The 71,260-nt window shown below is 37.8% G+C and overlaps 4 protein-coding genes and 1 long non-coding RNA gene across 7 annotated transcripts; 4 read left to right on the top strand and 1 right to left on the bottom strand.

The window, feature by feature from the left end:
• The first annotated feature begins 14,632 nt into the window (after nt 1–14,632).
• Nucleotides 14,633–27,344, top strand: xpc (xeroderma pigmentosum, complementation group C). Its single transcript, XM_058784151.1, has 14 exons — nt 14,633–14,922; nt 16,317–16,574; nt 16,719–16,827; nt 16,991–17,075; nt 19,257–19,414; nt 19,863–19,983; nt 23,030–23,122; nt 23,210–23,986; nt 24,591–24,751; nt 25,585–25,666; nt 25,785–25,916; nt 26,030–26,199; nt 26,488–26,581; nt 26,779–27,344. Exons 1-14 carry the CDS (start codon nt 14,826–14,828, stop codon nt 27,079–27,081), a joined length of 2,640 nt encoding a protein of 879 aa, XP_058640134.1. The 5' UTR covers nt 14,633–14,825; the 3' UTR covers nt 27,082–27,344.
• Nucleotides 27,345–28,236: 892 nt separating this feature from the next.
• On the top strand, nt 28,237–40,008 carry arih2 (ariadne homolog 2 (Drosophila)). The gene is made up of 15 exons (XM_058784189.1): nt 28,237–28,428; nt 31,010–31,441; nt 31,600–31,667; nt 32,488–32,560; nt 33,018–33,159; nt 33,281–33,402; nt 34,002–34,111; nt 34,212–34,329; nt 34,444–34,494; nt 37,196–37,217; nt 37,364–37,515; nt 38,138–38,281; nt 38,950–39,018; nt 39,117–39,224; nt 39,324–40,008. Exons 2-15 carry the CDS (start codon nt 31,217–31,219, stop codon nt 39,393–39,395), a joined length of 1,476 nt encoding a protein of 491 aa, XP_058640172.1. The 5' UTR covers nt 28,237–28,428; nt 31,010–31,216; the 3' UTR covers nt 39,396–40,008.
• Nucleotides 40,009–41,368: 1,360 nt separating this feature from the next.
• Nucleotides 41,369–55,842, top strand: impdh2 (IMP (inosine 5'-monophosphate) dehydrogenase 2). Of its 2 annotated transcripts, XM_058784187.1 has the most exons (15): nt 41,369–41,836; nt 43,062–43,110; nt 43,236–43,337; nt 47,925–47,999; nt 48,244–48,450; nt 48,528–48,615; nt 49,553–49,752; nt 49,855–49,945; nt 50,022–50,117; nt 51,401–51,472; nt 53,464–53,607; nt 53,696–53,840; nt 54,145–54,288; nt 54,617–54,700; nt 55,479–55,842. In XM_058784187.1, the coding sequence occupies exons 1-15, from the start codon at nt 41,739–41,741 to the stop codon at nt 55,498–55,500; spliced, it is 1,617 nt and encodes a 538-aa protein (XP_058640170.1). In that variant the 5' UTR covers nt 41,369–41,738; the 3' UTR covers nt 55,501–55,842. The 2 variants fall into 2 exon arrangements, with proteins under 2 accessions (XP_058640170.1, XP_058640169.1); XM_058784186.1 differs by lacking the exon at nt 51,401–51,472 and having other exon boundaries at nt 41,388–41,836.
• Nucleotides 55,843–56,675: 833 nt separating this feature from the next.
• Nucleotides 56,676–61,079, bottom strand: LOC131545422 (uncharacterized). Of its 2 annotated transcripts, none has more exons than XR_009272425.1 (4): nt 60,342–61,079; nt 58,410–58,471; nt 57,154–57,227; nt 56,676–57,081 (listed from the first exon to the last, which is right to left on the bottom strand). It is a non-coding gene; the product is annotated as an uncharacterized LOC131545422 (long non-coding RNA). The 2 variants fall into 2 exon arrangements; XR_009272424.1 differs by having other exon boundaries at nt 56,676–57,070.
• dalrd3 (DALR anticodon binding domain containing 3) lies at nt 59,337–70,394 on the top strand. The gene is made up of 13 exons (XM_058784185.1): nt 59,337–59,707; nt 63,564–63,868; nt 63,953–64,263; nt 66,833–66,891; nt 66,990–67,091; nt 67,696–67,760; nt 67,874–67,932; nt 68,067–68,149; nt 68,226–68,352; nt 68,826–68,884; nt 69,075–69,191; nt 69,368–69,436; nt 69,647–70,394. The coding sequence occupies exons 1-13, from the start codon at nt 59,507–59,509 to the stop codon at nt 69,764–69,766; spliced, it is 1,677 nt and encodes a 558-aa protein (XP_058640168.1). The 5' UTR covers nt 59,337–59,506; the 3' UTR covers nt 69,767–70,394.
• Nucleotides 70,395–71,260: the final 866 nt, after the last annotated feature.

The raw sequence follows: 71,260 nt of genomic DNA, 5'->3' as shown, positions 1-71,260 counted from the left end.
ATTATTTGAGTTGTAAGGAAATGGCAGGCTCTCTGATGGCATTGCTTGATAATGATCCAGTGTGTTGTATATGTTTGTGTGTGAGTTTAGCTATATTTCTATGATTTACTAGTCATGTGATATACTGTATGATACTAGTACTACTGAATCACTTCAGATTAAAACAAAAAATCATATTTCAGCTCATGAAACTTTGTTGAAGTTGTTTTTGTGTGATTGAAAGAGCCGAAATGGTGAACTTTCCTCAGGACCCCTAAGGTCCAAAAAATCCCCTCAGACTTTGAAAATCCCTCTCTCTCCTCAGGTGGTTTATCCCTGTTGTGTGTGACTGTGTGTATTTGTGTGTCCGTGTGTGTAAATGTGTTTCGGACCCAGATGACAAAAGGAGAGTTTGAACGTGGCATGAAACCGGAAAAAGGTCCACAAAGAGCGAGTGACAGAGAGATGGGGACAAAACCTTCTGGAGGAGAGAGGAGGGGCCGAGCCTTTGATCTGTCTGCTTTCTGAAAGAGGAGGAACAGAATCACAGGAGCAGGACGAAAAGAAAGAGAGAAAGAGAACGAGAGAGAGGGACAGTGAGGGAGATGGAGCGAAACAGGGAGAGAGACGGTAGCAGATTGTAATTCCTCCACGGGTGGAGCAGATGGGGGTATATTCAGGAGCTACAGAAGTGGCTGTAAGTGCTGGAGGAGGAGGGGGCAACTCGGAAAGAGAGAGAACTGGGAGAAGGACGAGGGTGGGAGAGAAAGGGGGAATCTGAGGAATTTCCAAATGAAAGGAGAAGGTTTTTCTTTTAATGCGATTAAAGTTTTCCATCTCACTGCATCTCCTGCAGACAGTTCGACTCTGGGAGCAACATCTCTCAAGAGTGTGAGACAGAGTTTGTGTGTGCTTCTGTGTGTTTCTACGTGTTTGACTCCGTGAACCTGATGGCTTTGAATATGATAAGTGTGGGCGGTGTTTGGAAAGTTTTTGGGCAGTGAGTTAAAAGCACTTTTTTTGTCATTACAATATTCTGGGTTCAATATAAGTTAAACTTAATCAGCATAAGTTGTGGCTTCATGCTGATGACCACAAATTTAATTTCAACTTGTCCCTCCTTTTCTAGGTCACACTGAGACACTTACAATGGAAGTGAATGGGGCCAAACGTACGTTGAAGTACTCACTTTTTTTTCAATATGTAAATAGTATGTGTGTTACTGTGAAAAAAATGAATACTAATCCTTTCTGTGTAAAGTTTTTTGCAACTTCATTGCCATGTCAACGCAGTGAAATTCCCCCAAACACCAAACTGACAGTATAAATTTAAACAACTATATAGCTCAAATAATTCTAACAGAAGAATTAGTGTGCTTTTACAAAACGTTTAGGCATCACATGCTCTATAATTCAATAATTTGGGCTTGATACATTTTTTTACGTTTTTGAAAGACGTCTCTTACACTGAAGAAAAAAAAAAAAAAAAAATGGTGCAGGATTTACTTTAAAGAATTTTTATTCAGAAATTGCAAGTCCATTTCACAAATAATTGCAAAAAATGGCAAGCAGCTGATTTAAACATTTTTATATGTAGCAAGGTTTAAATATAGTAAAAATATATATATATTTTTTACATTGTGTGCTCATCAGAATACATTACAAATAGTTAAACTGTGCATATATTACAATTTGAAATAACTGTTTTCTGTTTTAATATATTTTAGAATGTAATTTATTCCTGTTGTGGCAGAATATATACTCATGATCCTTCAGAAATCATTCTAATATGCTAATTTTGAAACATTTTATTAATTTTGAAAACCATGGTACATTTTTTTTTCAGGAGACCTTTCTGAACAGAAAGACAAAAACATTTATTTGAAATATATGTGTGTGTGTGTGTGTGTGTGTGTGTGTGTGTGTGTGTGTATATATATATATATATATATATATATATATATATATTTGAACAGTAGTGAATTTGCTTCAAAATCCTCTAAAAATTGGTCCCACTCAAGTGCCTCACAGAAACCTTGATGTTTGCTTTTTTATTTTAAAAGAAAAATAGGGATGAGTCTGAATTTATATTTGTCGTAAGCAACATCATGACACAAATGCTGTGGGATGTTCCATGTTCTAAGAGACGGAACTAGAACACCACATTCTGTTCCACTCTATTGAACTCTAAATGTACTAAATGTGTTCATCTGAACCAGTATTCATCCATCCACATCCGTGAATTCATCCATGTGTGCTGGGCTTGCTGACATCTCTCTGTGACTCATGAACTTCCGTTTAGGTTTGTGTGGGTACAGAAATGGCCTTTCGATTTAAGGGTCTCTATATGTTCTCTGCATCTGCGTCTGTGGAGTGGGAGTGTGTGGAGATTCTGGTCTTATTCAGAAAGATCAATTTTACGATGTCCTTGTGTTTACTGGGGCCATGTTTATATCTGTCATATGTAACAGGTTTTTGGATTTGGATTTGCTTTAGTGCGATGCCTCATAAACAGCCTCATACACAACCATACAACCGTGCCTCCCGTTTCATAGAACAAATTATTTCATCTAGCACCTCAAAAGAACTTCACAAAATGCCTCAACAATTACCTCACAGCCCCAAACTAATTTCTCCTCTTTGTTATGGCAACATAGGGTTTTTTCAGCTCTGAAGGGACCACTAAGAACGTTCTCTCTCTCTTTCAAACTCACTCACTTAAACACACACCCAGCAGGATTCTCCTCCCAGCATGCACTTCTGTGTGCAAACACATTCCCTTAGCCGCTGACCCCCGGCCCAGCTGTTACCATGGCAACCGGAGCCCCTCTCCATGACGACTGCTACCACCTCCCCATGGCTCAGCCCAGGCCAAGGATCTCCAGGTGACCAGTCCCGCTTTCTCTTTTTTGCTTTCCTTTTCATTTATTTTCACTTTTTTGGTTTTTGTTTCGCAATTTTTTCCCCACCTGTTTAAATCTGCTTCATCCTCCCCCCTTGCTCGTTTTCTGTCCTCCTTCCATATGTTTCTCTCTTGCTCTTTTTGTCTTGTCACACTTAATGAAAAGTTACAAGATTTTGGTGGCATGATTACAGGTAGTAACTACTTTTTGCCAACTTTTCAGATTAGAAGAATTAATAATAGAAAAATATGCCAATTAACCATAAACAAACAGTGTTAAAACTCTCAGAGCTGGTGCATTTGTATTACACATTCTCTTATGCTTATTTGATCAAAAATACTGTAAAAACAGTTATATTGTTCAAAACATCATTTTTTAAATATTTTAAAATGTAATTGATTTCTGTGATATGGGAAAGCTGAATTTTCAGTATCATTACTCCAGTCTTCAGTGTCACATGGTTCTTCAGAAATCATTTTAATAGGCTGATTTGCTGATCAAGAATTATTATTATCAATGTTTAACAGTTGAGCTGCTTATTATTATTATTTTTTTTGTGGAAGCCATGATAAATTCTTTCTGGATTTTTTGATAAATTTTGAAAGTTCAAATGAACAGCATTTATTTGAAATTCTAACAAAAAATCTAACATTGTAACTGTCTTTATAGTTCATTTTGACCAATTTAAAGGAGTAATATAAGTGTAATATAAGTATCAGGTGTCCCCAAAATGTATCTGTGAAGTTTCAGCTCAAAATACCCCACAGATCATTTATTATGTAATTTTGAAAATGCCTATTTTTAGTGGAAGCAGAAACATGCTGTTTTTGTACATGTCTCTTTAAATGCAAATGTGCTGCCGCTCCCTGCCCTCTTTTCCAGAATAGGGCTGTGTGCCTCAGATACTCAGCTAAAAAACATCTGTTTGGTTTTGATTATCATGTCTTTCAAACTGAAATTTTGCATTTTAAACCATATTAGTTTAAACTTCTGATATACACGTTTTCTGAGCACACACATCCGAAGCACGCGCACAGAAAGCAGCTGTCACACGGCTTTAGTTCTACACTAAATTCATGTCTTGTTGCACTTAAACTGTCAAATACACACAGGTTTATGTTAAAAACACACAGGAGTTACAAAAACAGTCGGTTATGTCTATGAAACAGCTGGGAAAGAAACTGCATGTTTATATTAGATCTATGTGGCAGCAGCGTAATATACAGTAAATAAATCAATAAATCCACTGCTCTCTTGTCTCCTCTGAGGCTGGGACTCTAAATAGTGTTCTGTGCTCAGAACAAAAGTGAGTATGCTTTGCTTAAACTTTTGCCATGCATGGCGTTAGAACTGGTACACCGTTGTCGCTTGTGAAAACACAATGGCGGCGCTGTGGGTGGAAACTTGCAGATTAAGGGGTGGTAATATTATAATAAGATCCCCTTTCTATGTCACAGGGGGAGCGAAATCTGACACACGCGGTTTTTCACAAGCTTGCAGAGAAAGACTTACCAAAAAAATTTACTGGGTTGGTAGATGCACCGGGGACCCGATTATAGCACTTAAACACGGAAAAAGTCAGATTTTCATGATGTATCACTTTTAATGAATCCTTGCTGAACAAGAGTATTACATTTTTGCAAACGAAAAAAAAAAACAGCAACAAGAAGACTCTAAACAGTAGTGTATATCATGGTTGTATCATGACAGATTTTACAGGCGGCAAATTCGGATGTAGGATGACCATAAGCATAGAAAATTCAATAAGCAATTATTGTATGATCAGCATAGGAATTGTCTCCTGTTCATTACTTGGAATAGAATTAGCAAAATCTCTAATGTTTGATTGAGTGTCTTTAATTGTGTTCCAGGATTTCATAAACCTAATCATAAAGCTCTCTGCTGATACTACTAGTGGTAGATTTCAGCCCCCCAGCAGCTATTAGCGACTAATAACATGCACACACTGGAAAACACAGCTGCTTAATTGTACACGACCTGCTAACATCACCCACAATGGTTAGGAAGTACCGATACATTTTGTCCAATCAGTGTCTAGTGACTGGACACCAGAGCTTAGATCGAACGTGAATACTTCACCTGCAGTGTGTAAGATTTAATGGCTCATTTCAACAAATTTGAATTAGAAAAATGGTTGGAATTCATGTTTTTGAGTATGTTTGCTTTTCTCAGTGCACTATTTTGTTGTTTTTAGTTTGGCTTCATAATTTGATTTATTTTTATTTTTTAATAAGTGCCTTAGGCACTAGCAGACTTGTTCCAGTAGTTCTTCCAGAGAGCATCAGAGCTGGCTGAAGGTTAGGTGCTGAGGTTTATTATGTTTTCAGCCAAAACTAGTTTTCTGTTATTAAAATTTCAAGCTTCATTTAAGTTCTTAGAACTTGTGTAGGTTCAATGTGTTCGAATGAATGAAAAAAAAAAAAAAAAAACTAAAACGTTTAAAATAGACCACTGCCACACTTACTGCCTACTCCTCTCTGTCTTTTCCTGTCTCCTGGCATGTTCTGACCTTTCTCCCAAAAGACCAACAGTACGTGTGTGTGCTCGTGTGTGTTTTTGAGTGTGGTTGATTGGGAAATTGAGATATTTACCGCATTCCATCTCCCTGCTGTAGCCATGACAACCACTCAGCGGGAAGAGCTGCCTGTCTCACGCAAAAACACACGCACGCATTGACTAACACACACACCGCTACCCCATAACCTGGAGAGTGGGAGAGAGATGCACATGCATGGTTGACAGTAGCCTAAGGCTTCAAATGGTATTGATTACCTCTCACCGTTCAACTGTTATTTTTACAGCTGCATAACGATCACTGTGTCATCATAACTAACAGTATTGTTGCGTTACCCATTAATGTTATTAACGGACACTTTAACAGATTGCTGCTGTTGTGGAAAGCTTTGGCAACTCTTTATCCAGTAGGTGAATTGGCAATGAAGCTTCCTTTAATTGAGGAGTGGGACAGAAGGAGAGTGAGAGAAAGAAGGAAATTATCCTGGAGGGGATCGTTAAAGACTACTAATGTAAGTCCAGAACGATGAGTCTCCTCAGAGACACATTCTGGCCATTTTCAGAGCTTAAAGTGTGGGGGAAAAGTCACAATGCATTGTGTAGAAAACAAGATGTGGAGGGTAACAGAATTAGCAACAGAGCTGCTTCTGCATACTGTGACGTATGTTCAAGTGAAACAGGTTATTGAAAAAGTTGATTGTGGAGGTGCAAGGGTTTTATGCGAGTCCAGCATACATCACCAGAGAGAAATCTGCCCTTTCCTTAGAAAATCCAGTTATAACATTTTGATTAAAAACTACAAGATAAAAAAAGAATTTTTAAATGAAATGATCATTTCATGCCAACTTTAAAGGTACATAGGTAGTGAGCAGTGGTAGTGAGACACTCATATTAAAAGGGCAAATTTAGTACACTTTATTGATGATGCATACATTGTACAGGCAAAAAAATGAACCCAGAATATAAACTCAACGTGCAAAGTTTCACATTCAACATTTTCCCCTTAGAAAACCATTATAAAGGAAACACTTAACCATTTAGTGCATTGCGTTCATATTCCAGGCTCATCTGCTAGCTTATATATAATGTATGCATCGTCAATAAGGTGTGTACTGAATTTGATCATTTAATATCGCTGTTTCAGTAAATTAAGGCACTTTAAGCGTTTTCCACATTAAATGTTTTAGAATGTGCCGCTGTTTTAGTGATTGAAATATTGCAGTGGGTGCTTTATATGGTTTTGTAATAAGTTGTATAATTTCATATTTACGTGATTACATATTTACATACAATTTAACTAAAACGAGAGACCGAATTATTACAGTTTGGTGAAAACTGAAATAATGTGAAAGAACAAGTTGGTACAGTTCAGCCACACTTTAACAAAAACAAGATAATGAACTAGTAATATAATGTGGCTTCAGTTTAACTAAAATGAGAGAATGAATTTGTACAAGAAAATATTTGTACAATGCAGTCACGATTTAACTAAAAGCTGCGCGTTAGTACAGTGTTGTCATAAACTGCTAAGTCGTTGGAAAGAATTCTTAATTGATGGCCACAATATCTATTTTTTTCTTCTTCATACAATTTTAGTTTTCAGTAATAGTGCAGGGTTGTTGGCCAGTTCGTGGCCTCGATATCTTGGTTTTTTTGGGGGGGGTTTTCTCAATGTTATGTATGGGGCTTCGTACATTTGCAATTGGATTGAAATCTTACCCTATACTGAGCTCACCACTACCTTGAACAGGAATTGCAATATCTACTGCTTCTACAGGGTCCAAGTAGACAGAGCTTTCTCAATGTTTCTGGATACAAAGATAAGAAACAGAGATTTCACCCTTGAGTGAATGAGGGGTGGTCTTAGGAACTCAACCCTGACAGAAAACCTCTGACAGAAATCTACAGCAGACATTACCAACAATCATGCTCCTCTCGCTCTAAATAAAAGCACACTGATGGTTACTTTCATCCATAGTACTGTAGTGGTAGGAGTGATTACTAAAACATAACATGGCTGATATAAAATTGAAAGTACTGAAAATAGTGTTTAGATGTGTGTGTGCGTGTGTGTAAGTGCGGGGGGTGGGAGGGGTTGCAGAGCTCTGTCAGAACTTCTCTTCCGCAGGCTGTCATGATCAAAGAGCCGTTGGACCCCCTATCAGACTCACACCTCATGCTCACATATACACACAATTCAGTCAGCCATTCACATCACACACACACACACACACACACACTGTGCTCAATTTACCCAGCCATCCGTATCACAAGTATACACAGAGCTCTACACCTGCAATTACCTAAATAAATCACATCCCAGTCACTAATTAAAGTGTGTTAGTGTGTTGTATAGACTGGCACTGGTCTGGCTGCTGATTCAGTGGTTCTAAAACTGTGAGTAGATGCTTATTTCAGCTGTGCCTGTGTGTTTGTGTGTTTGTGTTTGAGCGAGTGTGTTTCAGGTGCCATGCGTGTCTGTTCCCTAGTGTGTGCGTGTATGTGTGCCCATGTGTGGCGGCTGTTCTTTGTTAGGTAAATCCCAGTTGATTATGCAGTTCATTGTGTGGTTGTGCTGGTGCGGCGTTCAGAGAGCTGAGCGTGGAATTCTGACGGGGAGCCTCGCTGCAGACCAGATGACTCTCATGATTTTCCTGTCCCTCTTTTTGTTCCAACGGCCGACGCTGCTGTTCGCACAATCCCTCCGTCTAATCGCACATGCAGGTGTGCCCAACTTTCAGCTGCAAAACTCAGGTAGCGTTTTCCACAACCACGCTCCTCTGCCTGGTAAACCGACAGATACCAAATTACTCATCAGCACTCTGTAAATACAGCTATTACAGAGGCTTGTCCTTCCCAGCAATTGCTTCCACTTGCATTTCTTCGGATTTGTTTGAATACTTAGAAATGTTTCAAACACCTGCATTCTTTGGCAGAATGATTTCGGAGACATTCAAGCATGAAGCCTCTTAAACTATTCTCACTATTATCCTCAAAGAGATGCACAATTGTGTCTGGGCTCTTCTATTCGGTAGTCTTTATGGCAGAGTGTCCCTTGGGTGGATCAGTGTGTGATATTTCACATAGATATGTCACAGAGATAAAGTGTTTTTTTTAAACAATTAAAAATATATTAAAATGCACATAATATGGTTACACTTTTTATTTTAAGGTGTCATTGTTACAGGGTAATTATACATTTAAGTACTGTGTAATATTAATTAACTACATGTACTAACTATATGGTTAGGTTTAAGATTAGGGTTACTTGTATGTAATTATGCATAATTAATTGTTATTATAATAGTAAGTACATGTAACACGTGTAACAAGGACCCAAAATCTCACTGTGTGACTAAACATTTCAGTATGATTTTATGCTGCATAGTATATATATATCATAGTATATATCTCCTAATTGTGATTTTTAAAATTTTTATCACACAATTATAATTTATATCTCACAACGTGTCTTTATTTGGACTTACAGCTTCTTTACCAAATGTTTACCTAAATGTTTATTAAAAGTTATATATCTAACACTAGCACAAATTATACATTACCTCTTAGTACGTGCTGTCTACTTCATTAAAATAATCATAAGTATTAAGATTTTCATATGTATAAAAAGATGTAACCACAATATTGTTGTATTCCTGTTATATATTGTTACATCTCAATAAACAGATTGTTCAAAAAAAGTATTAAGATTTGTTGTGAGTTCTATTGGCATTGTGATAAAAAGGAATCCACATTACAGGACTTATAGCAGATAATAATGAATGACTTTGAATCTGTGTAAAACACACACTGGACCAACAGTATTCACCCAAATGTTGAACTGGCCTAACAGAGTTGTCTGCATGCATTGCAGTATGAATACATTATGCAGTTAGTGTTATTTTTTATATTATTATTTTTTTTATTTGCAGGCTTTATTTATGCTGTTGTTATTTTTGAAACCACTGTTTAGTGTTTTTCTTGTGTGCATTATTTCTTGTTTTCTTGCATTTTACTTGCAGAGATAGGTTACCCCAAAATGAAAATGATCATAATTTACTCACCCTATTGTCGTTCCAGACCTGTATCACTTTCTTTCTTCTGAGAAACATAAAAGATATTCTGTGAGATATTCTTTTCTTTGTCCTCCGTAGAAGTCAGTAGTCACAAAGACTGTTTGAAATTCTTCAAAATTTCTCTTTTTGTGATCTGCAGAAGAAAGAAAGTCATACAGACTTGGAATGACATGAAAGGTGAGAATAACAGAATTTTTTCGGTTAACTATCCCTTTAAAGATGTTTGTACATGTTTGTGCTTTCTTCTTCAGATGCACAAATTGCAGAGTTTGCTCAAACGGCTTATAAATGTCATAAAACATTAAACTGATACTAAAAAATGTGGTGCTAAATAATTATTTATTTAAATTAAATTCATTTGAATTAAATTAGTTCTTTAGGATTCCTAATAAAGAGTTAGGAAGATGCATGCTACCTTGATTTACTTCAACTTTTCTCAACAATTCTCTCTTTTCTTCTTTTTTTTTTTTTGTCCTTTTCTTACTTTGCCCTCTAAGACCCCAAGACCACTCACTTCAAAAAAGCATCAGGTTTATCCCAATTGGCAGTGGAAGTACAAGGCAGCCTCTTCCTGCCTCTGTGCCAACATAATTATTTTTTTCTGCGGGCACAATGCAAAACAACAAAAACAACAGCGGATGGAAGAAGAGTGACATCATTTGACATTTGCCTCAAATGGCTAAGCTATCGCCTGAAGAAAAGAAACCCTCTGCCTCCAAAAAAACGCCTTCGACCCCATCTCTCCCTCCCTCTCAGCTCCACAGTGATGTGCCCTGCTCGGCTCGGGGGAGACAGCAGTGGAGGGGCAAGGGGAGAGAGGGCGCGAGGAAACGCTGTGGAATGTGCTGGAGAAGAGAAGGGGGGCAGTGAACCCTCCAAATGGCAGTGGAAGGTCCCCCCCCCCCACCCACCCCTCTTCTTCTTCTCTCAGTAGACACTTGGAGCTGTCTTTTGTCTCAAGGGCCTGAGTCTACAGTGTGTTGTTAGGACAACCAACAGGAACGGACGCCTGACAAAGTACAAAAAGGGGAACCACACACACACAGATTGGAGAAAGCAAAGAGGGAGGGAGGGACAGAGCAAGTGCAGGATGTCCTGGTGAGGTGTTCATTAGAATGAAGGAGCAAGATGAAGGAAGAGTATAGCCCCACACACACACACACACACACACACACACACACACATGCATATTTCACGGCTCTCCCATTCCCAATGTCTCTCCTGTACTATTGGAAGCAGAAAGAAACTGCTTTCTGGCGGTATTTGAAAAGAGGGTTAAAAAAGGCCCTATTCAGCGGCCGTAGCCCTTTATTAACACGCGCGCTTCTGTAACAGATGAGGGGGGAAAAAATCCCCCGCGCGCACGGAGGTTGGTCTCGTGCACAGGTATGATGTCCTTTCTGTTCTCGCTGCTCGCTTGTCATTGGTCGCCCCGGCTCCGGGGGAGGGGGCCTGTCCGCTCCCCACCCCTCCTCGCGGCGGCCCCCTCGCCTCTGTCTGCGCGAGAGTGAATGGAGGAGCGCACAGCTGCACAACGCTGCTCAAACTCCGACCGGCTGACTGACTGACTGACGCTGCTGTGCCCCGTGAAAGCGGCGCGCTGATTGGGCGAGGCGACATCCACCTGCTGGCTCACAGTCGCTACTACCGATACCTATTCATGATCATCCGAACTGAGGCACTGGAGCTGGAAACACGGGCATTTGGGTCGGGATGACGTGTTCCGAGCCATGCTTTGGAATGAGGAATGCCGTTCCGCTAACTTTTCTCCTCCGCCGCTTCTGTATCGCAGACTTCTGCCCTCCGGAGTCTGGAGCAGCCGGACAGACACTTTCACCGTTCATCATCTCTCTCCTGTCAGACTGCTGCGCCATGGCTCCTCTCATCCGGTCACTGATATTATCGATCAAGGGCTCCTCTGTCTATCTCTGTCTGACTCACTTATCTCTTACAGGGCAAACTCGAGAAAAACGAGGCTACGTCAAACTGTTAAAACAGAAAAGCAGGTACTAGTATGGCACGCAATTTTAACATTAAACAAATTGAACAAAATTAGAATTTGTAGCAATTAGTATTTATTATTATATTGCTAATACATATTTTTTTAATTACTAGGAATTCATTTAATGGTGAGTAGTTTACTGCCTTATTCTACATTTGATCAATAATAGGCTACTATTCAGTCCATAGGTTCTGCTGTAACATATTCCTATAGGCTACTGATTATAGTCTATCAAATTAGTCCCTAGTAATTATTTTTGTATTCATCACTGTTCTGAGTGACATGTAGTATTGCGTTGTCATTGGTAACAAATTACACACTTTTTATAATTGAAACCTATGAAGATTTGTGGTTCAGATATCAGCTGTTTTTTTTTCTAACTAGTATGTACTTGCAATTGATGATGTTACCAATTCCACTTTTACTAGTTTCACCTATTCATTATGTAGTAGGTATTTTTAGTTGTAGTAACTATCCCTATGTATTCTAGTTTGACTAGAACCTAAAATACTAGAACCTATGCGACAGTAGCCTACTAGTAGCATTTTTAATCTTGCTAGTAATATGTTTATTGCAAGATTAGTAGGCCTGTTACATTTAAAGTGAATTAATTCCAGTAACCTAGTAGTCTAATACTTGCAATATTAAAAAGGAATTGTAATAGTAAAAAGCAATTGTAACTAGACAGATATCGTGATATAAATGTTAATCCAGCTTGCCATAGTAGCCTGCCAGTGTGTAGTGAACAGAAATGTTGCAGGAATGTCACACGGACGTTTCCAGTCGTTTCATCATCATGCGTTGGTCATTGTAATGTCATGTATGACACGGCGACGACTTGCCCTGCTAGTTTTTACGCACCGAACTGCACGTCTGCAGCCGAAGAGCACAGCTCGACCTTCATCGCGATTTATAGTTTTCCTTTTATCCCATGTACCTTGTATTTGATCTATTTTACAAGTTTTTTCTATGTAGAGTGGCTTGTCGGTTTGTAGGCTACTCCTCCTGTTGCGCGTTTAGGTTGGAGAGAAAAGACTCGCCAGCGTTTTCCCGTTTCACTCTCAGACATCGCAGAGGCTGGACAACAGGTGCATGTGCCGGAGCTCCGTATTATCAGTGTATCGACTGTTGCCATCAACCTCAAAATGCATCGGTTTGGCTACAATAACGGAAAGGTTAAATAATTCATTCACAAAAACTGCGGTTTCTTCTCACACTTTGGCGGGGACGTTTTAGCCTCGCGGGGGAAATCTAGCGCTATTTTTTTTAAGTTTAGGGATGTGACGTTATTTTTGTCGATGTTGTATCGGAAAGATTGTCCTGTAATGGTCACAACGGTAGTGGTGACGACTATTGCAGTACGATAGAAGTGCACGGCAGACTTGTAATACTGTACTCGTCCGCTAGAGGTCGCGCTACACCATCAAACGAAGGAATTGCGTTTTCTGTGTATAGGCAAAAAAGATTAGGGCTGTGTTATTGTGTGTGAATGCTTGAAAGAGATGTCGCTCGTTGCTCTTTGCCCCGTATGGCTTTTTATTCCTATCTGAGAATGCTCAGGACTCATATAGGGATGGAAGCCATGCAGGGCTGGGGGACTGTGTCGTCATGGAGACTTGGTGCCAACAGAGCTCTTCATATGCCAATCATGTGACACACATACACCTGTCCTGGCATCGGGCTGGGCACAGATGCCCATTGAGTCTGGCTGGCTGCAGGGAGAATATCTGATTCTGCTCTGCCAATCAAGTCCACAGACGGTTCTCTGAAGTCTCACACTCGCACACACACACACACACACACACACACACACACTGGCTGGACATCTGCTGCCAAGTGACGCTAAAACAGCTGTTCATTTGCATCAGCACCACCAGGTATACACACACACACACACACAAAGTCAGGCCCAAATGTTAATGAACTTGACTGAATGAGGTTAATGTCCTATATAATACAAACTGCATCTGTTTTGAATATAAAGAAACACACAGTTTTATATCATCACTTCTTCACTGCTATAGATTACAAGTAGGCTATCACAACACATCATTAATATGATCATGTATATATTTGAAACAGCCCACATTGATTATCTGTGTACCCTCATGTGTTCATCATGGCTCAAATCTGAACAAACTTAATGGGAAACCTTTAAATAATAAAAGAATAACTGTACAGTTGTCTATGTGTGTTCATTTATTGATCCATGGAACATAAAACAGGTTTGTGTTAAAAAAAAAAAAAAAACACTTTATCATAGTATGAAATGTTTAATATAATGAAAAAAGCTTTCAGAAGAAATTATTTAAAATATTTATTTTAAGAAAATGAAACATATTTTAAGGACCATTAAGATCTTTGAAATTATTTCATCAGGCACATTTTCCCACAACATATCTACTGTGATATGTCTAATAAGATGTTTTACTTCAAATTTTACTTGTAATTTCTATTCTCAAAAATGATATATTCTTATTACTGTAGTGCAACAACCTTTTTATTTAAATTAGCATAAAATAAAGGTAGGCTATATTAACAACTGTAATTTTCACATTACAGTACATGATAGAGTTCTTTTGCATGACAGTAATTATTATCCACTTATACACACCTTCGTGTTTAAATATAAATAATAATTACTATTACCCAAATATTAGTTCAAGCAAATCCTAATTACAATAGTAAACAATTATCATATTTAGCTGAATTATTGGGGTAGTCAGAACTATATATTATTGTTATCAACCTAATAATATAATATAATACAATTAATATGTGACCCTGTGAAAACCAGGCTAAAGTCTAAAAATCGATAACGAGCCTCAAATTTTGATTTCACCTATTAATTTCATTTTTTTTAACATGGTCTTATTCAGTCAGTGTTAAAGATATCACGTTTGTATTTTCACAGAATGTTCCGTACATTATGTAGGACGATTTTATCTAGAAAACAGTAAATAAAAAATAAATAAATGAAAAAAGACTTGAGCTGGGTTTTCACAGGCAGGGTCACGTATAATATAATATGCGATATTATCACCTTGCTAAAAGCACAAGAAGCTTGTACGACATCGCCTCCTAGCGTTTAAATCATCACATTACCCAGGCAACTCAATAGTACAGGCGGATATGACGTTTGTTCAGATCTCCTTGCAGGCGAAGTGCACGCGTTTCAGTGTTATGAAAGGTGGGAAGTGATTGTGTTGGGTAACAGTGGTCTTTAGGTTACATTACATAAGTTGACGCGAAATGCAAGTCTCGCTGTTTCTCTGAATACACCAGAGTTCATTTATCCTGAAACTATCCGCGATCTCTCAGCAGCAGCATAATGGCAAAGAAAAAAGAGACACAGCAGAAAATCGGCACAAAGAAACCGAGGCAGATTGCAAAGAACAAACCAGCATCCAAAACACGAAAAACCAAAGGTATCTATGCTGCATAAAAATGTAACGTTACTTTGTCTGACTGATGCTCAAACCTACAATCAAAACCAGTCGCTGAGTTAAAATGCAGCTTTGCTGTTAAACAGTTAAATGAATGAACTGTAATAGTTAGACTGTAGCGCAGACAGCTGCAGTGTGCAGGTGTGCAGAGACTCGCTTGAGTTCTCTTGTGTAGCTTGTTATTAACTGGTGCACTTAAATGAAAACAGCCCGTCTTCAGTTCATTGTGTGTGTCATCAATATATGACATGAGTGTGTGTGGGCGTGTCCAGCGTACATATTTGGGATCATATGTGTGATTTGGGCACTTTAGGGTGGATTTGAGTACTCTTGACCCAGAGGTCTTCGGACTTTTTAATGAACGACCCCCCAAAAATGATGTTCCTATTGTGACAGACCTTTTCCTGAAATATAAGCTATGTATATTTTTGTCATTATTCTAAAGCCAAAGAAAAAAATAAATATTACATATTTTATGTCATATACATTGTATAGCAGTGTTACTTTAGTACAATGAGATACTATTACAGTTTTTCTTAATATTTTGAATCACTTTTTAATTTTAAACATCCATTTTCACTGTAATTTTAGATACATTTTTATCTAATTTAGTAATTTTGTTGTGTCTTTTTAAGTAGCTGTAGTGGCTGGTAGTTTTAAACAAAAATGTATGTAGTTTTTATTAAGTTTTTATTTTAGTTTCAGTTTTAGTTATTTTAGTACATCAAGTTAAGCTTAATTAAACTGAGAAATATTATATAAATATATATATATATATATATATATTAATATTAGTGCTGACAAACGATTAATCGCATCCAAAATAAAAGTTTTTGTTTACATAATATATGTGTGTACTGTGTATATTTATGTATATATAAATACACACACACATAGTATATAGTTTGAAAATATTTACATGTATATACATTTATATATTTATATTCTTATATTGTATATTATATAGTTTATTCCAGTCAATGTTTATATTATTTCAAGTAAATGTTTTGTTTTAGTTAACAATAACACAGATACAGATTAGATAAATATTATGTATGCATATATAATACTTTGTTTTTTATTTAATATTTTATATAAACATAAATGTACTGATGTTATGCAATGTTTATGCTAATTATTTGCAAGCAAAAGGTGCCAGCAAATTATTCTTGACATTGCAAAGATGGGCAGATGATTTTCATTGTCCACAAAACTACATAGAGATTTATTTCATACTGTTGAAAACTGTCAATTGAAAAAAATATATATGTTGTTCATTTTAGTAATGAAAGAGTAATTATAAGTGAATGATCTGCTGTCTGCACTCTAGAACATCTTTGTTATGCTGTGATCCATGACCTGTTTGTTTGCTTCAGAAAATACTATGGTGGACAAAAACAACCGCAGAAACTCCAGGGTGGCATCTCGTGCGTCCAGAAAGGTCAGGGATTCCTCTGATGAGAGAACAAGCAAGTACTTCCAGGACAGTGAAGTGAAAACCGAAGAGCCAGAGGAAATGAGTGACCACAGTGAGGAGATGAGCCCAATGCTCAGTGAGCACTCATCACCATCAAAACAAGTCAAAGAAGAAGAGGAAGAGAGTGAGGATGAGGAGGACTGGGAGGAAGTGGAAGGTACATAGTGTTTTTGTGAATCATTGTGAATAATCAGACGTGTGTTTAGATTGTATACGTTTATCACAAGTGAGTGACTGTCCTCTATGCTGTCATGTCTTTCACACTGACGGTGTGACTGTTTTGAACTGTGCGCTTTCTCAGAAATGGCAGAACCTCTAGGTTCTGTGGACTCGACTGAACTAGCAGTTGTGTCAAAACCTGTGGAGATTGAGATCGAGACTCCAGACATGACTCGCAAGAGGCAGAGGAAGTAAGTGTTTGTGACAGAGTTTAATGAGGGCTAGATTGCCAAGTGATGAAATCCTTTAGTGTGGTAAATGCCCACACGATAGTTGCAGTCACATTCACGAGAGGAGCAATGATGGCCAGACAGATAAAAAGGAAAATTGTAACACCATGACAACTGTTTCCAGGGAGAAAAGGAAAGCAGAGTTTGAAACTTACCTTCGTCGAATGATGAAACGATTTAATATGGAACTGTTGGTGAATACCCACAAGGTATGTGTGTGCATTTCTGTTGTAGTTTTTATTTCCAGCTAAATCAACTAAATATATACAGGTGCATCTCAAAAAATTTGAATATTATGAAAAAGTCTAATTCATTACATGTAAAGTAAAACATTTCAAAAGTTTTTTTGTTTTAATTTTGATGGTTAGAGCTTACAGCTCATGAAAGTAAAAAATCCAGTATCTCATTCTCTATTTGAGCTTCATTAAATGACCATCCCTAAAGTATAAATTCTAGGTATCTCTTGTTCTTTGAAACCACAATAATGAGGAAGACTGCTGTGCTGACTTGGCAATGGTCCAGAAGACAATCATTGCCAGCCTCCACAAAGAGGGTAAGTGACAGAAGGTCATTACTGAAAGGTGTGGCTGTTAACAGAGTGCTGTATCAAAGCATATTAAATGCAAAGTTGACCGGAAGGAAGAAATTGGGTAGGAAAACGTGCACAAGCAACAGGGATGACCGCAAGTTTGAGAAACTGTCAAGCAAAGCCGATTCAGACACTTGGGAGAGCTTTACAAGGAGTGAACTGAAGCTGGAGTCAGTGCATCAAGAGTCACCACGCTCAGACGTCTTCAGGAAAAGGGCTACCAACCACTTCTGAAACAGAAACAACATCAGAAGCATCTTAACTGGGCTGTGGAGAAAAAGGACTGGACTGTTGCTAAGTGGTCCAAAGTCCTCTTTTCAGATAAAAGTAAATTTTGCATTTCATTTGGAAATCAAGGTCTGGAGTCTGGAGGAAGAGTGGAGAGGCACAGAATCCAAGCTGCTTGCTTCTGCTGGTGTTGGTCCATTGTGTTTTATCAAGTTCAGAGTCAATGCAGCCATGTACCAGGAGATTTTGGAGCACTTTATGCTTTCATCTGCTGACAAGCTTCATTGAGATGCTGATTTCCTTTTCCAGCAGGACTTTAGCACCTGCCCATAGTGCCAAAACCACTTTCAAGTGGCTTGCTGACCATGATATTACTGTGCTTGATTGGCCAGCCAACATGCCTGACCTGAACCCCATGTGGAATCTATGGGTTATTTTCAAAAGAAGGTGAGAAACAGTGGATCCAACAATCCAGACGAGCTGAAGACTCAATAGTGCCTCAGCAGTGCCACAGGCTGATCGCTTCCATGCCACACCTCACTGATGCTGGAATCTGTGCTAAAGGAGCCCCGACCAAGTATTGAGTGCATAAATGAACATACTTTAAATAACTTGAACTTTTCTGTTTGGCAAATCCTTTTTTTTTTTTTTATTGATCTTAGGAAATATTCTAATATTTTGAAAGACTGGATTTTTTTACTTATATGAACTGTAAGCTTTAATCATCAAAATTAAAACAAAAAAACTAGAATATATGAAAGTTTCACTTTTTGAAATATTACAATAAAAACAATGAACTTTTTCACGATATTCCAAATTTTTTTGAGATGCACCTGTACATACTAATATTCAAAGGTTTGGGGTCGGTGAAAGTTTAGTAAAATCTTTTATACTCACAAAGGTTTCATTTAATTGATATATTTATAATATATATATATATATATATATATATATATATATATATATATATCAGTGCTGTCAAACAATTAATCGCGATTAATCACATCCAAAATAAATGTTTTTGTTTACATAATATTTGTATTTGTACTTGGTTTATTTATTATGTGTATATATAAATACACATACATACAGTATATATTTTGAAAATATTTACACATATATATTTTATATTATTATATTTTATATTATATATAAATATATTTAATACATAAACATAACATTTTTCTTAAATATATACATGCAATAAATATACACAGTACACACTCATATATTATGTAAAACAGCTGTGCTGGTTGATATTTTTGTGAAAACTGTGATATGTTTTCTGGGTTCTTTTATGAATAGAAAGTTCAAAAGAACAGCATTTATTTGAAATAGTTTTTTGTCATGTAAAGTCTTTACTCCAATTTTTGCCTGAATAAAATTATAAATTTCTATAAAAAAGTCTTACTGATCCTAAACATTTAAATAGTATAGTATAACAATATTTAATAATATATTCTATCTGTGTTTATTGCAATAATATGTATTGGTCTTTGATCTTAGTTTCTTGGCTATATTTTATTGCTAGTATTGTACTGGTGTTTGATTTCTTATTTACTCTGTCAAACAGGTCCACCTTCTTTGCTTGTTGGCCGCTGGTTTGTTCCGAAGCAGGCTGTGCTGTGAGCCTGACCTGTTGGCTGTTGCTTTGTCAATACTGCCTGCCCACTTTACCACAGTTGCCACAAAACGCATAAACAATGGCTTCCTGGAGGGGCTTCTCAAATGGTAAGCCTGATTTGTTGTCTTTGATGTATTCCACTTGTTCAGTTAAAGAGATCTTCCACCCAAAAATAAAAATTCTGTCAATATTTACTCATCCTCATGTTGTTCCAAAAGTATATGATTTTTTTTTCTACTTTGGAACATAAAAGGAGATATTATGAGAAATATCTCAGTATATGTCAATAAAATGGAAGTCAGTGAGCTTCAGTGTTGTTTGGTTACCAACATTATTCAAAATATCTTCTTTTGTGTTCCAAAGAAAAAAGCATCATACAGCTTTGGAACCATATGAGGGTGAGTATCATGAGGTTCACAATTTACACACCACAAAAATGTCTCAATAAAAGTCAACTATACAATCAACTGTTCCTGTGTTATATGCAAATAGTGTATTGATAATCTCTTGATCGTGTGTAAATTAATCATTTTTTTGTGGTGTGACCCTGCCCAGGTTTCAAATGACATTCACATTAAACCCTGCCTTACCTGAGGAGAAGGGGGTGGAGTTGAGGACGGTGCTGGAAAAGCGAATTGGCTGTTTATCAGCAAGGGACCATGAGGAGATGACCAATGTGAGGGACATCTCACTTACTTTGACCTTGTAGCTGATCACAAAGGCTGCATATATATATATATATATATATATATATATATTAGTGGTGGGCATAGATTCATTTTTTTAATCTAGATTATTCTCACTGTAATCTTGGAATTAATCTAGATTAATCTAGATTAAAATGGCTCATTTGAATTCTGCCAAGTAGATCAGAATAAGTTCACTACTAGTAGTAAACAACTAGCAGTCATCAAGAATTTAATATTGATAATAACATTGAAGACATTGTATGATTATTCCTTAAAGATAAGGTTTTAATAGTTTTAGTAGTAGTAGCCTATTACGTTCTGCCCAATGTCTTCAAGTGAAACCGAACTTTTATTTTGACAGGTTGCCGTGAGGATAGTTTTTCTCAAATGAAACGCTCGAATGCTCATGAAGTGACTCTCAGAGCAGTTCTGGAGATGTTGTTCATGTATTTACGTCCTCATTTAGTGAGACGACAGACGTTAATATCGCCGCAAGCATCACGCGGGCTTCTGTATGAGTAGTGAACAAACCCGTGCGTCTGCGCCATACATTAACACAGAGACACACAGAAGTCATATTTAAATAGACGTTTTGCGGCTTAATATTTACAAATAGGAGTGGGAGTGTGCTCACTTGTGTGTGCGCCACGCTTGTTTGTGTGTGTGTGTGTGTGTGTGTGCGAACAGGGCGGAACTCCGCTGTGCGCGCGATACAGAGAGCGCGACCATGTAACGTAGAGACAGAAATGACTTGCTGATTTCCATTGGGAAGCTTCTTAAAAATAAATTTTCCCTGAAGCAAACCCGGCGGCTTCATAGCTGCATCCATGTTAGCACGCATACACACAGGTTCGAAGACTCGCTCTCGCCCCCTACAGTGCAATTCGGCTAGGTATACATCCGCGCTAAAATATCAAGGTGAAAGTCATCATAGTTTGCGTAGTATAGATCCAGCTCCCAGCCCAACTTTGAGAATAGATTAACGGCGATATTTTTTTTTATCGCCCGATAAGAGTCTCACATTAACGCAGCACGTTAACGCCGATAACGGCCCACCACTAATATATATAGTGAGGAAAATAAGTATTTGAACACCCTGCTATTTTGCAAGTTCTCCCACTTAGAAATCATGGAGGGGTCTGAAATTGTCATCGTAGGTGCATGTCCACTGTGAGAGACATAATCTAAAAAAACAAATCCAGAAATCACAATGTATGATTTTTTAACTATTTATTTGTATGATACAGCTGCAAATAAGTATTTGAACACCTGTCTATCAGCTAGAATTCTGACCCTCAAAGACCTGTTAGTCTGCCTTTAAAATGTCCACCTCCACTCCATTTATTATCCTAAATTATATGCACCTGTTTGAGGTCGTTAGCTGCATAAAGACACCTGTCCACCCCATACAATCAGTAAGAATCCAACTACTAACATGGCCAAGACCAAAGAGCTGTCCAAAGACACTAGAGACAAAATTGTACACCTCCACAAGGCTGGAAAGGGCTACGGGGAAATTGCCAAGCAGCTTGGTGAAAAAGGTCCACTGTTGGAGCAATCATTAGAAAATGGAAGAAGCTAAACATTACTGTCAATCTCCTCGGACTGGGGCTCCATGCAAGATCTCACCTCGTGGGGTCTCAATGATCCTAAGAAAGGTGAGAAATCGCCCAGAACTACACGGGAGGAGCTGGTCAATGACCTGAAAAGAGCTGGGACCACCGTTTCCAAGGTTACTGTTGGTAATACACTAAGACGTCATGGTTTGAAATCATGCATGGCACGGAAGGTTCCCCTGCTTAAACCAGCACATGTCCAGGCCTGACTTAAGTTTGCCAATGAGCATTTGGATGATCCAGAGGAGTCATGGGAAAAAGTCATGTGGTCAGATGAGACCAAAATAGAACTTTTTGGTCATAATTCCACTAAACGTGTTTGGAGGAAGAAGAATGATCCCATCCCTACTGTGAAGCATGGGGTGGTAGCATCATGCTTTGGGGTGTTTTTCTGCACATGGGACAGGGCGACTGCACTGTATTAAGGAGAGGATGACCGGGGCCATGTATTGCGAGATTTTGGGGAACAACCTCCTTCCCTCAGTTAGAGCATTGAAGATGGGTCGAGGCTGGGTCTTCCAACATGACAATGACCAAGCACACAGCCAGGATAACCAAGGAGTGGCTCTGTAAGAAGCATATCAAGGTTCTGGCGTGGCCTAGCCAGTCTCCAGACCTAAACCCAATAGAGAATCTTTGAGGGAGCTCAAACTCCGTGTTTCTCAGCGACAGGCCAGAAACCTGACTGATCTAGAGAAGATCTGTGTGGAGGTGGGCCAAAATCCCTCCTGCAGTGTGTGCAAACCTGGTGAAAAACTACAGGAAACGCTTTGACCTCTGTAATTGCAAACAAAGGCTACTGTACCAAATATTAACATTGATTTTCTCAGGTGTTCAAATACTTATTTGCAGCTGTATCATACAAATAAATAGTTAAAAAATCATACATTGTGATTTCTGGATTTTTTTTAGATTATGTCTCTCACAGTGGACATGCACCCACGATGACAATTTCAGACCCTCCATGATTTCTAAGTGGGAGAACTTGCAAAATAGCAGGGTGTTCAAATACTTATTTTCCTCACTATATATATATATATATATATATAAAATGTGAAATATTGTTACAATTTAAAACGGTTTTCTATTTTAATATACAGTAGCCAACATTTGAATGAATCAAAAAAGTTCATCAATGTTCATCAACACATTTTGGTTTTAGGACAACTTTGATGAAAGGTTTTAATCCACTTCAAATGTTGAGTACTAGTATATTTCAAAAGAACTTTCAAAAACTTAAATTAGAAATTCAATATAAAAATGTCTCAACAGTCACTTTTAAACAATCTAATGCTCCATTGCTGAATAAAAGTATTAATTTCTTTCAATAAAAATCTTACTGACCCCAAACTTTTGAATGGAAGTTTAATGTTTTTCAACTAAGTTTGGTTCTGATCTGTGATGTCACTTCCTGTAGCTGTTCTTATTGGTGTTGCGGTCATTGCGACTCTTCTGTCGATTGGTTCTGTCACTGCAACCCCTTCCTCTGAAGCCACCACCTGCCAGCGAGGTGACTTTGGATTATTATGTTACTTTTTCATGTGTACCAATTCCTTTTTTGTATTTTTGATGGACTGAGCATATTTATTGGTTTTAGAACAAGACCACACCTACCAAGAGCTCTGCAGGAAAAGATCAGTCTGAGAAACCCTCCCCAGGACCTAAGATATCTCCTGGAAACAAACGTCCATCATCAGCCCAAAATGCTGCCGTAAAAGAGGAAAGAGGTGGAAAGAGAAAGAAAAAGAAAGAGGAAGGAGGAGAGAAAGAGGCAGCAGGGGGACAGAAACCCAAAAACAGCAGAAGAAGAAGTGTAGCTTCAAAAGTGACATACAAAGAAGTCAGCAGCGAGGAGGAGGAGGAGCAGAGTGAGGAAGAGTTTCAACCAACCAATGAGGAAGACAGTGAAGACTCTGGCGGGGCCATGAAAGTATGCAGAAAGTCGAAGGTGAAAGGAAAAGGTCAGGCTCCTCGGAGGTCGACCGAGGTCAAACAGGAGGAGGAAAGCGAAGAGGAAGAAGAGGAGGAGGAAGAGGAAGAGAAACAGGTGAAGAAACAACGACGTAAAAGAAAGGAGGGGAAAGGGGCAGATGAGTGGTTGGAGGTTTATTTGGAAAGTACGGGGAAGTGGGTGTGTGTTGATGTGGATCAAGGTGTTGGCCAGCCGCAGCTCTGCTCCGATCAGGCCACTCACCCAATCACTTACGTGGTGGGCGTTGATGACGAAGGGTACCTGAAAGATCTTAGCAGCAGGTATGACCCCACATGGCTGACATCATCACGCAGACGACGAGTGGACTCAGAATGGTGGGAGGAGACTATGGAGCTCTACAAGTCTCCAGATACTGAAAGAGGACAGAAGGAGGATCAGGAGGTATGTGTGAACTTACACTTACACTTCTGTTCATAAGTTTTGGAGTCAGAAAGATTTTTTTTAAGAAATTAATACTTTTATTCAGTAAGGACACATTTAACTGATCAGAAGTGACAAAAAAGACATTATGTCATCGTCACAAAAATAAAAATTTTAGCTTTTCTTAGCTTTTTATTCATCAGAGAATCTTAACAATATATCACAATAAGTTATCACAAAACATTTTAATCTGCATGACTGTTTTTAGCATTGATAATAGTAAGAAATGTTTAGAGCACCAAATCAGTATGTTAGAATGATTTCTGAAGGATCATGTGGCACTGAAGACTAGACTCATTGCTGCTAAAAATGCAGCTTTTCCCTCATAGGATTAAATGACATTTTTAAACATACTGAAATTGAAAACAGTTATTTTAAATTGTAAATATATTTCACAATATTACTATTTTACTATTTCTAATCAAATAAATGCTGCCTTGGTGACCATAAGAGACATCTTTCAAAAAATCTTACTGACCCTAAACTTTTAATGGTAGTGTACACACTAAGGTATCTACATCACACGTGCCGTGCATTAAGACTCACCTGTGCTCGTCATCCACAGATGCAGGCAAAGTTATTGGACAAGCCATTGCCGACATCCATCTCAGAATACAAGAACCATCCGCTGTACGCACTAAAGAGGCACCTGCTAAAATATGAGGCCATCTACCCCTCTACAGCCGCTGTCCTGGGGTACTGCAGAGGAGAGCCAGTTTATTCACGGTAAACTCTATATAGTTTGTATGCTACACGTGAATATATGGCATCACAACATTATAATGTACAGCATGAAAGATGGATGAATCTTCCTGTATAAATCTGATTTAGAACAAACTGTTTGAAGTAGAAAATATATTATTACAGATAAATCACTAATTATTTTCATATTATGATCAAAAAACAATAAATGGCTATTAAACTCTATTCTATTTTGTGTAAATAAATTAAAAAATAAAACATTTTAAATGGTTTAAGTGAATTTAGGCATCGCAATGCTATAATGCATATAAAAATGGATATTGAGTTAGGGATTTGTTAAAGGTTACATTTAACAGTTGTTATATTATTTTTTATAGTAAGATTAAGTAAAGATTAACTAGGTCAGTGTTATTTTAGTGTTATTTATGTACTATATTATTTATCAATATTTTGAATTATAATTTATTTTTATTGAACATTTTATATTTTGAGTTTCATTTACATTTTTTTATTTTAGTTTAAGTTTTAGTGATTTTTTTTGTCATTTTTAATATTTCTATGCATCTTTATTTTATTTCAGTTTTAGTTAGTGGTATTTTAGTACTTCAGTTTAAATAGTTTTATTAATTTCAGTTAGAAAAGGCAACATTTCTAATATTCATTTTAGTTTTTCAAAATTTGTTTTATCCTATATATATATATATATATATATATAAGTTTTTTTTTTTTTTCTGGCAGCTTTATTTAAATTACATAAAACAATTTTTTTCAATACAAAAAAAAAAAAAAAAATCAAATCTGAGATGTTAGAACAAATACAAATGCAGGCCATTTGTGTTTATGATCTTTATTTTCAGAGACTGTGTGCACACGCTCCATTCTAGAGATACCTGGCTGAAGGAAGCAAGAACCGTTCGACTAGGAGAGGAGCCGTTCAAGGTCTGTTCTGGTCATGATTTAACATGTTTTTTCCTTTTTTTCATGTGTATTTGACCTTTTTACAATAAATGACATGACTTCTTTATAAAGCTAATTTTTTAAAGCTAATGTCTGTCAGATGGTGCTTGGTTTTTCCAACCGTTCTCGTAAAGCCAGGATGATGTCTGAGCAGAAAAATGTCAAAGATCTGCCTCTCTTTGGAGTCTGGCAAACTGAAGAGTACCAGCCTCCGATCGCCGTTGATGGCAAAGTGAGTTCAAATTATTTTAATAGCTAGTTAAAGTTAATAAACATATCTGCGTAAGATCTACTGATATGTTGTTTTCTGGAGTGCTGATCTGAATTTATATGCATGTGTTTCAGGTACCACGTAATGAGTTCGGGAATGTGTACATGTTTAAGTCATGCATGTTACCAGTAGGATGTGTTCACCTGCGTTTGCCAAATCTGCACAGAGTGGCTCGTAAACTGAACATAGACTGTGCTACAGCAGTGACTGGTTTTGATTACCATTGTGGATTTGCACATGCAGTGTAAGTTTGAGTGCCTTCATATGTTTGTAATCACATGTCCTAACCTGGTGGAATACGATGAAAGCTATCTTTTTCCACGTACACATTTTCTCGAGCCATGACTGTCACATTCCAAGGCAGTTTCATATTCAGTGTTTCTCATTCTGTAAGAAATGGCCAGTGCTTGTTCCGTTCATTTCATACATGGTAAAAAACAACAAGAGTATAATGTGCATAAATAGTGTGCATATAAATGTATGAAAATGTTTTCTGTCAAATCTGTAATTTAATTGGTTCAATATATTTCAGTAACGATGGCTATATTGTCTGTGAGGAACACCAAGAAATCCTGAAAGCAGCCTGGGAAAATGAGCAAGATATCCAGCAAAAGAAAGAACAAGAGGTGTGTTGATTTTTTTGAAGTTCTGTCTTTGTAAATAATAATGTTGTCTTTCACAACAGCATCACCATCTCTAGTGTTACAAAAATGTGTAAACTTTACATAACACTGAAGAAATATTTTGTCTAGGAAAATAGTACTTTTGATTTTAGAATGAACAATTTGTGTTTTGTAAACATTATGGTTGAATCTTTTAACAGAAACGTGAGAAGCGTGTGGTGGCTAACTGGACACTACTGGTCAAAGGCCTGTTGATAAAAGAGAGGCTGAAGCGTCGCTATGGGCAGCAGGGGCTGGCAGCAGGGGCGGGGCTTAAGCAAGAAAAAGAAGGACTGTCCTCAGATGAGGAGGAAGAGGGCGGGGCTCAGACAGCTCCTCCCTCTCTGACTAGTTCATGGCCGCAGAACAGGCAAGAGGAACAAGAGGAAAAGATCATAAGGCGTGTAACTAAACGAGAGAAACGTGGAGAGGAGAAACATCTTTTCCCCTTTGAAAAAGTTTGACTAAATCGGCCCTTTATTTCACTCTCCTTATCCTCCTTTTAAATGTTTTTCTGCATTTATAAGCATGTATTTTCTATAACTGAGCTCTACATCACTATCCCCAACCTTTTATAACTGCAATAGCTGCATATGCAGGGAATTTTGAAACTGTCAAGCATTTATGTTTCATTATATTTTCAGAATGTACATTCGGTTTTGTATCAAAATACATATTTTTATAGAACATGCTATTGAAAAAAAACAACAACAACATGCAAATAAACAACTGGTATGTTGCAGTTTTCTTGTGTCTGTGAATGATGAGTTCCAAAAGTTTCACTCTTTGTAAGTGCCACCCGGAGTTCACAGAAAAGTACTTTTGGCTATTAATTGGAAAACAGCAGCACATTATTTATGATTTTTAAATTGTCTTGAAGTTTCACGCAACTTTAGTGAATTCTGTTACAGTTGCGATGAAAGAGAAAGAGCTCTTCTCATCCATATTGTGATGTACATCAGGGTGAAATGGGTTGGTTGGGGATCTATCCAGCAATTGTTGATTGGATTTTGAATCACTGACAGAAGATCTAAAACATGCATTTTACAAAACTGAAAAAAAAAAGGTTTTAAAAGTGCTAGCAAAGCATTAAATACCCAAGCAGTTTATTTCCTGCATTGGCTTTTCCTATTGAAACAGGAAGTTTGACTAAATTCATTGTAGCAGACATGCTACTGCTACTTTTACTTTTTTCTGACATAAAGATATTAAGGAAAGAGTACTGTTTTGAATTCAATCTTTGAGCAGGTCATATTAAAAGGTGCATCCCTTTTTTGTATATTAAAAAGCATAGCAAAGAATCTCCAAATATGTGTGTAGTACACATCCAATAGGCACTTTGACTTTATACACATGCTAAAAGTTATTTTTCCTAACTACTGAAGTACAAAGATATTTTAATTTTTACTTTATATTCCGTTTTTTATCTTTATTAATATAGCAGGCAGGTCTTTAGAGTATAAACTTGTAATGAGGGCACTTTTGTACCTACGTTGCACACCGTAAATCAGGTTTCTTGTTTTGTTGACCTACATTTGCATGAGCATGCGCGTGTGTGTTTGACTACAAGTATGTATGTCAGTTTTTAGGATACTTGAGAGTGTGTGTTTGTGTGGCCCCTCCTCACTAACAGAAGTCAGTTCACTGTTGAAAACAGCCTCGCGCTCGGACACGGAAGTGACGCCGCTCTAGAATCCCCCCGTACTTCCGATCTTCAGCTCTGCTGCGACTCATCTAGCGAACGGATCGGACCTCTGTCCCAATATCTCTCTTCAGCCAGCGTCGAGTGGCGGCCCGACGCGGTCCCGCAGGTGAGTAAAATCAGTATGTTGGGTACGACGGGGGGCTTTAAACGATCAGAGCAGCGGCTTTGGCGAGCGAACCAAAACGGCCTTGTTTACATACGAATCCCCGAGCTGGAGTGCGCGCTGGCGGATGATTGCAAATAAAGCCCTTAAAGCGACGTCAAACCACCCTTGCGTTCATTTAAACAAGTTTAATTGGACTATGCGCACTTTAAACTGCGGGATATGCGTAGTGAAACAATGGATATTACGAGGGATAAAGCGAGAGAGAGGGATCTGCGCATCGATCGCGCTGCTGTATATATATGTGCTGATTTAGAGAGGAGCAACAGCTGGTGCGGCCTGATTCATACGGAGTAAACAAAGCAAAAGCAGCACTGTCAGTACCGTGAGTTTGCAGTCCGTGTTCAACCCCTACGCACTTAAACCATGATCCGTAACCCAGCTGAGTGTGATATTTTGCATGGCACCCAGCGTCGCGGTCTATTTATAGCCCTGGCTGGAATGCTAGGGATAGACAGTGCGCCAACGCGTTGGACCTTCAGGTCGTCCCGTGACTTTGGGGTCCGAACCGAACAGGACGGTTGCTCACGTTGAATTGAGCGTGCACTAATTGTTTGTTCGATTGAATCTGTGACTGTTATCACATCAGCAGGAGCTCTGATCTCTGTGATCATCAGGCGCGCGGTCACGCGGCCTCCCCTGCTCCTGCTGTCCGGTTGGACTGTCAGTACACCGTGTAATCCGTTAAAACGAAAGGCTAAGCCGCTCTACATGTGAGGTTATGATTGTCTTACACTCAAAGAGATGCTTGGCCGCTGGTAATACTGAGACAAACATCTACAAGTACAACCTTCAGAGAGTTTTCAAGGTGTGTTGATCTGTAAATACTCGACTGGAGCAGCTCCAGCGAGTGTCATTAAAGCTAAGTAAGGTACACTAACAAGGCCGCTTTCACCTTGTATGTTCTGTCTGGAAATAAACTACCAATAAAAAGTTTGAACACAGTTACCCACTCATTATTATAGAGTGCAACAGACCTGAAGTAAAATCCCATTCAATTTCTCTACAAGAGAATTAATTTTGAACAATTTATAAGTCTTTAAAGACAGCCCTACTGTGAGCCATGAGGTTGTTAATCAATAGAATATGGTTTTGTTGAACTTGAAGCCTTAAGACCACATTATTTGAACAAACAATTTTTTATTTTAAATAATCATTTTTAACAATAGAATTTCCGGTGAAAAATGACATGACCTATGATTGCAGAATCTCCACAAATCAGAGACTCCCCATAAGCTCCAAAAGAACATTTACCTAACAAAAAACATAAAACTATTGATTTAAAAATGATTATATTTATGCTTTTTTTTTTTTTTTTTTTTGGATTGTTTTGCAAAGTTTCATGGAATTGTAGTTCTTTCCCACATTAAAGCCATTAGATACACAATCTTGTAACTTTTGTCTTTCTGTCCCATTTTTAAATACTTTTTTGTGTCCAACAAGTTTTCAGTGTAGTTAATTACCTTGTAGCTGGTTGGTTTGATTAATTGCTCGTATCTATGGAAGCCCGTTTCTGCCACTGAATAAAAAAGGTAATTGCGACTTTTTATCTCGCAATTGCGAGTTTACATCTCTCAATTATTGTGGGGTATAAACTTGCAATTGCGAGATAAAGTCAGAATTGCAAGATATAAACTCGCAATTCTGACCGCAATTGTGAGTTTGTAATATAGCAATTCTGATTTTTTTTCTCTGAATGTGAGATATAAACTCGCAATTGCGAGTTATAAAGTCCAGTTCTTTTTTTTTTTTTTTTTTTAAAAAAAGACTGTTCTCACAATTGCAAGTTTACATCACACAATTTTGACTTCATTTCTCAGAATTGTGAGTTTATATCATGCAATTCCTGAGAACAAAAGTTAGAATTGCGACTTTGTATTAGTCAGTTCTGAGAAAAAAAATGTCAAACATCGCAATTGTGAGAGAGTCAGAATCGCCTTCGATTATGAACGCGTTTTAAAAAAAATATTATTTTTTTTTACATTTTATTTAGTGGCGAAATCAGGCTTCCACACCTCTTTAATGAAGATTTTTTTTAAAATACCTGAGCCGTAGTTTACTGAATGCGATATTGCCTAGCTTGTCAGTGAACTATGGCTCTGTGCATTAACTGCAGCTCCATCTGAAAGCAGGTGATGGCGATTTACTGCTAATCACGAGACCGGCTTTACTGACGAGATGGGCATGATAATCGAATTCGATTAATTGCACAGCCCTACTCTGCGGTCTCTCTCTTCTCACATAATGAAATCATTTCAACTCAAATCAATATTTTATGTCTATTCATATATTTATTAAGGAGCTGTGTAATAAGTTGGGAAAGATATAGTCAGTGCACTTCACGATGGTGCAATTTAAATCTATTTAAAAACAGAAAATAAGAATTGTAGCTTTGTAAAGAAATTTATATAGACAATTTAAATTTGTCATCATAACTAATTTTGAGCGTAAGCTTTTAGGTTAAATATGTTTTAAAATCATGAAATATAATAACCAAATAATGTGTTTTTCTTCTCTCTTTCAGTATTTTTTTCTCTGTCTGAGCTCATCCCTTGCTCCGGTTCCTCATGAGTGACGGGGAGTGTGATTTCTTCTGCTTTTTTCGGTGCTGCTAAAAGCCACAGGGCCCCCTGGGATTCTCGATCCAGTTGGGGGTGGAGAGGAGCAGCTCAGTAGCTGCTGATTAGTGGAGAGCAGCTGTCAGTCAGGGAAAGGTCGGGCCCAGAGGGCTATGTCTGTGGATATGAGTAGCCAAGCCTCAGACAGTAACGAGGAATTTGAAGATGATGAAGACATCGTAGAGGGCGACATCCCTGATTATTATGATGGACTTGATGATGACGTGGCGATAGAAGAACCGTTTGACCCGGAAGAATACCAGTTCAATTGCTTGACGTACAGGGAAAGCCAGAGGGTACTAACTGAGGAAGTCAACAATGTAGCCACTGCCCTAAAGGTGAGGGACGGACCAAATGAGTGACAATGTTTTGCAGATTTATTGTGGGCTGACATTTATTGTTAGCTGTGTATTTATGTATCTTTCCAAACTATAAATTGTTTAGACTGATCATGGAGTTTAGTCTGTCAGTACAGAGATATTTTTTTTCCCTTCAGGTGTCACCAGCTGTAGCCAAACTGGTCCTTGTACATTTTCACTGGCAAGTGTCACAAATACTCGAAAGGTAATTAAATACAGCGAAGCACGCACACACAAAATATGAACATTTTTATGGGTAGTTAACGTGAAAAGTGAAATAGTTGTGTGATACTTCATCTAAAATTATTTAAACAAATGTTTTTGTAATTCTTGTGTAATTACACTAAATCTGAGAGACTACTGTTCAAAAGTTTGGGGTCAGTAAGACTTTTTTAAAGAAATAATACTTTCATTAAGCAAGGTAAAGTAAGATGATCAAAAGTGACAGCAAAGACTTTTATAATGTTGCAAAAGATTTGTTTCAAATAAATTCTATTCTTTTCAACTTTCTATTCATCAAAGAATACTTAGGGGGAAGAAAAAAAAAGTTTTCATAATTGATCATATTTTTCTTGTGCAGCAAATCAGCATATTATAATGATCTCTGAAGGATCATGTGACACTGAAGACTGAAGTAACGGCTGCTGAAAATTCAGCTTTGCTATCACAGGAATAGATCATCTTAAAATATATTAAAAGAGAAAACGGTTATTGTAATATTTCACAATATTACTGTTTTTACTGTATTGTGATCAAATAAATGCAGCCGTTATGAGCATAAGAGATTTTTCAAAAACAATAAAATATTTTACTGACTCCAAACTTTTGAATATTAGTGTGCATGTTATTTGTCACTGCAGGAATTCTTATATGAACTGCAAAAAGCTTAAAAGAATAATAATATTAAAAAAAAAAACTACAACTAAATACAGCACCTAAAATATTCATTACATTCATATAATGTTTAACCTAAAATCCTGATGTTACTTCTGTCTTAATCTGTTAATATTTTTCTGTATTTGAAGGTATAAGTCCAATTCCTCTCAGTTGCTATGTGAAGCCCATGCTCAGCCCACAAGCCTCTGCAGATCTCTCACTGTGAGTTCCTGGAATCCTGTAATGTTCCTTAATGTAGTCTTTTACATTGTTATTTGAAGTAAAAATAAATAAAAACAATTTTTTTTCATTAAAACCCACTTAAACTTGAATTGCAATGTTGAGGCAATTAAAAATGAGCCCATCATTAAATCTGTTCTTTGACAAATTGCAGATGGCACTGAGTATGGTATACATGCAGTGTACAGTCAATAAAGGGGTTATTTTATAATGACAAGCTGACTATACTTTATTCTGCATTTTACACAGCTATTTGCCACATCAATGAAATATCGATTCAAGTTTAATTATTTTATTATGTGACAAAGTGGAAGGCAAGAAACCAGCACAGCTGTGAAAAAAAATAAAAAAACTGGTTGCCTGGGACAACCGTGAATTATTCTGTTAACGATCATTACTGCACTTCCTTCTCTTGACATGCATGTGTGTGTGTCTTCAGGCCGGAACGTCACAGCAGTGTGGGGTGTGTCTGCAGCTGGTCCGGAGAGACGCTCTCCTCGCTCTACCCTGTCAGCACTCCTTCTGCAAGGCATGCTGGGAGCAGCACTGCACTGTACTTGTCAAAGATGGCGTGGGAGTTGGTGAGTGTACACACACACACACACGCATTGAGCGCATAAAGACTGTGTGCAGTACAGTATGTATTGCTGATTAGAGTGAGCTTGTTATCTGATCTCCTCTGTGGATTGTGTTTGTCTATAGAGATCTCCTGCATGGCGCAGGAATGCTCTCTTCGCATGCCAGATGATTTTGTTCTTCCTCTGCTGCCCAGCGAGGAACTGAAAGACAAATACAGACGCTACCTCTTCAGGGACTATGTGGAGGTGTGTGTCCATCTAGGGATGCACAATATGTCTTTACCAAATAAATTACCTGCCAATATTACAGCTATTAGTGCTCATTTCACCTTTTATTATATTTAGATTACTTTTGTCGATGACTAACACTTTTTAAAAACATTATTTTATTATACATTATATTACAGAATTATTACGCACTCTTGTTCAATTATTTGGAGCTAAAGAAATTAGTACTTTTTATTTAGCAAGGAATAAATTAAATTATTCAAATAGTGACAGATGTTACATAATACATCTATTTTAAATATTCTATTTCAAAAAATCTGTGTCAAAAAATCTGGTCAAAAATATGAAACTTCATTATTGATGATAAATCACTGTTCATTATTGAGCGTAAATCAGCATATTAGAATGATTTCTGAAGGACCATGTGACACTGAAGATTGAAGTAATGGCTGCTGAAAGTTAGTTTAACTTTGGTCATTTATTGTTTTTTGGCCCTAATATGAAAATAGGTATCCGACAGAATTCTGATATCAGTACATCTCTAGTCTTATCACATTGTAGAACAGGCACATCTCACTAGTTGCTCTTAACCTGCTCATGTTTCTGTTTGTCTGCAGAGTCATTTCCAGCTGCAGTTGTGTCCTGGTGCCGACTGTCCAATAGTTATACAGGTGCAGAAACCTCGAGCTCGTAGAGTCCAGTGCAGCCGCTGCGAAGAAGTCTTCTGGTATTACACACAATTACACTTGCACACACTACTCAATTCATGGCGTGATGCATGTGATTGCATGTGTGTGTTTGGATTGACTGTATCTGTCTGTCTTCAGTTTCAAGTGCAGACAGATGTACCATGCACCCACAGACTGTGCTACCATCCGCAAATGGCTGACCAAATGTGCAGATGACTCTGAGACAGCCAACTACATCAGTGCACACACTAAAGACGTAAGGAAGCACACACAAATACATTTAAGATGGTCACATTAAGTATATTGTTGGTGTACGTTAAATTTGATAGTAAAGATATTAATATCCTTATGTGTTGATTTTGTACCACAGTGCCCTAAGTGCAATATCTGCATTGAGAAGAATGGAGGGTGCAACCACATGGTGAGTATTATACACATTCTTTTTCTTTATCTGCACACTTTTATGTGCACTTAATATTACACCCAGCATGTCATAGTGAGAATACTACTTGAATAGTTTAACTTCAAATTGCTTTTTAATCATCAAAATAAGATCAAAACAAATCTTTTTCAACAAGATTTACAGCCAGTAAGATATATATAATTTATTTATTTTTTTTTTTTTTTTTTTTTTTGAAAGATGTCTCGTATGCCCACCAAAGCTGAATTTTAGTTGAAAATACAGTAAAAACAGCATTTTAATACCAGTATATTATTGCAATTTAAAATAACTGTTTTCTATTTTAAAATGTAATTTATTCCTGTGCTAGCAAAGCTGAATTTTCAGCAGCCATTACGCCAGTCTTCAGTGTCACATGATTCTTCAGAAATCATTATAATATGCTGATTTGTGCTTATGAAACATTTTTGGTGAAAACAGTTAAGCTTCTTAATATTTTTGTGAAAACTGCAATACATTTTTTCAGTGTTCTTTTGAATAGAAGGTTTTAAAAAAATATTTGTAAATATAAATCCTTTGTACCGTTACAAATATCTTTACTGTCAGTTTTGACCAATTTAATGCATCCTGGCTGAATTAATTTACATATACATTTAGTCATTTAGCAGACACTTATCCAAAGCGACTTACAAATGAGGACAATGGAAGCAATCAAAATCAACAAAAGAGCAATGATATGTAAGTGCTATAACAAGTCTCAGTTAGCTTTACACAGTACACGTAGCAAGGTTGTTTTTTTAATTATATAATAAATAAAAAGAAAACGGATAGAATAGATAGTGCTAGAGTAAGAGGGTCAAATAAAGATGGAAGAGATGTGTTTTTAGCCGATTCTTGAAGATGGCTAAGGACTCAGCTGCTCTGATTGAGTTGGGCAGGTCATTCAACCAGGAGGGAACATTTAATTTAAAAGTCTGTGAAAGTGATTTTGTGCCACTTTGGGATGGCACAATAAAGCGACATTCACTTGCAGAACATCAGCTTCTAGAAGGCACATAAGTCTGAAGTAATTGATTTAGGTAAAGGGGTGCAGAACCAGTGTCACGGTTATGGTCTGATTTGGTTCGGTTTCCACATTTTCCTGAGTTCCCATGTCTATTAATTTCCATGGTTTTTGATTAATTACTCCCTGTTTCAGTTCTTCCTGATTACGTTCCCTGTTTATAAGTCCTGTATTCTTCCCCGGTCCTTTGTTCGCTGTTATATGTCATCCTGTGTTTGGTCTCCTGTGTTCGCTACTCCGTTTGTTCTTTCGGATTATTATTAAAGACTGTATTATTCAAGATGATCCTCGTCTCCTCGCTCCTTCGTCCCCAGCATTACGTGACAGAACAGCGAACCCAAACAAAACCGTAAGCGGTGCCTCTTCTCCCCGTTTATTTTCCCTTTTTTTTTTTTTTGAGTCTTTTTGTTTTCCCTTGTTTTCTCCCCGTGGCATGGAAATTGCTGCACGATTTGCCCCCCTAGCCCGTCTGGATCTCCCGTTCGTGGAGTACGCCCAGGAATTCTGTGGGCTCACAGCAAAGACGGCATTAGATGATGCCACTATCAACAATCAAATCAAATCACCATCGCCCCGTGGACCTCCCAGACACCACTGGACTGAGCTGGAGGGTAGGAATCCTCTGGTGTCTGGAGATCGTCTGGCCCTGATCCAGAATCAGTCCGCCGTCCAGCCCGTCAGCCGATTCCCAGTCAAGCCTGCCGTCTGAACACTGACTCAGGCCCGCTGTCCGCGGCTCACTCAAGCCCCCAGCTATCAGCAACAGTCCCCCTTACTGTGAACCAGAAGAAGAATAAGAGGAGAAAAAGACTGCTTTCATCGCCAGAGCTCGCTCCCGCTCCAGTGTCGGCTCCAGACCCAGAGCTCGCTCCCGCTCCAGTGTTGGCTCATGGATATGGTGCTACCCCCAGAGTTCTCGGCTCCTATCCTTACTCGAACCCGTTCCTCCAGAGCGCCCTCAAGTGCCCACTCCTCCAGAGCGCCCTCCTGACTCCCTTCAGGCATATATCCATGGCCATAGTGGCCGGGCCGAGGGCCAAGGCTACGGAGGCTGCTCCGCCATGGCTCTCCGAGCTGCCTGATCCACCCTGGAGGCCTCCCCCGTGTCCCAGTCCTGCACCAGCCTCCAGGATGCCCACCCCCCTGCTCCCCGGTGGATTTGTTACGGCGCGGGACAGCTATTGGTATCCAGTGCAAATTGATAAACAGAGGTGTGACGTGCATTCTTTTTGGCTCATTAAAATTAATTTTACTGCTGCGTTCTGGATTAATTGTAAGGTTTGATAGAACTGGCTGGAAGACCTGCCAAGGGAGCATTATAATTGTCCAGCCTGGACAGAACAAGAGCTTGAACAAGGAGTTGTGAAGCATGTTCCGAAAGAAAGGGCCTGATTTTCTTGATGTTGAATAAAGCAAATCTGCAGGACCGGGCAGTTTTAGCAATGTGGTCTGAGAAAGTCAGCTGATTATCAATCACAACTCCAAGGTTTTTGAAGGAGTTATGTGCCTAACTGGATGGTGAAACTGTGATGAAACGATGGGTTTGCTGTGTTAATTTCTTCTAGAAAAAAAATGTTAAATGGTAGTGTTTGTTAAAAAAAGATGATAGTAAAAAAAATTCATGTTTTTACTAAACACATTTTCTCTCTCTCTTTGCAGCAATGCTCAAAGTGTAAACATGGTATGTTTTTTTTTTTGTTGTTGTTTGTCTGTCTTCCCCCAGTTTTTTAAATATTTTATTTATTTATTTTTAGTTTCTAAAAATTACATCAAATCCTTTGAGTGGTCAAGTGGTCTTAATTGTAATGACATTATGGCTGTGTGTAGACTTCTGCTGGATGTGTCTGGGAGATTGGAAGACTCATGGCAGCGAGTACTACGAGTGCAGTCGCTACAAAGAGAACCCTGACATCGTGAATCAGAGCCAGCAGGCCCAGGCCAGAGAGGCCCTCAAAAAATACCTGTTCTACTTTGAGAGGGTGAGACAAAAATGAATAATCAATAATAAATAAATCTCTTTTGAAAAAAAGATAAACCAAGTGAGCTTAGTAGTGATCCTGACAAGTAGGTTGTTCCAAAAAGTAGGCAGTAACATTATAGTTAACTCATTACAGAGAAGTATCACTAAAAAATTCTAATTCTATTTGTATGGTGGTTGTCTCGTCACTGCCTATATGGTGTTCTTTTTCATTTAGGATGCTGTCTAAATACAGCTTACTAGAAAAACTGAGCTATTATCTTTGAAACTGAGCTATTATCTCATTGTATTTGAGTTGGCGTTAGTGGAATTGCATTGGCATGGTTCAAATCATACTTACCATACTTACCCGTCATCAGTTCGTAGCAGTGAATGAATAGTTTTCATATCGATCACAAATGCAGTATGGAGTACCACAAGGCTCAGTACTAAGTCTGTGTTGCATGTTACCCTTGGGAGATATCAGGAAACATGGTGTTGGCTTTCTTTGTTTTGCTGATGATATTCAGTTCTATATTTCTTCACAGCCAGATGAAACATACCAATTTGCAGTTTTCATGTTAATCATAGCATTGCCACTTAATTGCTCTGATACATAATCTGTACATTATGTGCGTGTCCAGTGGGAGAACCACAATAAGAGCTTGCAGCTGGAGGCACAGACATACCAGCGGATCCAGGAGAAGATTCAGGAGCGAGTCATGAATAACCTGGGCACCTGGATTGACTGGCAGTACCTGCAGAATGCTGCCAAGCTACTGGCCAAGGTACAGGCTGAATCCAGCTGTACTCCACAGTAGGCTGCATGATTTATGAAAAATTGGGATTGCAGTTTGAATTTTTTTTAACGGATTGCTGAGGGTTGGTTGTTTGTAAGGCTACACAATTTAGCCCCAAAATTTGTAATTTATGTATCAATATGGCTTTAAACAAAAATAAAAAAAAGTACCGTAATACTTTAATAATAATACTTTTATTTTACAGTAAAATTATATAAACTTTCAGTACTAATATTTATGGCTGTCTTATTTTTTTAATTTTCAAACATTAAACCCTCAAACTTTTATTTTGGTGGAAAAATGGAGGGGAATCTTAAAGCTTCTCTTTTTGTTTTTTTTTCCATGGCAGCCAGTTTTTAAGCACTTCTTATAAGTTTGGGAAGATGTACGTTAATCAACCCAAAATTAGCATGCATTTACTGTGAAACAAACTGAAAACACTGCTCACAAGTCAAATGACAGTGCCACGCTTCACTCTGAAACAATCAGAGTATATATTTGTTTAATTAAATCGTAGCCTTTGGGATTTGACATAAGACATGATGCAGTTCCGGTTATATTGATTCATATTGCAGCTCTATTCTGCAGGCACAAATGTTCACGCATAAGGGTCTGTGTTTCCACATGCTTATGCTGTCTGTTTGCTCTCTCCATAGTGTCGTTACACGCTGCAGTACACTTATCCTTATGCCTACTACATGGAGTCTGGACCCCGCAAAAAACTGGTAAGCTATTGCGTTAAATGTGAATCTTTCATTGAAGGTCAAATATCTCTTTGAGAACAGTCTTTGGTAATGAGAAATCCCATTTTTATTCCCTGTAGTTTGAGTATCAGCAAGCGCAGCTGGAGGCGGAGATCGAGAACTTGTCATGGAAAGTGGAGAGAGCAGACACTTATGAGAGAGGAGAGCCGAGTGCTAACGATAGAGGGGTGAGGGATGGAACAAAAACCAGAGGAAGTTGTGAACATGAACACTGGAATTAAAAAAAAAAAAAAAAAACTCTTATTATTCTCTCACTCTCTCTGTAGGATCTGGAGAATCAGATGCACATTGCTGAGCAGAAGAGACGGACGCTGCTGAAGGATTTCCATGACACCTGAACATCCGTCCATCAAATCCACATCGAGTTCACTCTTCTCTCAACTGTCTTGGTCCCTTCTCTCCAAAGATACCCCTCCACTTTTTTTGTCAAAACTCTACTCTGCATCTCATAACGTTTTGTCCATCTCCTTTGTTTTTCACATTTATAGCATCTCTTTTCAAAGCGTTTTCCCCCTTTTGTTCATTCTTTCCTTCATCGGTGCCCCTTTTTTGCTTTCTAATCTTTACTCTGCTGCAGGGTTTGAGAATAGCATGATTATGTTCAAGGATTCACATACGCAAACATTGCATTCTCACATCCCCACATCAGCTGACATTACACACACACACACACATGCACACGCACACTCTCACACTCAAAACACTCCACCAAAACGGTCTAACTCTTTTCTTCCTCCATCATTGCTCCTGCCATAACTTTTGCCTTCTTTCCTTCTCACTCTTGCTTTCTTCTCATGTTTTTTTTTTTCTTCCTTGGAAATGGCTGTTGATAGTTAGATCATTTAAAAAAAAAAAACTGAAAAAAAGATGAAAAACAAATGATGCTGTAATTTTCAACGGTTGTACATTAATACAGAAATAGAGTTACTGAGAGAAAGTTTTTAAACCAGACAGAGTTTGTCTTGTGTTTTCTTGTGCACACACGTTAAAGCAGTATTTGCATTACACTACACTCAAAATTTTGCAGTCAGTAGTATTTGTAGGTTTTTGAAAGAAGTCTCTTATGCTCACCACGGCAGCATTTTTTGGTTTAAAAATACAGTAAAACAGTAATATTCTGAAATATTTAAAATAACCATTTTCTGTTTTATTATATCTTAAATGTAATTTATTCCTGTGATGGCAAAGCTGAATTTTCAGCAGCCATTACTACAGTCTTCCTTGTCACGTGATCCTTCATAAATCTTTCTAATATGCTGGTTTGGTGCTCAAGATTTCTTTAAAAAATAATTTTAATAAGGTAAGGATTATTATTTTATTAGTATTCGTATTTATTATTAAATCTTATCACAATTGAAAATGTTTGTGCTACTAAATGTAGTGTGGAAAATGGATTTCTTTAAAAAAAAAATCTAAGAACATTTAATCATGTATTTAAAAATATAAATATTCTATAACATTAAATGTCTTGTTTTTGATCAGTTGAATGCATCCTTGCTAAATAAGTTTTGTTTTTTTTCAAGAAAAAAACATTATAGTGATCCTAAAATTTCGAGTGTGCATTTGAAGTAGCATATATTTATCTACCACACGTTTTAACAAGTCACTTCAGACACCAGAATGTAAGAAGTGCCATATATTAGTACAACTCATATTTGCCATTTTGTGTTTACACAGAATTGGCCATGAAAGAAAACTCACAGCCATGAAAGAAAACATTTGATCTTTATAGAAAAATAATAAACACGATATGCAATATTGTATGAACCACTTTTCCTTTTGATGATGTGTCATAAAGGATTTAGTTTTTTTGTCTTCATAAATCGAACTCGTACAGTCAATATTTCTGATTTATTATAATACAAAAATATTAATATTAAAATACAAGGACAAAAAAAGGTCAAAACCTTATACAAAATAATTGCTTTTACTGACAAGAAGTGAAGATTCACTGTTTGGCTTAAATATGTAACTTACTTTATTACTGTATTTTTTTTATTGCGGTCCTACTAGAGTAAATATTAAGAAAATGATTTCACAGTAAAAACAGTCCTCAAATGGTCGTTGAGCGCACTAGAAGGGCATTAGGTGTCCTCGCGCGCTCCCGGGCCTGCATATTCAGGTCAGTTCATGCGAGCCAAATAAAGTCAGCAGCACAGCGCAAGAGATAAATTTAAATCGAAGAAGTTCCCCTCGTGCTGAGCACATGTGCGCGCGAGATAACGAGAACGACGACACAAACAAAAACCCCCACCCTCCCACTGCACCCCAGGGTGAAGCGATGACCCCCAGTGTCCTATATTCAGGAATATTAAATAAAACAGTTCTAGCGAATAAACGCCGCCCTGCTAGAGTCCGGAAGTGACGTACGAAGACACCTTATTTATATCTGCGGAAGACGAGGTAGTCCTACAGACAGACACGTGTGATGCTTGTGGGCACTACGGGTCAGCTTCAGCCCCAAAAACAGGAGCGTGTTGGGTTTTCTTTGATTCAGAGCAGTTTCTTCACAGAAACCTGAGCTTTTTGCGACATTTAACGTGTCATTTGGTGTCGTAAAGACTGTGTCAGATTGAGGCTCCGAGGAGAACATCACTTACCGGACTGTGTGCGCACCGGCTCACCGTCTTGAAAAACACTCATCCTGTGAGACATTTGGACTTTTACGCTTTTCATGCGCTATGGCGGACTATTTAATCAGCGGACAGACGGGCTACGTGCCTGACGACGGTCTAACCGGACAGCAGCTTTTCAACTGCGGAGACGGCCTTACCTATAAGTAAATATCTTAACTTGTGTCTTATTGCATTCTCCATTAGGCTTGCTATTTGTTAAACATCAAACACTCTTGTTTGTCAACACTGCAGATGTGTTCATACAGTATGCAGCTTCATTTAAAACGGCTAACATATGAGCTGAACAGCATGTAGGTGTCGTTGTTGGTCCACGTTTGTCTGGTTTGACATCCAGCATGGGTATATGTGACTGACAGCACACGGGGTTTTTTTGGGGGGTTTTTTATCTATCTATTATGCAATTCGGTGTCCCGTGGGTCAGTACTGCATAGACTGATTACTATGGACGGCGCATGTGGGTTCACAAGGTTAAGTCAGGTCGGAAGGACTTCTTGGATTGAATGATGAACTATGGCTGATTCATCATCTGCTGCCATTTCATTATGCCAAGTACAGAGAAGTAGAGTTACCACAGTCTATTCTTAAACCACTGACACCCCAAGCAGCTTTTCTTGTACCAAAACTAATCGCTATCTTTCAGGCCAGGCCCTCCAAATGTGCTATAAATAGGGTGAGCTTTGTGAAGTATGTGGTCGTTTTCTCTTTACAAATTCTCTGGTGCCATGTAAAGCATGTAATGTCCCCGAGTGAAAGCCTATCCGTGGCAGGTGCGAGTTTTTTCTAGAAACGCCTTTCTGTTTACCATCTAACACTAGAGTTGTACGCTAATTTACTGTTTACATTGGACATGATGAGGCCGCAGCTCGGTTTTTATCATAAACAGGGCGTTGCTTGACACTCGTAAACAACATATGTGACATATAATAGATAAAATGACTGTCTCTGGAACATAATCAGCGTGGTATATGTTAGTGTCAGTGTGTACGAGATAAGAGAGTTGAATGTTGGCGAATCGATACTTGTCAACAACTCACTGAATCATTGCGATTTCTGAAGAATTGCAAAAAATAAACAGTTTCTAAATACATACATACGTACATAGTCTCCCAAACACTCTACTCTACTCCACTCATTGGTTGGTCAAAGAGTTAGCCCCGCCCCAAACTCTTGCTATTGGCGAGAGCCACCTATAGAAATTTCTGATTGGCTAGTCCAATACGGCGTCGTCACAGAGACGGGTATTATTTCTCAGGACACTTTTTTCCAGTTACATCTGTCAAGTAATAGTGATATGCGTTTAAAAATCACTTGCAGCAGCTGTAAATGTATTAATCTCATTTTTGTCCACTTTTCTCCATTCTCTTTCAGTGATTTCCTGATTCTGCCTGGGTACATTGACTTCACAGCTGACCAAGTGGTAAGTGAAACACTCTACTTTTGTGCAGATGTCAAAAGTAGTCAATTTTTTTTGCTCTCTACTGTTGGATGGATGATGTTTCTTGTATATCATCAGTGGTTTAATTTGATTGGCTCTCTCTGTAGGACCTGACATCAGCACTGACCAAACAAATCACAATGAAAACTCCACTGGTCTCGTCACCCATGGATACAGTCACAGAGTCTGACATGGCCATTGCTATGGCGGTAAGAGAATGACTGACACAAGACTCCACCACAGAAAGCGCTCTTACTATTATAGGCATTTGACACATGATTATAGGCTGTTGTGAACTTTTATCTTCTAAAGTTTAGGCAACTCAGAAGTGAAGACCAGGAGACGTTGGGATATCTTTCATACAGAAGTTACTGTTTATTGAGAACTCGCTGTGCGTCGCTGTAGTCATCCAAGTCTAACTAAAAGCAGTGATACATTGTAGTTTTAAATACATTTAGGGGGCAGTGCTTAGGAGTGAAAACAAAGCACCTGGGTGACGACCTTTAAGCATGCAAATGAGGTATTCAGGTATAGAATCCTGCCCCATTTAACCACTCCTAATCTAATCAGCCTAACTGCCCAAAGATTGGGGCAGGGGCATCAAGAGCAATTACAAACAAAAGGCAAGAGTCTCTGTCGTCTGGCTCATTAGACTTACAATAAGAGAACAGGAACTGGCAGGGACCTCTTGAATCGTTCATCTGATGTCATCATCTTCACCATAAATGCTAAATACAATGTATATAACTTCTTCAGTTTGTACACTATTACATTGGAATCTAAATTAAACATTTAAATAAATTTGTAATCCCACAATTCCCCCTTTGAGAGTTCTAATAACTCTCACAAAATACAAATTTAGACACTTAAAAGTTCATTCTTGTAACATGTGATCGTTACAGGCACATAGCACTTGTTCTGTGTTGATTGTCTGTAGGGACGAACTGCATGCTGACACAGAAACAAACATGCAGCTCCGTGAATTTCTTAATAGTCTTTTCTGGTTGGAACTGTCATTTCTCGTGATGGGCGTGAGTCATTTGTTGCATGAAACACTTGATACTAACAGGTTTCCGAACCATGAAGAATTATCTTCAGCCATCAGGTGTAATTTTGCTGAAAGATCAAGAATGTCTTGATCATGTTGCTGGATGACTGAAGTTCTCGTATGTGATTCTCTGCGTTGTGTATTTTTTCTTTGTTCTGTCTTCCGTGACAGTTGGCTCGGCAGTGGGTCTCGTTGTCTTTTAGAGGTTGTGGCTTCATACGCGGGTGAGGAGTTCGGTGCGCATGGGTCTTGGAACAGCCATCAAGTGGTATCTGCACAGAGGAAGAAAGAAAACAAAAGACAGAGCAGTATTTGTTCTAAAGACTGCAAACATTAGGGTTGTATCCTCTGTTCAATCTGAGTCTGCTATTGTTGTTCCTTCTTTCCCTATTTCTTAATTCACGAGACACCTAAAGAACAGTGAGGTGAGGGTGGACTAGTGGATGGGGAAAGGCCTATGAGGTGTGTTCACCACAGGGTTGGCCCCAAGCCTGTTGCATCCGGTTCTTCCCTGGGTTCCTCACTGGTCCATGTGTCCTATCCTATCCCTGTAGGTGGTGTGCAAACTTTAGTGTGTGACATCTCCATCCTCTAATGGAACATCAGTCATAACAAACATCATAACCCAAAGAGGATAGGTGAGTGACTGTGGTGTGCTGTAGTATAGCTTTGAAGGCTGTGAGTGTACTTAACTAGCATTCTCTCAGTGGAAGGAAGTGACAGTAACCTTCCTGTAGTTTTATTTACAAAGAATCTTTCAGCTTTGTTGTACATTACTGGGGAATTAAGCACTCACAGCCCTAACAGTTAACACCTGAGCAAACTGCTCCAACAGTTCGGTGAAGCGGGAGGGCTGCTTCAGAGTACCAAGTAGACTGAGTAGAAGCTGAGTAAAGCTGTTAATTTCTCCTAATGTCTTTTGCTTTTCCTACACTCTTTCATCCAGTGTCCAGGTTTACCACAGTAATAACAACTGCCCTCCTTCTTAGGACACTTACGTTTCTGTCGGTTCTCTGTGTTGACCTTAAAGGACGCTGCTGCAATCTTTACTCTGGCTTTAACATCAGAGTCTCTTTCCCAAGTAGCTAAGCTGTCCAAGCTGTTTTGCAAGCTTCCAGTGGACCATGTTAGGTCTAAGAACGGCAAAGCTGATCTGTACTCTGATAAAAGGCCATCAAACCATGTTCGAACTAGTGGTCCTTTGTCATCAAGCACACTTTCAGGATCATCCACTATTCCACTGTAAGTTACAGCTGACTGACAAAACCTTTCAGTGTATTCACTCACAGTTTCTTCTTTCCTTTGCACACAGTCAGTGATTCTGGACCAGTCTATCTTGGGTCCTATGATATTCTTTAGAATTTTCAAAACACCTTCTCTCAAATCGTCTCTACTGGCATGTTGTAGTTCAGAAGTAACAGCAGACTCAAAACTGTTGAATTCAGATTCAGTTAGAATTTGTGACATCAGCTGTGTGACTTCTGCTAACGACATGTCGTAGAGACGCATTTTGTTGATCAATGCTCTTCTAAATTCAGAAAAATCTGTGCGTGCTGAGGGTAAGCTCTGGGACAGTCTCTATATCTTTAGGTCCTAGTGTTTTGGCAACAGTTTGTACTTGCACAACAGAAGAGTTGGGAGCAACACTTTCAATTCCCTCAATTCCTTGAGATCGTCTCTTAGCGCCACATACCTTCACTGAATCTACAGGCACATCAATTACTGATTGGATGATTACATCTCTTTCAAAGAAAGCTTGTAAGTCAGGATAATTGTCATCCGGTTGACTAACTTCTTCCACATCAGTTTTTGCTGAAGCTTTGTTGTGGTTCAATTTCTTAGTAAAATAGGATACTCTAGCACGGAGCTCTTTGTTCTGTTTCTCTAGCTCTGAGTTACGCTGAGATTGTTGTGTAGCTAGCGCTAAACCAAATTCTCTGTGGCAGCAGATAATACCTTTCACATTGTTCTTGCGAACACATGCTCCTAATACCTTTTTACACTCATCTACAGACCAAGTCTTGTCTGGATGGATCTCATATTTCTGCGTTAGTTCTTGTCTAACTTTCTCAGTGATTATTAGGTTCATTTGTTCCCCTAACAGTGTTTTGAATTCACTATCTGACCACAATGGAGTCGCAAGACCATCCTTTTCTGTTGTTTGAATCAGCCTAGCATTCCTTCTAACCATTTTGTACGTTTCTTCTGTACCACACAAACAAAAACACTAAAACGTCTCTGATCAACAGAGGGTACACTTGTTAACACAGCTTAACTATTGTTAACTTTGTTACCACACAATCAAAACACTAAAAACTTCTCTGATCAACAGAGGGTACATTTGTTAACACAGCTTAACCATTGTTAACTTTCCAAATTACCAACACGTCACACTTAACTTCCCTGCCTACAAGGACAGAGGATAAACCAAAATTATTAGCCTGAAATGCTAACCTTCTCTGTGAAAAGAGGATAAACCAAAATAACTAGCACGTAAATGCCAATCTTCCCTGCCTGGACAGAGGGTAACTTCATCTCTAAAAGTTCATTTTTTTAGAGGAAAACTTAGTTAACCAAACCCTACAGCTGTCTGTTAACTCTTCTCTGTCGGCGCAGAGGATAACTAAATTTGTACTGGTCTTAAAGGTTCTTTTGGATTAGAGACAGCACTCACCACAACCTTAGTTGAGAGAAAAATTCAGTCTGGAAATCTTTTGTTCAGCTTGAAGTTTTCGCTGGATTCCAAAAGATGCAGTCTGGAAGCAGATCTTTGTTTGAGCTTGAAGTTTTCAATCTGGATTCAGGTGAGGAAGCTGGAACTCTATCCGGGTCACGGCACCATCTGTTGTGAACTTTTATCTTCTAAAGTTTAGGCAACTCAGAAGTGAAGACCAGGAGACGTTGGGATATCTTTCATACAGAAGTTACTGTTTATTGAGAACTCGCTGTGCGTCGCTGTAGTCATCCAAGTCTAACTAAAAGCAGTGATACATTGTAGTTTTAAATACATTTAGGGGGCAGTGCTTAGGAGTGAAAACAAAGCACCTGGGTGACGACCTTTAAGCATGCAAATGAGGTATTCAGGTATAGAATCCTGCCCCATTTAACCACTCCTAATCTAATCAGCCTAACTGCCCAAAGATTGGGGCAGGGGCATCAAGAGCAATTACAAACAAAAGGCAAGAGTCTCTGTCGTCTGGCTCAATAGACTTACAATAAGAGAACAGGAACTGGCAGGGACCTCTTGAATCGTTCATCTGATGTCATCATCTTCACCATAAATGCTAAATACAATGTATATAACTTCTTCAGTTTGTACACTATTACATTGGAATCTAAATTAAACATTTAAATAAATTTGTAATCCCACAAGGCTAAGCACAATTATCTGTATGTATGCATATTACAAAAGAAAAATTTATTTGCAAATATGCTACCTCACATTTTAATATCAATGAAGTCATTAAAATCCCCATGAATCAAGATAGGAGTTTGAAGATGTCCTTTAGCTTTTGGACCATCTTTGCAAGTATACTTCTAAAAGTTGACAAAATAAAAATCTTAGCAGACATACACATCTAAAATTTGCAATCTTCCTCTTCCAGGGAAGTGGAGCTTTTTTTTTTTTTTTCCAAATCTCCTGCCCAGTCTCCCCAAAACCAGAGTCTTTAAACCTAAATTTACAAAGATCGACCATCTATGCATGCTGTTTTGTTCTAAAGTCTAATGTGATAATGTGTTGTCACAGCTGACTGGTGGGATTGGCTTCATTCATCATAACTGCACACCAGAGTTCCAGGCTAATGAAGTCCGCAAGGTCAAGGTGAGTCTCTTCACATCTCGGTCTCTTTATGTTTGTACCAGTTTTCCTCTCTCATTCATAGTAATCTGTTTTTCTTCTGACCCTTACCCTGTAGTTGCAACAGCATCCTTATGAATGAAAATCCACACCTCATTTTGTATGAAGTGATATGTATCGAGGTGACTCCCAAGTAGAAATGCCTAATAGAACATCACTCGACTTTTCTCCCTCCCTTTCCCTCCGCTTTTGATCAACCCCCGTTTAGAGGTATGAACAGGGTTTCATTACGGATCCGGTGGTGATGAGTCCTAACGAGCGGGTAAGAGACGTATTTCAGGCAAAAGCTCGGCATGGATTCTGCGGGATTCCGATCACTGTCAACGGACAGATGGGTGGACGTCTGGTCGGCATCATTTCATCACGAGATATCGACTTCCTCAAAGAGTCGGAGCATGACCTGCCCCTCAGTGAGGTGGGTGGGGCTTAACAGAGGATGAGGGCTAAGCAGTTTTCACTGAACTCAGCTCACCTTAACTTTCTCTCTCTCAGGTAATGACTAAAAGGGAGGACCTGGTTGTAGCTCCAGCAGGAGTGACACTGAAAGAGGCCAATGAAATCCTCCAGAGGAGCAAAAAAGGTGGGGTAGAATTTAAGTGTTTATGAGAGCTCTTTACCCTTTTGAAAGTTTTGGATTAATCCTTGAACCAAATAAAACATTTATATGAATGTTAATTATTCATTAACCTATATAGCAGTGTTTCATGCACCACTTCTTAGCAGTGGCATGCCACAAAATAACTGCAAGACAGTAATCTTGCATCTTGTTTTTGCTGATTCTATCCAGTGTGCACTATTGTTCAAAAACAGCATTTATTTGAAATAATGCGTTTAGTAAAGTGTCCATAGGAACTTCTAGATTTTTTTTTTGCCTCAAGTGCAGATCTGTCTCTTAAATATTAATATTTTATTTTTATTTTTGTAAATTATTTATTCTGTATATCCGTTCCATATCTATGGGATAAATTTTCCACCAAAAGTATTGCAGTTTTTGATAAAAAGAAAAAAGTGAGAAATCAAAATTTAAAAACTCAAGTTAAAATATATTGCACAAAATGTAAAAATGAAAGCAAAGTTTTCAGAATAGCAAACAATGGTCACGGATCATTTTGCATTGATATTTCGGTTTTGTGCAATGTGTGTTTAAAGTTTAGTTTCATGCTTATTATTTTTTAAAATGCGTTATTAATTTTTTGATCAACGCTTATTTTTCAATCCGTGACCATTGTTTGCTGTTGACCACAGCACTTTAGCTGGAAAATTGATCCCATATATATCTCCTAAAGGTTTATCAATTTGTTTATTTGCCTATGTAAGTGATTTCAGCCATAAATAAAGCTGCTGACATGGTATAAAACAACCAAATAAAAAAGTAAAAATGAATCTCTCAAAAACACTCACAAATTCCTAAGTTATCATTTTGAATCAGTCTGATAAAACCAAGTTTGGAATGAAGTCAATGCTGCAAGATAATTCCCCCATGTGGAGCTCTCACACTCAGTGTTTGTTTGTCATAGGTAAGCTTCCTATAGTAAACGAGGAGGGCTGTTTGGTGGCAATCATCGCTCGGACAGATCTGAAGAAGAACCGAGATTTCCCTTTGGCCTCAAAGGATTCTCGTAAACAGCTGCTATGTGGCGCTGCCATCGGAACACACAATGATGACAAATACAGACTCGACCTGCTGGTGCAGGCTGGCGTAGACGTGGTTGTCCTGGTGAGGCCTGTTTTGGGCTTAATGTCTTTCAGATAATCAGTTCTTGAAGATGGTTTATTTTTTGTCCTTTTTGGTTACCTATTGTCTCTCTTCTCACTTTAGGACTCTTCCCAAGGAAATTCCGTCTTTCAGATTAATATGATTAAGTACATAAAAGAGAAATATCCTAACATACAAGTCATCGGCGGCAATGGTTAGTTTTAAACACAAACTTTTTGAACATAATATCTGCAAACACACAGTTAACATGGGTTGTCTGTCTGTTGTAGTGGTGACTGCAGCTCAGGCAAAGAATTTGATTGATGCCGGAGCGGATGCTCTCAGAGTGGGAATGGGCAGCGGATCCATCTGCATCACACAAGAAGGTCAGTCCACCAATCCCACACCTGACTGCCTGCCCCTCAGCCAATCACAGGCTGTATTTCTACATCCAGTCATTCCAGAGAGCAGCTAATGTCCAGTGCCTCCTCTGATTTTCTTTTAACATTGTTAGAGCAGTCCAAATTATCTGTCACTTCCCAAATATCCCTGCAGCTTTGGTCTGCAAGGTAATTGTGCAGATTGATTGGCAGACAATCTGCACTGCCCTGTTTCCTCTCTTCCAGCATTTTTCTGGGGTTTTAGAATCTGTGGAGAAAGGTTTTCATATTTTTGTTTGTGTGGTGTTAGTATTATTCCATATTCTGTGGGTTTTGTCTAAGAATTAATATGGATGCGTCTATATAAGTGTCTGTCTATCTGTTTGTATAGTTCTCTGTGACAAATGTCTTTCTCTGTCGCTGTGAATGATGGGAGCATGGTAGTGGAGGCTCTTCCTTTCTCTTTTCTGTCCAAGTGTTTCTCTTTGTACACTTTTTTTTTTTTCTCTCTCTTCTCCCTTCTTTTGTGCTTTCTTTGACTGTCTCTATGGCATATTTTCTTTCTTTCGACCGGTTGTTTTTGTTACTTGCATCAGTTCCCTTTTTTTTTATCAGCTCTGTTCCAAAACCTAGCAAAGACTGTTCCAGAAGGTAGGCATAATTATACTGCCTTATGAGATACTCTACTGTTTACTTGTTTTTTTTTTTTTTTTTTGTTAAAAGAAATTAATACTTTTATTCAGCAAGGATGCATTAAATTGATCAAAAGTGAGAGTAAAACATAATAAGAACCAGCATATTAGAATAATTTCTGAAGGATCATGTGACACGAAAGATTGAAAATTAGAAATATATTACATTTTAAAATATTTGAAACTGTTATTTTAAATTGTATATGTCCTTCACTAATATTACAGTTCCATAATGCATTGCAAATAAATCCAGGATGGCTTTTTGATTTATAAATTATAATAAATTATACATTTGATTAAAACTGAATAAAATGTTTTCTACTGTAAAATAGATAGGTAGTATTTTACCCAGCATTTATGAGTGTAACATTTTCATGCTTATTAGAGTATCATGCTGTTAGCATGCAGTTTAGCAACATGCTAACATCAAACTGTGTTGCACACAGTTGCAGCCTTTGTACTGCATTCCAAATCCATTCCTTACGAGGTTCCATAACAATTAGTTATACTTGGAAGAAAGCAAGGCAAGGTTTTAGAACAGAGCTACCGTGTGCTCTTTCTCAGTCTCTATTTCCCTTTCTATAATTGTCTCTCTAGCGCCTCTCAGTATTCCTCCTGGTTTAAAGCTCCACAGCCCCAAAACCCCAACTACTGTTACGGGATACTCCAGTAAGTCCCTCCCCCTGATCCCCATACAGATCCCATTGGCTCACTATCTCACTCTGCCTGCTGCATTGACTGGTTAATGGCTCTGCATCATTAGAAGTAGTTGCTGGTTTTTGGGGTTTTGGATGCTTGTCATTGTCTGATTAACCTGTCAGTAATGGCGTTTGGCACTTCCTCTGATCTAAGTCTGTTACCCAGAATCCCTCACTAACATACGTAAACTAGCTTGTGCAGTGGCCAGAGAGATATTTGGACACAAAAGTCACACTTAAAAAATGTCACTGTATCATGAAATATAAAACCAAGTGACATTTATTTAAAAAAATAAAACATGCTGCTAAAATAACAGCAGTGAACATTTTGGTCACTTTCTTCAAACATTAATGTATCTTAGTTAATGCGATGAACTTGAGGGGAAACAACTTGATACATTTGCTAAGTCGCTGATTAAAAGTCAATGCCAAGTGAAATTATAAAAGCTCTAGCATTGTTTTGTTTCTATATGTCATTTGCTTTGATATTTTATGTGTGCAATGAAAATGCTAGAAATATGGCTTAAGTGTCCAAATAGGTTTTAGAGCTGCTGTAAGAGCACTGGAGTGTATGAAGTGCACTTTGACAAAGCAGAAATAGCTGAGGGTTTCACAACCATTGGTCTCACTGCAGAAGGTCTTTGTTTTACAGTTCAGTGTAGTTAGTGTTAATTTAACTCACACCATTTTTTTTCTTCTTCATTTTACTGTATGCAGAGTGTAGATGGTGTGAAGGGGGTTTGGGGTAAAAAGCTGACACTTGTCATTTCCCAGTGCTGCTGCCCCATCTTCATTTCTTGTCTACTCTCATTTGTTGTCTTAAATAAAACGAGAATTCCAAAAAACATGACAGCATGGATTTCCATGCATCTTGCATGCAACTTTTCACTTGTTATGCTAATTAATATAATGTTTAATTAGTTAGATTGATTAAATAAATTAGTATAATTTGCACTAGTAGTTTCAACATTTGGAACAGATAATAAGTGGGTTTGACAGGTGTGTGCGCGCATCACATGCTCACCACTGCAAGTTTTTCCTTTTTATTGTGATGGTCTTGCGAAAGGTCATAAACAGACAGTGGAGCAAAAGATTAAGGTTAATTCAGAGAATGATTCAAATCATTTTGAAACTTTCTCACTTGTCCTTGTTTGTCAAGACTTGTAGAGGGTTTGCTGATGGGCTCCTCTTCTTCTCCTCTCATGTTACCCCACCATTTATAGATGATCTCACATCTAAAATTCCACTTTCATAAATCCACATTTCATATAACGCTAACTTTTTGTCTTTGAACTTAGTGAAGTTCAAAGTAGTGCAATGATTTAGATTTGTTTGATTAATTTTGGTTTGGCCTCATTTTGAATTGACATGCAATACTGTCTCTGTAATGTTTACTGGTTGGTTGATTGTCACTGTCTAAAGTCACATGACTGCATGAGTAAAGAATACACAGTCATGAGTCATGTCTGTCTGTCTGTCTGTGTGTGTGTGTGTGTGTGTGCGTGCGTTTTTGTGACAAATGAGGATGTAAATTTGTATAATGACAAGGGTATGACATAGATATTACAAGGAGAAGGTGACTTTTCAGGACATTACCCCATGTCCCCACTTTTCAAAACGCTTATAAATCACACAGAATGGAGTGTATTGAAAATCTGAAATGGCACAAAGTTTCCTGTAAGGGGTAGGGTTGGTGTAGGGGCAATAGTACATACAGTTTGTACAGTATAAAAACCATTACACCTATGGGATGTCCCCACTTTTCACAAAAACAAACGTGTGTGTGTGTGTGTGTGTGTGTGTGTGAGAGAGAGAGAGCGAGTATGGATGTCTATGTATGAACAACAGTGGAGAGTATTTATCATCAATGCATATGATTGTCCTCATCAACACGATTAATATTTGTTGAATATTCAAGTTTAGGTTGATAGCAAGGGTCTCTATTTCTCATTATTCTCACAGTGCTAGCATGCGGGAGGCCACAGGCAACAGCTGTGTATAAGGTATCAGAGTATGCTCGGCGGTTTGGCGTGCCTGTCATCGCTGATGGGGGGATTCAGACAGTTGGTCACATTGCTAAAGCACTTGCATTAGGAGCATCTACAGGTGAGATATGGGACCGATGTAGATTCACAAGATGCAGACTAACGTCATAATTGAAGCTAAATTCTCTTCTGCTTTTGATTTCTCTTAGTGATGATGGGGTCATTGCTCGCTGCCACATCTGAAGCTCCTGGTGAATATTTCTTTTCGGATGGGATCCGTCTGAAGAAGTACAGAGGGATGGGCTCACTGGATGCCATGGACAAGAACTTGGGCTCACAGAGCAGATACTTCAGGTGTTACGCAAAAATAAATCCTTTCCCAAATACAATACTGTGCACTTATTGCTCTTAGTTCCTGCTACTAATTACAGGTTCTCATGTTTGTTTTTTTGTTTTGTTTTTTTTGAAACAGCTTTGCTATATGCTAGCTATTTCACAACTGCTTATATGGACTAATGCTTGATGATAATTATGTATATTTATGATTTATGTAGTTTAATGGAACATTAATAAAAGCTAATATCTTAGACTGAGAAAGTTGTACAGAATATAAATTGAAACCATGTTCACTCTCTCAACCCCTCTGTCTCTTTTTCAGTGAGAGTGATAAGATTAAAGTAGCTCAGGGAGTTTCAGGGGCTGTTCAGGATAAAGGCTCCATCCATAAGTTTGTTCCATATCTCCTCGTTGGCATACAGCATTCCTGCCAAGACATCGGTGCAAAGAGCCTCACACAGTTGAGGTACACACAATCGCACTAATTACTCGCATACCAGCAATTTAATGCATTAAAAGGCACAGTGTAACATTTCTGTGCCACTAGTGGCGCCAAACAAAACTGTAAAAAGAATGATTGTTTCCAAAACAATAACTGCTTATTTTTGCACTTGTTTGATTCCTTTAGTGGCACTGAAACTATATACTGCACATTTAACCCAATAATGCACTGCTAAAACAGACACAAACCCAAATATTCATGTTTGAGGTTAATGAGAGACAGTTTGTCACTTTCCTTTTTTTTTTTCTTTCTTTCTTTCTTTCTTCCCTCTTTCTTTCTTCATCTGTCTCAGGGCAATGATGTATTCTGGTGAACTGAGGTTCGAAAAGAGGACAATGTCAGCTCAGATGGAGGGTGGAGTGCACAGTCTACACAGGTAGTTAAACATTCGTACACTTGGTCTGAATATATTGTACACTACTGATCAAAAGTTTGGGGTCAGTAATATTAAAAAATAATAATAATTCAACAAGAATGCATTAAAATTGATCAAAAGTGACATTTATGTCAGTGCCAATAGCCTTGTGGGCAGCATCCCGACATATAGCGTCATTGCGCTTCGGGCGCCCCAGGTTCGAGTCCCGGCTCGCAGACCTTTCCCGATCCCATCCCCCCTCCTCTCTCCCACCTTGCTTCCTGTCTGAAATACTGTCCTATCCAAATAAAGGCAAAATGCTGAAAATAAATCTTTAAAAAAAGTTACATTTATAATGTTACAAAAAGATTCCCATTTCATATAAATGCTGTTATTTTGAACTTTATATTCATCAAAAAATCTAGAAAGAATAATGTATCATAGTTTCCACAAAAATATGAAGCACCACATTGATGATGATGATGATAAGAAATGTTACTTGAACACCACATCAGCCTATTATAATGATTTCTGAAGGATTATGTGACACTGAAGACTGGAGTAATGGCTGCTGGAAAATCGGCTTTGCCACCACAGGAATAAATTACATTTTAAAGAAAATATTTTAACAAAGAAAATAATATTTATCTTTGATCAAATAAATGCAGCCTTTGTGAACATAAGAGACTTCTTTCAAAAAGAAAAGTCAAATTTTTCTGAAACTACACTTTTGAATGGAATGATGTACAGGATTGAACTTAAATTAAGAAAAATTAACTGATCTTTTATTTTCTTTCAGCTATGAGAAGCGCCTGTTTTAAAGAAGACACTACAGATGCCAGTACATGCAATGCACATAAACCCTCATTAATGGACTTCCACACGTGCTTTTGCACATACAGGCACCCAAACACACTGAGAACCTCAGCTTCCTCTTTCTCGTCTTCCCAGCCGCCTTTCCTCTTAGCGAGGAGAGAAACCGTGTGTGAATGTCTGTGAGCATATGCCAATTTTGCGTGAATGTGTGCGTTTGTGGGGAACGCATGCCGTCTGCTGTTTGTATCAGATGCCTTACATGTCAAAAAATGTTTTTGATCGTAATCATAACAACGTTTTTTGGAAAATAAATTTTTTTTTGCCACAGATATTTGTCTTGTCTTGATTAATAAAATATACCTGCATATGCATCATTATAAGCAATAAACAGTCAACATTTTCTGTGCGGAGAAGAAAACGGGTTGATTGAGTGCAGTTGATCTGTGTGAAACAGGAAGTGTTGTATTTTAATGGGATTTCTATCAAGTTTGTTATAAAACGAGAACTGGCAGTTCAAGTTAGGTGCATGCGAGTACCTTCGTAAAAATGTGCCTGTGTCATGTAAATTACAACATTTTTCACTTGCATGTGTTTTTTCATCATAAATTGGTTTTCAAATCCTGAATCTGTGGGTGTGTGGGTAGATGGCTGCTCAACATTGACATTGGTACGTTATTCCTCATTTTGCAAGCGCATCTCAAGGGAACCAGCCTTCACCTCCAAAACTACCGGACTTTCCAAACAAGCGTTCACACATGCTTACTAATGGACCCGCACCTGGACAGGTTGGGCTGAGAGCTCCAGGTGGCTCCTCATAAATGAAATATGATATTGGCCCGTTAGTGAGCTCAGCCCAGCTGGGCCCAGATATCTTAACGCTTTTATACACAGCAAAAATGAAATGACTGACAGATTTATATTAATGTGTGCAGCAATCTTCTCCTTCCTGAAGTCTGAGAAGACTAGAACATTTTTGATAAATAAAAAAAAAAAAAAAAAGGACTTGTATAATTCTCATATTTAACTGTTTTAAAAATAAACATAAAAATACCTTACTATATAAATATACAATGTATTAATTAGAAAAAACAAAAAACATATATTGCACTTACAATCACATGAGTGAATCAACCATAATAGTTGAAGCACTTTTTGATGTAACAGACAAAGAAATATAAATTATAAGAAAGAGATGACAGGAATCATAAAAAGAGAAGGGAAAGACATTGAGATGTTTGGAGGGGGAGGTTGTGGGCAGTCTAGTGAAGAAGTGAAAGTGAAAATGTTCCTCAGATTTCTGAGGAGGAAGTCAGTAGGCATAAATACGCGGACGCTCTTTGACAAACTCACACAAGCCAGGGAGCAGAGAGAGGGAGAGCGCACAAGAAAGAGGAGGAATGACAGGAGCAGGTAACAGAATTATTCATCTCATCTCTTTCATACCTGGCAGTTTTTATCTGTTCAATGTGTCTCTTCTCATGTCATTTATCTCAGTGACAAGTAGTTTTCTTTCATTTCTCTTCACCTTTGCTCCACTGGTTTCTTTCATTTGTTAACTTGCCTTCACTTCTGCAACTAGAAGTGAACTGAAATGAAAAAAAAAAAATATATATATATATATATATATATATATATATAAAATATGCTTTCATACAAACCTTCTCTCATTCATTTGTCTCATTCTGCTCATCTTTTTCTCATTCATTTGACTGTTTGGCAAATATGAGGAAATCTTCACATAAAAAAAAAAGGAAAGAGTGAGAGAAGAGATCATTTCAAATAGTCTTCTCTTAAATTTTTACAATGTGCCATCAAGCTTGTTGATTCTAAAATGAAAGCTTCGTATTTCAGACTAGTTCCTCCTTTCATTTTACTTCATGTGACTTTCTTTAGTCAATTTTATATCCTGTTTAATCTCTCTTGTCATTTTGTCTTCATTTACCTTGCATAACCCCCCTCTCCTTCTCTCTCTCTCTCTCCCTCTCTCTGCCCACTCTTCTCTGATAGGGAACAGGTTTTTCAAGACAAGTCTACAGATGAAGCAAGATAAATAAACAAGTTTGATTCTTTTGCAGAGGCACCAAACTTGTTTGTAGTAAAAGCTGTTTGAATGTCATTTATTTTTTCTTATTTAATAAAAGTACACTTGATAAATGTAATTTCCATATGAAAAAAATGTTAAATGACGAAGCGTTGCAGAATGTGTTTGTTTACGGAGTGTCGCTAAAAATGGCCACAGCAGTTTGGATGGTAACGGAACCCATAATGCAGCTGTTTGGTTGATTGACAGCTGGCTATGGATTCTGTGTCCTTCCTTTCTTGCAGGAGCTTAAAGATGAAAATTGTATGTGTTGGGGGAATTCAGGAGTTGGCCTCATTCATATACAATATTGTATGTGAATTTTACTTCTGTAGTATTTAAACTCTATTTGAATATATCTACAATGTTACGTGTGTATGAGTTCTGATGTTGCTCTGGAATGACACGTTTTCTCCCGGATCGCCAGAAATATGTTTGCCACCGGGAACTTCGTGTCAGCCAAGATTGGCATCACTTCCTGACAATCACAAATCTTCAGTATTCAGTAAATCACAAAATCTCTTACTAAAATGCTTTGTCATACATTTGAATTTCTGTAATATTTCATTTAATAATAAATTAAGAACATTTGTCATATATCACTTGTTGACTTTTCTTTTTGCTTTGGGGGCTTTATCACCAAAAGTCCCAAAGAATTTTTTAGATCTACATGATGATATAGAGAGGTATGATAGAGGTTTGTGTTTTCAAAAGATGAATGATCTGGAACAGGTTTTAGGTAATTTGCTTTGTAGGTTTTACTCTGGCTAGAGGATATAAAGTGAAATCTGTGAGCCAGTGTTGCTGTTTTAGTTGTTTTGGGAAGAGACTTACTGTAAACCACAACATGTCACATGTAATCTGGCCCAAGTTCAGCTCTTACATACAGTTGTTACCTGCAACAAACAAAGCGGAAGTACTCAAATAAGCAACTGAACAACCAGCATTCAAATATGCTTCAGTATGAAGTGTGACCAGTGTGTGATCTCATTTTGATAAACTTTTCTAAAGATTCCTATAAAACCTTTTATGTATGCATGGTGTCTTATTACTGTTCCATAAGGTAATATTTTAGTATCAGAAGTCAAACGTTACAAACTTGGAGCTTTTTAAACATGTTTATGCTGGAAACAATATTCCTGATGCAGTCTACTTAAACATTAAATGGAATAAAAGGCTGGCTTATAAATTTATTTAGAGAAAAGTCTAAAAATTGAGTTAAAAGAATGTTCACCTTTGGTCACCTAAAAACTAAAGTATTATCATTTACTTACTTTTTTATCAGATAAGCAGAAATTAATAGCAGAATGTGCATGCTGCTATTTTAAATAAAATGAATGAAAACAGTATATAGCTGTCAAGTAAGATTTGTAGTGAATACTTTAATGATGATAAATACTCTTTTCCTCACCCAAAGCTATCAAATTACTTTGTAATATAGCACAATAAATAATTGAATATATATATATATATATATATATATATATATATATATATATAAAATTATGTGGGTTTAGAAGCAGAGAGTGAAGAAAGGTGCACATACATTAATATGTTAAATATCAGTCATAAAAAGGATAGTAAGCCATATATTATTTAAAAAGAATAGTCTATATCTTTTCAAATAAAACGTCAGCTTCTGAACAAAACGTATTTTATCAGAAGCGCACTTTTACTTTCTGTTCTGTCACTGACTGAACTGATTTCGCCACACCCAAAATGGCGCCTTTCAAAAGGACGCAGCCGGGAACTGGTGTTACATGGAAATACGCCCCCTCTGAGCAGTGACATTTCTTAACGTTCCGGTCCCCATGCATCTGTTTTGATTGGTGATCAATCCGAGCACAACACCGCAGTGCTACTACAGTCAGTCTCAGTAACATCCCTCGAGTCCGGGCACTAATGACAATGTCAACATACTGAGCCTAATCATGGAGGAAGCCGTGCCATTTAGCATCGTGTCCACCGTCAAAGCGTTGAGCGGTGCGTTGCGGAGAGATGCTGAGCATGAAGCCGAGATCAGCCGCGAGCGAGAGAAGCTCTGGTTCAAGGAGAGCAGCGCCAAAAACCTGAGAAATCGTGACTTCTTGTCACCCAACACGGTTCTGACGACGTTGTACGCCGGTGGAGAGGTCAGTCTGAAATATGTGCTTACATGTGCGTTTTTTATTTTCTGTGTTATGATCTCTTCCTGGCCTGCACCAGTGACAGATGCGTTCTCGCGCTTCTCCGCATGGCGATTTTATGCATGGCTTGAAGCGCCGTGTTGGACATTTCAAGCTTTTGCTCGGACGTCTGGTTATGAATCACAGATTCACTGACACAGAATTGTGAGAAAATAAGCCCGAGCTCTGCACAGACACGCAGGGCGCTAGCTAGACTGTTGACATTAGTGGCATCGACCAAACATTTGAACCCTGCGGCAGAAATTATTTAACTCCTCACTGCCCGTTAGATCTAGGTCAGACTAACGTTATGCCAATACCGAAAACAACATGTTGGCTAGTAGGAGAACCACAATGTCATGATCATCAGGGCCTGATTTATTACTATTTTCCCCCAATGACAGAGAAGCCTTGTTTTTTTCATTTTGTCAAAATGTCATTTTTTTGTTTTATTTTGTTTAAGGGAATTCTCAGGTAACGGTAAGTGAACTCTTTTCGCGCCCCTGGAAAACAAACATGTAAGTGACATTTTAAACAAAACGTTTTGCGATATATAAATGTGTTGTGAAGCGAAAAATAATGACAGTACGTATTAACATACCTTTTTATGTTTTGTCGATGTCTGATAAGGGATCTCAACGATGGAGCTGCAAACTGTTGCTATGGTTACCACAAAAGTTCACGTGGTGCGCTCTAATTAGCCTTTTTCACAAAAATCGGAAATTACTACTAACGTTACTACTTTGACGTTTTATGGCGGTTGGCAAACCAGCTTTAGGTGCATTTACCGCCACCTACTAGGATGGAGTGTGGAGCGTTGATGTTAATCGGAAATTACGTCAGCGCAGGGTAAAGTTAGTTCCGTTACAGGTCTGAGCCATTTCAAGGACGTAAACAATAACAAAGGCGTTGGAACGCTACTGCGCATGTCTGGTCCTGAAGCATTTCCGGTAGCGCCATTTTTAAATCTCAGATCTGTCAAAACAAGCGCGAAAACGCAAGTTACGGTATTAAAAATTTAACCGTGATTGGAATTACTCTTTAAATATGACGGAGGCGCAGACTTACAATGAACATTAAAAGTAGTCTTCCGGACGGCTCAAAGCGGCTCTGATTGATGCTGCGTGCATGTACATGAGAGATGGCGCTAAACGCGTATCGCAAGTCTGGATGCTTACGTTACCTGAGCGGAAAAGTTGGGATCATTTGTTCGTACAATGGATGACACCAGTCTTATGTTCAGTTAAACTGAAGCAAGACAAACAGTGTTAATTACGTACTTATCATGGTTTGGGCTAAGATGTCCGGGGAGGTTTTTAGTGGACATTTCACTTGCATTGCTGGGTCAGTCTGTATGTCTACGCAAATATTCATATTTATTTGTACAGCGCTTTTCACAATACATATCGTTTCACTGCAGCTTTACAGAACATGCATGTTTACTACAACACTAAATGAATGCTAGTAAACTAATCACTACATGCCATTATTACTGATTTCATTCGTTTTAAAATGTGTGCTTAGTTTGGTCAAGTTTGTTGTGGAACAATGCTAGAAAGAATTTGAATACTCTATCTGAGCCATCATGTGCTACCGTGTTTTGCATGAACCTGTATTAGTTTTTTTTTTTTTTTTTTTAAGATAACCTACATGCAGATTAATAAATGCACACACACTACATAAAGTATATATGTGGGTATGTATGTTTTATGCACATTTACTGTAAACACATACACATACTGGTCATTACAGATGATGGCTTTCCTAAAGACAAAAGTAGAAAAACAATTAGTTAATTTAATGCACAATATTTATAAATAATACTAATATTGTTTAATACATCAGTACATGTTGGAATTAACATTAGACAAGCTTAATAAGTGATGAAAAATGTTTACTGTTAGCTTTTGTAAACTACTGCCATTAACCGTTTTACTATTCAACATTCAAGTTTACATGTATACATTTCTATAATGCGTTACTCATTGCATTTATCTGCTGACAAGATAGCTAGACAACTAATGAGAACTCATATTTAATTATAGCCCACATAACGCTTTCAATAAAACGGAAATAAAAGCTTATATATACATAGATACATATACACACGTTCATTCATATATTATACATATATGTACATTGAACCAGAATAGATAAAAAAATAAATAAAAATGCTGTATCATACTTGAAGAGTTAACGTAAATAAATACAAATAACCAAATGGAAAATTAAAGGGATACTCCACCCCAAAATTAAAATTTGGTCATTAATCACTTACCCCCATTTCGTTCCAAACCCGTAAAAGCCTCGGAACACAGTTTAAGATATTTTGGATGAAAACCGGGAGGTTTGTGAGTCCCATTGACTGCCAAGCAAATTACCCTGTCAAGGCACAGAAAAGTATAAAAAAACATCGCCAAAATAGTTAATCTGCCATCAGTGGTTCAATCTGAATTTTATGAAGCGACAAGAATACCAATGTGCATACTATCCACCCTATCTGCCCTAAATAGTATTGAACATTACTAATGTCACATAGAATTTAGGATGGATAGTATGCACATTGGGACGTGGGCGAGAAGACGCAAAGTGCGTACGCTATTCTCTGTCATCAGTAACGCATAGATACGTATTGTACGTTTATTTACGCTTTGATTTGAACGGAGACAGCGTATCCATGACAGAGAACAGCATACGCACATTGCGTCCATCGGATGCTCTCCAAAATGGCACTACGCTGACACAGAGAGGAGACGAACTGTTGAATAAATGTCGTTATTTTAATTTTCTTTGCGTACAAAAAGTATTCTCGTCTCTTCATAAAATTCAGATTGAACCACTGATGGCAGATGGACTATTTTGGCAATGTTTTTATACTTTTCTGGGCCTTGACAGGGTAATTTACTTGGCAGTCAATGGGACTCACAAACCTCCCGGTTTTCATCCAAAATATCTTAAATTGTGTTCCGAGGACGAACGAAGCTTTTACGGGTTTGGAACGACATGGGGGTAAGTGATTAATGACAAAATTTTCATTTTGGGGTGGAGTATCCCTTTAATATGTAAAAAAATTATAACATACTTTTGACATTATTTGTGAGAGGAAAATCTTAATTTGGTTTGTTTATGCTGCCTTGATTCTGTTGGTAGGTCAGTGGCATGCATGTTCATAGAATATAAAAAGCATTTTTGTTGAAATTTTGTTGGCAATAAAGTGAAACACAGACTCACACAAAAGAACAGCAAATTTGTTAGACCAACTTAAACACATTGAAATCTGCATGAGGAACTTTTTCACTCTCATGTGAAACACCAGATCTTTCAATGAAATTTCACGGATCAACGGCGAATGTGACCTCACCTTAAGTACTTAAAGTTGGCATAAAAACAGAAAGTGCAACTGTCTTTTCTACCCTATTCTGACGTATAGTGAAACAGCTTCTCAAACTACAAAAATTGTAAGGTGGGACTTAATTTTGTCATTTGGCAATTGATTGAATCAATATTTTAGATTAAATGTGTATATATATATATATATATATATATATGTAATTTTTATTTATTTATTTGAATGTGCAAAGATAATCATTTATAATAAACACTGCAATATTCCAAAAATAAGAATTGTCAATTTTGATTTCACGGTGACTTAAAAATGCATTCTTTGCATTCATGTTGGTTTTGTGCATCGTTTCAAATCACTTTATACCATTTTCAACAGACGTTTTGATTTAATGAGAAAGTGTACCTGGGCAGCTACACTAAATATGAGAATTGTTACACTAAATACACTTGTGTATTTCACGATTGTATGTGTTTTCAGGTTCCCTCTGATGTTCTCAGTGGTATTCGCTCTCTTCGTGGCAGCAGTGTATTGCCGATAGGAGCCACTGAGGTCACACCAGAAGGTCTGCGCGTGTGTGTGGATCGCTGTGCAGTATTTAGAGGTGTTTTATGTGGAATAACGCCATATCTGAGACCTGCTGCTCAGAGACAGGGCTGTGTCCTCATCAACTGCCCTGCCCTCCACACCAAACAAACCGTGCCATCTCCGGATACACTAGCTCTGGGGCAGCTACGGACCATTCTCATTGCCGACCACCTCGGGGCACAGCTCAGAAGACAAGGGTGATTGCTTTGACTTTTATGATATTGGTGTAAATTTTGTCACCAAAAAGACAGATTAATCAACTTTTTCTTTATTCCATTTAGGTACACTGTGTCCTTTTGTCCAGCCTTGCCACAGGACAGTGACATTGTCAACTTTCTGAAAACACTAGGCATTGATTGGCCGACAGTCCCTGTCAGCCGGACCAATGAGGACAGGGAGGAGAAGATGAAAAAAGATTTAGAGAACTCAACCTACAGAGACAGAGAGCTGGAGAGAGGAAAAAGGAGAAGCAGAGGCGAGGAAATAGAGGGAGAGAGAAGAGGGATAAAAGAGGAAGTTAGGATAAACCTTAAACAAGTGGTACAGGACGAGAACCTTCAGGGGTATGATCCCAGTCTTGGCACTTGCACAGGTGAGTTGTAATGTGTTCATTAGGGATCTAACGCATTAAATTTCCCATGGGTTCATTTTTATACAAGATTTGTGTATTTTTGGTCTGTAAATGTCATTATTAGGGTTGCATGAGTAGAATGATTGATGTTAATATTTTAATTGTTTATTTGTTGTTTATTATTCTTTTACAAGTATTAAGCCACATTATCACACTGTAAATTTAATTAGTAATGCAAAATATATTGGTTTCATATCGGTTATTGTCTATTTATTGAATTTATCACTCGCAAGTTGACATTGGAAATTTAATTGTGCTTTATTATTTCCTCCATTTTTTGCCTTTAGACTTTTGCCATGATCTTACATTTGCATAAAGTTGATTTAAAAAAAAACGGTTGAATATATTTTTATGTAAATGTATGTATTTTTCCAAAACTGAAAGTTATATGTTGTGATGCCTAAATTCACGTTTAGCATTTAAAATGATTGATTTTAGTTTGTAGCATTTTATTTTTAATTTAATAGACAAAGTAGTATAGAATTCCAGCCAATTAATCAGTTATTGGCCTTGACAAGAAAATAATTATCAACTTATCGGTAGTTTGCTTAATTTTGGCAACAATACATGAGATGCGACATGTCAATGCCAGAATATACAGAAATTGTGCTAGAAATTATTAGGGATGCACCGAATGTTCGGCAACCGAAATTGTTCGGCCGAAAATGGCAAAAAAATATCTTTCGGTGTTCGGCCGAATAAGCGAAAAGACCGAATAAATTGTACCGAACAATGACGTGACGCGATCAAATAGGGGCGCGCACTAATGCAGCAAACACGTCTGCAGTGTGAAAGTATTTAAAACTGTCAGAGAAAGACAAAAATCATTCCAAGCACGAAGCACCGACAGTTAGATGCTTAGCGCTGCATCTCATGTCTCCGATGAGAAGAGGAAGAGGTGGTTGATGCTGGTTACTATGATGATTGAAATCGCGAAATAGCCTCAACTGATTAGTAAATAAACTGCAGAATGTTATGTTTTCTAATACAAGCAGGGATTGCATGTATTCAAACAGCGCTACGAGCTCGCGGTGCCAGGGTTCAAAGTCCAAAGCGCGAGGAACATCTGCGTTAAAACACTGTAGCCTACTCGTCTTTTGCTCAGTAACATTTTTTTTTAAAGACACATGACAATGTGATAAGTGCTACAAACATCTTCCCAAATTCGTAATGAGAATCATTTAAATATCTGCATGCTGTTGTCAACAAAAGAAGCACTAAAATCTTCCTGCGGGTTTCTGCCAAAATAAAGTCTAAGAAAAGCAACAACTCCATCAACATTCATAAATGTTAGTATTGTAATTTTACTGTTGTTCTGTAAAGTAAAATAAAATAATAATAATTACCCTACAACAGCTCTATACATTTATTATAACATTCACAATAGTGTTCAAATTGGGATCTGTAGTATGTTTTAAAAGAATTCTCTTCTGCTCAGCAAGGCTGCATTTATTTGTACAGTAAAAAATACATGCCTGATTCAAGAAGGGGTCTCAAAATGGCCCAAAAATATTATTTTAGTAACTTATTAATTTTAGTTAAATTTTGCTTTGTTGGTATAATGTCTGATAGAATGTTAAAAAATGTTCAGTGTTAAGTAAATATTTTTAAATTGTTGTTTTGTAATTTATTTATTCATTTATTTTTTTTGAAAAGCAGGACAAAACAGTAAAAAGCACATTTTGGATATTTAATTTATGCAGTGGTGACAAAAAAAAATAAATAAATAAATGGAAAAACAGGCCTGGGGAAAAAGAATGCGAAAAACCGTGTTCGGTATTCGGCCTTCGGCCTTCGGCCCAGTGTTCCATTTTGTTCGGCTTCGGCCAAGAATTTTAATTTCGGTGCATCCCTAGAAATTATAGTTACTGCACAAACGCACCTCTGGTAAACTTTTAAATTTGGTTTGTCACATACTAGCATTGTGATGAGTATGTTGAATGTTGAAAAGAAACAAATGTGAAATCTGTTCCTTTATCTGTTGTTTTTTTTATTTATTTTTTATAACATTTTACCATTTTCAGTTAACTAGTTGCACAAGCAACATTAAAGGGATAGTTCACCCAAAATTGAAAATGTTGTCATCATTTACTCACCCTCATGTCGTTCCAAACCTGTATGAGTTTCTTTCATATGTCGAACATAAAAGAGGATATTTTGAAGAATGCTGGAAATCAAACAGTTGATGGTCCCCATTGACTTCCATAGTATTTATTTCCCTACTATGGAAGTCAATGGGGACCAATCACTGTTTGATTATTTAAAATTCTTTGAAATATCTTCTTTTGTGTTCAACATAAGAAAGAAACTTATACAGGTTTGGAACGACATGAGAGTGAGTAAATGATGATAAAATGTACATTTTTGGGAGAACTATTCCTTTAAGATGAGATGAACTGGGCCGTACTGAACCATGTCAACCAGATTTTTTACAAGGACTGTTTTACTCCTAGTGTTTCTGTGATAAACTGTTGGATAGCCTTAGTTTTCCTCTGTATTGTGCATAAGTCAGTGATTTCTCTGTTTTCAGTGCAGAGAGAAGCTTTGTGTCATCTGGCCCAGCTGGACAGTGCTACCACAGATTTCCCTGTGAGTCAAATGGACCCTCTGTCTGGATTATATCTATTTGATTTAAATTACAGTGAGTTATTTAAGTTGGATGCTTGTAATGGATTTCTCTACTGTAGATCTCTACGACAACAGCCCTGCATGTCACTTCCTGTCAGGATGAGTTTCGTCAGCAGCAAACAGCCATGTTGTGGAGAGCTGCGGGTGCAACGGCAGTGCAGGTTTCACACTGTCTTCCCACACAGACACATTTGCCCATCAGCTGTACCAGCGTGCTTTATATATCAAACAATTGCTTTCTGTTTTGTATTTACTGTCCTGTAACAGGAAGTTTGGGTTGGACCTATCTCTTTTCCTTTCTTTCTTTTCTTTCTTTTTTTTTTTAGTAGCCAATAGCTTTTAGTTATATCGCAGCTACTAACCATGATTTGCTACTTCCTAAATAGTAGCAGCTGGAATTGGGCAAAAATCATGCTCATTGAGAAAGCATTTAATTGTGCATTTAATTAATATTTTTTCTCCTTCTTATCCTGGAACAGCAAGTCTGTAAATCTGTGTAAAAGCTTGTATAACTGTTTTAAAGTGATTTATTTTGTTAATTTTTATGTGTTAAGTAGCATATTGATGGCATTAAAATCTAAAAGACAATAAATTAAACCCATATAAGTTGCAAAAAGTCTTTAGACAATATCAAGCCATTGTAATGCTCCCAAATGGGTGAATACACAATTTCCAGCTCAAATTCTACACAGTTGGACATTGACTATATTTTACAAGATCTTTGCTGGAAAATGAATGAATAATTACTTTCTTTTTCTCTATTAGAGACTGGTGATATGTGGTCCTGTTAAAACTCCTGGAATTCAGATGAATGCAGCTCAGTATCTTCAGTAAGGCAAAACTTTAGAACAGCAACTCTTTTTTTGTAATGCTTAATCAACTTTATAAATCATTCTTATAAGTCTTATTACAGTGTTATATGGTTGGCTGTGTACTGCTGTAGGTTAAGAAAAGCTCAGATGAAAGAGGCCTCAGAAATGAAGTACGGAGACCAAGTTGAAGGTGTGTTTATCTGCGCGTTCTTAGAAAATTCCTTTTACTCATAGTCTTAGTGAAATAGCCCAGAATTGTTGTGATGCATGTTAATAACCAGATGTCAACTAATTTGTGCATGTGCCATCAATTCACTTTTTTAGGTCAGACATGGGATGACATCATTAGAGTGATGACATCAGCCACCGTGAGGTTTGAACTGCTGTCCACAGTGCACACAAGTCCGGTGAGTGTGTTTGCGTGTGTGTGTGTAAAATGTATTTTCCTGCACTAGAGATGATTGACAGACAGCTGTCTTTCAGGTGACCTTAGATGTTCAGCGGGACAGTGGTGTATCCACAAAGGGCCCCAGGGGTGGAGTCTTTGTCATGTATAACTGCGCTCGTCTTCACACACTTTTCAGCAGCTACGAGAAAGGGGTGGAGCAAGGTAACACACACACTCTCTATAGTGTTCTTGACTTTTGATTCATGTTCCAGGTAATTTTATAATGATAGTAGTCTTGGAGAAGTTATTTTTAAAGTGCATGCAGTGACTACACCCAAATCTTAACAACTTGTTGTTGTATACATGTTTAAAATGTACACTTTGTTAGGCAAAATGCTGTTTTTCACTGCCAGTTTCTATTCTAAACTAAAGTAATAGAAAAGCAGTGAATGACAGTATATGAGCTCTGTGACAAAGTTTTAACAACAAAAGCTGATATAGTTTGTGCAGTAGAGGTGTGGTATTCTGATTAGTTATGTTGTTTTGGGCAGTGTACAGTTTTCGCAATTCGCTGAAGTAGAGAATTCAATTCCCATCTTTCTCTGTTGGGCCTTTTGATTAACTGCATGTTATGTAGCAATGTAACATTGTTTCTGTTTTTAAAATAATATCCATGTCTACTTTCAAATATGTAGGTCTTTATCCTGAAATCCCTGGAGGAACAGAGCTGGACTTTTCTGCCCTGAAAGAGGAGGTAAAGCAATATGTAACTAACATGTCTTAATGATAATGTTTTTGCTAATAGTCTTGTTTGTTGCATCCTTATTCTAAGGATTCTTCAGTTGCTATGTATAAAGATATGTGCCAAATGTACTCAAATAAGCTCTGTTTTTGTGGCATAGAAAGTTGTTTTTATGGTGATAATATTGCTATTTCATCTTTAGGGGGAGTGGCTTCTTCTCTTCAATTACCTCATTCCATTCTCTGAGTTGCTGGACCAATCGGGACAGATCCTGGAGCATGAAGGCGGCACAGCCAGAGTGAATTTAAGGACTGAACAGGTACTTTATATATATATTTTTTGTATATAAAGGTTTTGTTTCTCTGATAGACTTGCAGAGTTGATTTTAAGGCTCTTCCTATTAATCTCAAACAGTCATATCTCTAATTTTATCAGCTGTCTTGGCTTCATTAAAAAAGCCATCCATAACTGAAATGTGTGTATTTTGTCTGTCAGGTGTGCAGATTCTTGGTGTCTCTCAGTAAAGATTTTAGCTCCTACTACAACAGAGTTCACGTCCTTGGGGTAAGACCTTAGGGTATCTGTTTATATAAGGATATTTTAGATTCTGTTAGACCCTTAGAACTGCTTATTACAAGGTTTTTATTTAACATGTGATTTAATGTTTATTTTGCATATTTCTGTGTGTATCAGCATTAACAGTGATTAATGTGATTAAACAAGTTCAGGGCCATTAACTTTCCTCTCTCTTTCTCTTTCTCTCTCCCTCTCTAGGAGCCCCTGCCTCATCTTTTTAATCAGATGTTTTGTCGTTTATTGTTGCTGAGAGCATTAAGAGAACTTTACCACAGCGCCCTGGACTCCCTTAACCTTCCCCCAATTCCCCAACTATAGCATCTCCACTGCAGACATTATACACTAACAGCCACAAACTCTCTCCCTTAACAGCCAGCACTCTTCCATTTTTCTGTTATTACACCTTAGATACCTTCCCCATAGCCATAATTGCCTGACCATCTTGTCTGAATAGCCCAATATTCCTCTTGCCCTCAAAAAAGACTGTTTTACCACTAATAGCCATACAGAAGGCAGGACAGAGCCCAGTGAATCTGTTGCTCTTCCCTCTTTCATCCAATAAATAATATATAGTCTGAAAATTCACCCCTAAAATGTCAACAGAATATGCTTTCTTTCACAGCGAATTTAATTCTCCTGCACCACATTCATAGATTTTGCACCACCTGCATGAATATGTATTCTATGTAATAATGTTTAATTGGTGTAAGTGCCCAGCTCTATTTGTTCAACGCTGAACACATATTTACAGTGCAGCACAGTTGTTCTCACAGTCTGATAGATGCACACACAAAGTATCTGTCACCACTGTTTTTGATTAGGAATCATGTCTGCATGGTTGGAGATCATTTGGCATTCCTGAAATGTCATGATCTGGGATGCTACTTCCTTTAATATAAATATAGTCTTATCTGTACCAAATATAAAGTCTTAATTCTCAAGTTTCCTTCAGTGTCCCTCACTGTTTATGCCACTGTAAGTGTACAGGTGTAGTACTGAGACTCCTCGTGTGCCATACATTTCAGATGCATCTGTACTCTCACTGTGTCTGGAGTTTTCACAGATCTGTGCCATACGCTACACAGTATTCAAAGCCTTGAGAGTTAATGAACACATTTAGAGTGAGTGTGTAACATTCTCACCCTTCAAAGTTTTTGTTAGTGGTGATTTCACTCAATGTATTTAAAAAGCAGCAACCTGCAGAGACTTCATAATTAAAAGAGTGTCTGCCTCAACCTCTGAACTGGTTGTTTTTCAAGTGTGCAAATGTTTCTGTCCGTACACAAGTCTTTTATTTATTTTAATGTGGAGACTTTACATTGAGGGTTAATTAGTTAACATTAGTTAATGCATTAGGTAACCAACAATGAACAACTCCTTTTTTTTTCTTTTTTTTCCCATTCATTAATCTATTTTATTTATTTATTCACGTTTGTTCAGAATACATCAACTAATGTTAATTTATACATTTCAAAATGTTTTTTAGATGTTTATTAGATATTAACATTTAATCTAATAAATGCTGTAAATGTGTTGTTCGTTAGCAATGTTATGAACTAATGTAACTAATGAACAGTAATGTTAGCAATTGCATGAACTAATATTGATGTATAGAATATAGTAGTTCTGTCATTTCAGTCATGTTTATTCCTTTTGTTAACAGATCATATTTGTCCCATGAAATTGATTTTAAGGCATTTTACTTGTATGTGATCATTTTTATAAACTGAAGTTAAGAATTTGTGATCATTTATATATAAGAAGTTTAGGATCAGTAGGATTTTTTTGAAAGAATGTAATACTTTTATTCAG

This window comes from Onychostoma macrolepis, chromosome 08, assembly GCF_012432095.1.
Source record: "Onychostoma macrolepis isolate SWU-2019 chromosome 08, ASM1243209v1, whole genome shotgun sequence".
Lineage (NCBI taxonomy): Eukaryota > Metazoa > Chordata > Actinopteri > Cypriniformes > Cyprinidae > Onychostoma > Onychostoma macrolepis.
The sequence above is the reverse complement of the archived record's forward strand: the minus strand, read 5'-3'. Positions and strand labels throughout refer to the sequence as shown.

Coding starts and splice junctions, on each gene's coding strand:
- xpc (XM_058784151.1), top strand. CDS start 14,826: ATGGCAAAGAAAAAAGAGACACAGCAGAAAATCGGCACAAAGAAACCG. Junction 19,984..23,029: donor ACCATGAGGAGATGACCAAT/GTGAGGGACATC, acceptor CACTTCCTGTAG/CTGTTCTTATTGGTGTTGCG. Junction 25,917..26,029: donor CGATCGCCGTTGATGGCAAA/GTGAGTTCAAAT, acceptor CATGTGTTTCAG/GTACCACGTAATGAGTTCGG.
- arih2 (XM_058784189.1), top strand. CDS start 31,217: ATGTCTGTGGATATGAGTAGCCAAGCCTCAGACAGTAACGAGGAATTT. Junction 34,495..37,195: donor ATGGAGGGTGCAACCACATG/GTGAGTATTATA, acceptor CTCTCTTTGCAG/CAATGCTCAAAGTGTAAACA. Junction 37,516..38,137: donor ACCTGTTCTACTTTGAGAGG/GTGAGACAAAAA, acceptor GTGCGTGTCCAG/TGGGAGAACCACAATAAGAG.
- impdh2 (XM_058784187.1), top strand. CDS start 41,739: ATGGCGGACTATTTAATCAGCGGACAGACGGGCTACGTGCCTGACGAC. Junction 48,451..48,527: donor ATGACCTGCCCCTCAGTGAG/GTGGGTGGGGCT, acceptor TCTCTCTCTCAG/GTAATGACTAAAAGGGAGGA. Junction 53,608..53,695: donor TGCATTAGGAGCATCTACAG/GTGAGATATGGG, acceptor GATTTCTCTTAG/TGATGATGGGGTCATTGCTC.
- dalrd3 (XM_058784185.1), top strand. CDS start 59,507: ATGGAGGAAGCCGTGCCATTTAGCATCGTGTCCACCGTCAAAGCGTTG. Junction 67,933..68,066: donor GTACGGAGACCAAGTTGAAG/GTGTGTTTATCT, acceptor TCACTTTTTTAG/GTCAGACATGGGATGACATC. Junction 68,150..68,225: donor CCACAGTGCACACAAGTCCG/GTGAGTGTGTTT, acceptor GCTGTCTTTCAG/GTGACCTTAGATGTTCAGCG.